The 72,089-nt window shown below is 37.6% G+C and overlaps 3 protein-coding genes, 1 non-coding gene and 1 pseudogene across 4 annotated transcripts; 2 read left to right on the top strand and 3 right to left on the bottom strand.

Annotated features, from left to right (window-relative positions):
- Window positions 1-19,707: 19,707 nt before the first annotated feature.
- Window positions 19,708-20,242, bottom strand: LOC133781892 (auxin-induced protein 15A-like). The gene has a single exon (XM_062220997.1). The coding sequence runs from the start codon at window positions 20,147-20,149 to the stop codon at window positions 19,871-19,873; it is 279 nt and encodes a 92-aa protein (XP_062076981.1). The 5' UTR covers window positions 20,150-20,242; the 3' UTR covers window positions 19,708-19,870.
- Window positions 20,243-21,714: 1,472 nt separating this feature from the next.
- On the top strand, window positions 21,715-23,009 carry LOC133781891 (auxin-responsive protein SAUR24-like). Its single transcript, XM_062220996.1, has one exon. The coding sequence runs from the start codon at window positions 21,833-21,835 to the stop codon at window positions 22,112-22,114; it is 282 nt and encodes a 93-aa protein (XP_062076980.1). The 5' UTR covers window positions 21,715-21,832; the 3' UTR covers window positions 22,115-23,009.
- A 122-nt stretch (window positions 23,010-23,131) lies between these two features.
- Window positions 23,132-23,877, bottom strand: LOC133781890 (auxin-responsive protein SAUR21-like; annotated as a pseudogene).
- Window positions 23,878-46,938: 23,061 nt separating this feature from the next.
- On the top strand, window positions 46,939-47,045 carry LOC133787304 (small nucleolar RNA R71). Its single transcript, XR_009872333.1, has one exon. It is a non-coding gene; the product is annotated as a small nucleolar RNA R71 (small nucleolar RNA).
- A 23,519-nt stretch (window positions 47,046-70,564) lies between these two features.
- LOC133783878 (auxin-induced protein 6B-like) lies at window positions 70,565-71,149 on the bottom strand. Its single transcript, XM_062223481.1, has one exon. It carries the CDS (start codon window positions 71,070-71,072, stop codon window positions 70,770-70,772), a length of 303 nt encoding a protein of 100 aa, XP_062079465.1. The 5' UTR covers window positions 71,073-71,149; the 3' UTR covers window positions 70,565-70,769.
- Window positions 71,150-72,089: the final 940 nt, after the last annotated feature.

Here is a 72,089-nt window from a genome sequence, read left to right as displayed (position 1 = left end):
TAGCTTACATCGTTTTAGAATCTGGGGGTGTCCCGCCCACGTCCTGAGGAAAAGTGAAGGAAAGCTAGAACCACGAACCGAAGTTTGCATGTTTGTTGGCTATCCTAAAGGCCCTCGGAGTGGAATTTTCTATAGTCATTCAAAAAAGAAAGTGTTTACTTCTATGAATGCTACTTTTCTGGAAAATGACTACGTCCAAAACTTCAAACCACGCAGCAAAGTAGTTTTAGAGGAGATGGTTGAAGAATTGACTCCAACCAATGTTCCATCGTCATCAACGCAAGTTAATGATAAAATTCCCACTCTTCATGTCCAACCGACGCAAGTCAATTTAAATGAAGAAAGTACCACTGCTCCTGAGCAAACAATCATGGATCCTCGTCGTAGTGGGAAGGTTTCTCGGAACCCAGTTCGCTATGCTTTGGATGGTGAAACCAATATGGTTGTTGGTGACACTAGTGATGATGATCCATTGTCTTTCAAACAGGCAATGACTAGGCCTGAAAAGGAACTATGGCTCGAAGCCATGAAACAGGAAATGGAGTCCATGTACTCAAATTTCGTCTGGGATCTTGTGGAAGCATCTAGTGACTTTAGGGCCATTGGTGCAAGTGGATCTACAAGAAGAAATGAGGTGTTGATGGAAATATTGAAACTTATAAAACTTGATTAGTGGCAAAGGGTTATACCCAAAAAGAAGGCATGGACTATGGGGAAACTTTTAGTCTGGTAGCCATGCTCAAGTCCATTCGCATCCTCATATCCATAGTAGCCGCTCTCGACTATGAGATCTGGAAAATGGACATCAAGACAACTTTTCTTAACGGGAATCTTGACGAAGTCATTTATATGGATCAACTAGAAGGATTTAAAGTACCTGGACAAGACGGAAAAGTTGGCAAGTTGAATAGGTCCATTTATGGACTTAAGCAAGCTTCTCGTTCTTGGAATCTTAGGTTTGATAAAATAATCAAAACCTATGGCTTTGAACAAAATATTGATGAGCCTTGTGTTTACCAACTGAAGGCAAATCAAATAATGGTATTCTTGGTTCTTTATATAGATGATATCTTACTCATTGGAAACAATGTTAAGAAATTATCAGATGTGAAGAATTGGCTGAACACTCAATTCCAGATGAAGGATTTGGGTGAAGCAAGCTATGTTCTAGGTATCCAGATCATTAGGGATAGAAAGAACAGACTCTTAGCCCTATCTCAAGCAGCTTACATTGATAAAGTGCTTGAACATTTTTCAATAACAAATTCCAAGAAAGGACGTCTACCGCCCCGCCATGGAATTCATCTTTCAAATAAGCAGTCTCCCCAGACTCCTAAAGAGGAAGACACAATGAGAAAAGTTCCTTACACATCTGCAGTTGGAAGTCTGATGTATGTTATATTGTGTACTAGACCAGATATATGCTATTCAGTGGGAGTAGTGAGCAGATATCAATCAAACCCAGGACCGGAACATTAGATAGCAGTTAAGCATATTCTGAAGTATTTAAGGCAAACAAGGGATTATATGTTAGTCTAAAAGGGTGGTGTTTTGAACCCTGCAGGCTACACTAATTCAGATTTTCAGACTGATATCGATGCCATGAAGTCTACTTATGGAATGGTGTTTACTCTTGGGGGTGGAGCTGTGATATGGAGAAGCGTAATGTTAGGAAAATGTAATTTGCCTCAGTGGAATTGGTACGAAAATTACAACTCTAGAAAAAATATTACAAATAAATAATTATTGATTAAATAGTGTTACAACTCTATGACTGAAAATACAAATAAACAATAGAAGAATTAGAAGAAGAGAATGAAGAAATACAACTCTAAGCAAAATGATACAAATAAAATAAAAATGTTTGAAACAAAAGAAATAAAAGGATTACAACTCTAAAAAAAATACAAGTAAATAGAACAAGAATAATGAGAAGAAAAGTAATAGAAGAAAAAGTAAGAACAAGAACAAAAACCAAGAAACTCTCACTCACACAACCAAATTGAAGAGTGTTGGGGATCACCAACTTGAACAAGGTTTGAAACCTTTGTCCAAAAGCTTATTTCCCCTAACTTAAGCACTAAGGGATCTCTCACAGATTTTGGAAATGCTTTTATGAATAATCAAGCCTCTAGGTGTTTCATAGCCAAGTGCTCTAATGGATAGAAAAGTTGTGTCTTACAAGAGAGCAATAGGCTCCTATTTATAGAGTTTAGAGACACCCTTTGAATTTCAAATTCCACCAACCTCTATGGCTGTTACCAATGATTAATTGGATGTTTATGGAATTAAAAATGAGATTTGGGAGTTATCTGGGTTTTTTGAGCTGTTCAAAAAGGTTGGAAAAAACTGAAAAAAGTTAGTCAGTTTTGCACCTTGTGGCCACGGCCAGGAGCATCAGTGGCCAGGGCCACTGTTTCTGTTCCCCAGGCCGCGACCACTAACCAATTTCAACACACAAAATTGTGCTATTTTCGAAACGGTTCCAATCCATTCCCAATTGATTTTGTAACTCCCAAAACACATTATTGGGGTTAAAATCATATCTTTAACATCCATTTCACATATGGCTTTAAGAAATTCATCTCAATATTGTGTAACATCAAATCTACACAATAATGAGCAATATTTGGAAGTTACAAATTTGTGACTAAATTTGTAACACCAAATATGTTACATATTTGGATATTCACACATATCCAAAATATTGTAACTCTCTATTATATGTTACAATATGTGACACTCTTTATCACATTTATTTAATCTAAAACATTATATTATAAAATAATATAATATCCCCCCACTAGATTAAATAGTTATCTATTGTAACATTTATTTAATCAATCAACATTATATTTTTAAAATATAACATATCCCCCACTTGATTAGATAATAACTCTCTCTTATAGGAGTCATTGCATTGGTGCATAAAGTAAAGTGTTTTTCAACTTGAACTTTACAATAGTGTAATTATCACAAAATTTGTTGAAAATTTGGTTGCACTAGGCATTGAGCCATCTTTCCATGATAACAAATTGGTGATAACACACACACCTTTTCCATGTGCACTTGAGACCTCTATGTCTCGCTTTGCATCGTTAATGGCCATGTGCACTTTCCATTCATGGACGTTCTTGAGAATACTCCCAATTCTCATGAGAGATGACACCACCCCTAGGTCCATATAGGTAGAACTCTTACAGTATTTTGTTACCAAAAAATACTTGTTTTCACAAGACTGAATTCTATTAAAAAACCTCTTGGTTTTAACCCCCAACTTGTTAACTCACAAGTACTCAACATCTCAGATGGGACTTGTTTGAGTACAACTAATATTCACTTGCCTAACTTGTTGCTACCTATTGAACCTAACACTAATTAAATAACTAGTGTTGTTGACCGCGTTTTTGGCCAATGACGTGTGAACGTCAAAAACGATAAAACCTTCAAGAGAAAATAATTGACACAGACGATTTTATAGTGGTTCAACCCCAATATGATGGTAATAGCCTAATCCACTTAGAGTTGTGATTATAGATATGCACTCAAGATCAGATGAACCTGAGTCAACTGAGTTTCTTCAGTGCAGATTACAAGAATACAAGAATTCTATCAAATACAAGTACTCTCTCTCTCTAGAAAATTCGGATCAAAAGTTCAAAAATCCAAAAGTCCCCTTTATGATGCCATACGCATTGTATTTATAGGCTCAGGATCGTACAGATGATATCCCCCATAATCGGGATATTTTATTATTCTCATTATATTAAAATTACAATAATATTCAAAAGATAACAATACACTAAATTCGTGGGATAAATTGAGAGATTCCCGCGTATGCCAAGACCGATTCTTGTTGAAGCCGTTTCTGGGAATCTTGACGTAGTCCTGCTCTATCTAGTCGATCCATATCACATTCAGTCTGGTCGCCCAATCCTTTACTGGGCAGACACACACTTAACTGGGCAGACATGCACTTGGCTGGGCAGACAGGTCATGACTGGTCGAACATGGTCATGACTGGTCGGACATGGTCATGACTGGGCAGACAAGGTCATGCCTGGGCAGACAAGGTCATGCCTGGGCAGACAATCATATCACTGGTCGGACAAGGTCATGGCTGGTCAGTCATGACACTTGACTGGCCAGTCAAAATTCTTCATTGGTCTACCGGGTCACTCCTAAGCCAGATCACTTTATCACAACTCTGAGGAGCCAATATATTTATTGACTATTAATGTGTTGTTTACGGACCATGCACTGCCACTTGTCACCTCTATTGTCACGTCATCGATCTCCAATTTTTGGGGATAACAAGTGTTAAGATAGGTTACCATCAATCATGAATCTCTTTAGGGAGTTTAAGTCCCATCCCTCGAGATGATGTAGCCACTAAATCCCTTGTTAGTGGCTTAGTGAAAGGAGCCGCAAGGTTTTCACTTGTTCTCACATAGGATATTGAGATGACTCATATTTGAATTAATTCTCTTACATATCCATGTCTTAGACTAATGTCTAGACTTCCCATTATACACTCCACTGTATGATCTAGCCAATGTCACTTGGCTATCACAATGTATCAATATAGTGGATACATTCACTTTGATTAGGGGTATCTCTATCAATAGATCCCTTAACCGTTCGGTCTCTTTGCCGGTAGCAGTTATAGCTATAAACTTTGCTTCCATAGTGGAATGAGATATATAGGTTTATTTCTTGGAACCCAAAGAAATTGCACCCCCACCAAGTGTAAATACCCAACCAGTTGCAGACAAGTTGTCCCCAAGATTGGATATCCAGCTTGCATCTGTATATCCTTCTAAGATTGAAGGAAGTTTGGAGTAGTGAAGGCTTAGTCCTTTGGTTTTCTTGAGATAACTTAGGACTCTTCCAATAGCCTTCCAGTGATCCACGCTTGGATTACTTGTATACCTACTAAGTTTACTTACCGCAAATGCTATATCAGGTCTAGTATATTGGGCAGCGTACATAAGACTCCCTATAGCACTAGCGTACTCCAATTGAGCCACTGCTTTTCCTTCATTCTTCTCTAGTTTTACACTATGATCGAATGGAGTATTGTCATCTTTAACCTTGAGATGGTTAAATTTGTTCAATACTTTCTCAACATGGTGGGCTTGCCCTAACGCAAAATCCCCCACTATGTTTCTTTACTTTGATACCAAGTATGGTGCCAACTTCTCCAAGATCTTTCATCTTGAAGGTTGATGATAGAAACCTCTTCGTTTCTTCTATCCCTTTCATGCTATCACTTAGAATAAGCATGTCATCCACATATAAGCAAACAATGATCACATATCCCTTACAAGTTTTGGAATACAAATAATTGTCTCCCTTGTTATGTCTAAACCCATTATACATGATGGCTTGATCAAATTTCTCATGCCATTGCTTAGGAGTTTGTTTCCATCTATATAAGGATTTTACAAGTCTACATACTCTATGTTCATATTTTGGTAGGACAAACCTTTCAGGTTGTTCCATATAGACCAGCTCATTGAGGTCACCATTAAGGAATGTCGTTTCGACATCAATTTGATGAACATACAGGTTGTGTATAGAAGATAAAGCGAACAAAATTCTTATAGAAGTTGTTCTTGCAATAGGAGCATAGGTATCGAAATAATCAATACCCTCTTTTTGCCTAAACCCTTTAGCTACTAATCTAGCATAAAAGGTTTGGATAGTGCCATCAGTGTGGTATTTTCTCCTAAATACCCACTCACACCCGATTGGCTTAGACCCCGGTGGGAGATCTACCAATTCCCAAGTGTTGTTGGAAATAATGGAATCCATCTCATCATTGATGGTTTCTTTACAAAATGCACTATCTCTTGATTGCATGGCTTCTCTATAAGTCTTAGGATCATCCTCAACAAGAAGTACAATAGGAATTTTCTAATGACTTCCTCTCTATTTCCTTCTACCATGTAGAATGAAATTCGTTGAGAATCTATCTCATCCACTACTAGACTTTTCTCCTTTTTAAGCCTTTGCCTTCTTCTAAGTTCAAAGGGTTGCTTTACATTCTTTTGAGAATTCTCCTCTTGAGAATAAATTTTGGATGTAGAAGCTTGAGAATTGTTCTCATATAACAAATTCTCCTTTAGAGATGTTGAAGCTTGAGAATCGTTGTCACATAACATATTCTCAAAAAATTCAACTTCTCTAGATTCAATCACAACATTAGATTTTAAGTCTAATAGCCTATAAGCTTTACTATTGTTGGCATAACCAACAAAAGCACACTTTATGGCTCTTGAACCTAACTTTGTTCTATTAGGTTCGTTTTTCTTGCAATATGCAAGACACCCCCACACTTTGAAGTACCCTATGTTGGGTTTTCTTCATTTCCATAACTCATATGGAGAAATCTCATTTTTCTTCATCGGTATTCAATTAAGAATGTGACAAGTGGTTAATAGTGCTTCACCCCATAAGTTGAAATTCAACTTATAACATACCAACATAGAATTTATCATCTCTAGATAAGCCCTATTTTTCATTTCGGCAACACCATTGTGTTGTGGTGTATAAGGTGTGCTGCATGTGACGTGCTGCGTCATGACACATCTCCAGGGGGCCATTTTGTATGTATGAGGATGCCTTGGTCCTTGATCATTAGTCAAGTGTTGCACCAAGTAACCTCAGGGGTAAGGAATGACACTTTTGTAATTATGCATATGTCTCCCAGACAAAAATCATATATGTTCTTGGGAAGACTTCATTTCCTTAGAAAGCTCCTTAGGGGGGGGGGGGGGTGACCTGGTGACTTAAGGAAGCACCATGGCCACCAGCAGATATGGGCTTAAGCTGTGTACTCCCTTGCCCTATCAAGGCCTTATATGAATAAAACAATGCTTTGCCATGTCCCTTTGTGTATGCTTTCTTTACGGTCTATGTGTTGCTTGTTTGTTGCCTTCGTTGGGCCATTGCGTGCCACTTGAATGTGTTGTATGCTCTGATTGTTGTGTGGGATGTTGTTTCTGGATTGCTTGCCTCGTGCTTGCTCCCGCTTCATAATTTCCCTTACTTGTGTGAGACTTGTAATGCGGCTAACCATTGAGTTTGCTTGCCGCAGGTGTGAATTCTAGGCTGACTTGCTAGTTAAGAGCGTTAACAAGTGCCGCACGTTACGTCAATTTGAGTATCAAAGTTGGCGGCCCATGACAGTTGGTATCAGAGCTAAGTTTGAGAAAGCTTGGTGACCCTGCAGGATGGTGAGCAACACTCAAAGGTTTGAAGCGCTGGAGAGGCGCGTTGGAGAGCTAGATGGCCTGGACGAAAGAGTCAGGGATCTTGGCTCTGTCAGACTAGAACCGGAGACGACTAACGCACTAAACTGCGTGGCTACGTTGGAGCGGGATACGACCAATCTACTAGCCTGCATAACGGCAATCGAGCGGAGAGAAAACCTTTCAAGCACATCAAATACTCCTCCGAGGGAGGAACGTATTGAGGCAGTGGAACGAGCGGTGAAGGACCTACAAGAAGCATTAAATGACCTCGTAGAGAATTGTAGGGAGTCAGTTGAGGCAATGAAGGATGACATGTTGGAGATGAACACCAAGCTGAACCTCACCATGAGGGCAGTTGGGAATCAGTCTGCAACTGGACCCATTGGCATGGAATATGGGAGAGTAAAAGTCCCTGAGCCGAGGCCCTATGGGGGGGCTAGAGACGCGAAGGACTTAGAGAACTTCCTCTTTGATATGGAGCATTACTTTAGTGCTGTGAAAGCTGAATCAGAGGATGGCAAGGTCGCCATGGCAACGATGTACTTGTCTGTAGATGCCAAAGTGTGGTGGAGGATGAAGTACGACGATATTCAGAACGGCAGATGCACCATAACAACATGGGAAGATCTCAAGAGAGAGTTGAAGACGTAGTTTCTCCCTGAGAATGTTGCCTACATAGCTCGACGCCATTTGAGAGAGTTGAAGCACACTGGAACAATCCGAGAATATGTGAAGAAATTCTCTAGGTTGATGTTGGATATCAAGGACATGTCCGAAGTGGACAAACTCTTCGCGTTCTTAGAAGGTCTGAAGCCTTGGGCAAAGCAAGAGCTCGAGAGACAACGAGTGGCTGACCTAGCCACTGCTTAAGCTGTTGCCGAACGACTGACTGATTACTCATCAGGGAACATTCAATTCAAGAAGACCAATCCGTCGACTAGTGGAAGTAATGTTGGGAGTAAAAAGTTTCGGAAGTCTTGGCAAAGAAAGAGTGGGGGAGGAGAGAAAAGGAGTGTGGAGTCCAACTCTCCTAGCAAAGGTAGTAACCCCCCGTTCAAGAAGCCTCTTACATGTTGGATCTGTACCGGACCTCATAAGTCGACAGAGTGTCCTCACAGATCCAAGATGAGTGCCCTCCAGGCGACATTTGCTCAAGAAGAGCCAAACCACCTACAAAGGCGGCCTATAGGATGGCACCCCCTGAACTAGCAGAACTGAGGAAGCAGTTGAAGGATTTACTAGAGGCAGGCTTCATCAGACCATCGAAGGCACCATATGGTGCACCTGTGCTATTTCAAAAAAAGCACGACGGGAGCTTGAGACTATGTATTGATTATCGGGCTCTCAATAAGGTGACAGTGCGTAATACGTACCCCATCCCCTTGATCGCCGACTTATTCGACCAGTTGAGTGGAGCGAAATTCTTTACGAAACTGGACTTGAGATCAGGCTACTATCAAGTGCGGATAGCAGAAGGGGATGAGCCGAAGACAACGTGTGTGACTCGATATGGAGCATACGAGTTCCGAGTCATGCCGTTTGGGTTGACAAACGCACCATCCACATTCTGTACGTTGATGAACCAAGTTTTCCAGGAATACCTAGACAAGTTCGTGGTAGTCTACTTGGATGACATTGTGGTCTATAGCTCCACAATAGAAGAACATCAACGACACTTATCTCAAGTGTTTCAGAAATTGAGAGAGAACCAACTCTATGTGAAGTGAGAAAAGTGCTCCTTCGCACAAGAGAGAATCAAGTTCCTAGGCCACATAGTAGAACGTGGTCGGATCCGCATGGATCTAGAGAAGGTGCGGGCCATTCAAGATTGAAAGGCCCCCACCAATTTGAAGAAATTACGCTCCTTCCTTGGTTTAGCCAATTATTATCGAAGATTTGTGGAGAGCTATTCAAGAAGGGCGACACCCTTGACCGAGTTGTTGAAGAAGGGTGTAACTTGGACGTGGACCGATAGGTGTGTCGAAGCATTTAAGAATCTGAAGGAAGCCATGATGCGAGATCCTGTCCTAGCCTTACCAGATGTTGGTAGGCCCTTTGAAGTGCAGACAGACGCGTCTGATTTTGCCTTGGGAGGAGTGCTTGTACAAGAGGGCCACCCCGTAGCTTATGAAAGTCGCAAACTCATTGAGGTAGAGAGGCAGTACACTACACAAGAGAAGGAACTTCTCGCAGTAATTCATTGTCTACGAGTGTGGAGGCACTACTTGTTGGGGTCGAAGTTTGTGGTGAAAACAGATAATGCCTCAGTGAGTCATTTCCTCACCCAGCCAAAGCTTACACCCCTAAACAAGCACGATGGCAGGAGTTCATAGCAGAATTCGACTTTCATTTCGAACACAAGGCGGGCCGTCTAAACCAGGCAGTTGATGCCCTGAGTCGCAAAGTTGAGTTAGCGACTCTAAAATTGCTGGCAAATATGTCAGCTAGCATGGTGACCACTCCACTCCGAGAGCGCATTAAGGAGAACCTGGTGAAAGACCCGGTGGTGAAGACCATCATGAATCTGGCAAAAGAGGGGAAGACTCGCCAATTTTGGGTAGAAGACGATCTTTTGTGGGCCAAAGGTGGCCGCTTATATGTTCCAAAGACGGGAGATTTGCGGAGGACACTAATGAGTGAGTGTCACGATACCTTGTGGGCGGGTCATCCAGGGTGGCAGAGAACTCATGCCCTATTGAAGCAGGGGTACTATTGGCCACACATGCGTGACGATATTGTGGAGTACACCAAGACCTGTCTCACCTGCCAACAAGACAAAGTAGAGAGACACAAGATGCCGGGTTGTTGAAGCCTTTGTTAGTCCCAAACCGACCATGGGAGAGTGTGTCGCTTGACTTTAATACTAGTTTACCGAAGACGAGAAACTTGAGTGCGATCTTGGTGATCGTGGACAGATTTTCAAAGTATGCAACCTTCATACCGGTGTCGAAATATTGCTCGGCAGAAGAGACATCGAGACTTTTCTTCAAGTATGTAGTTAAGTATTGGGGAGTACCCCAAAACATAGTTAGTGACCGTGATGGAAGATTCACAAGGCCTTTTGGTCGGAGTTATTCAACCTTTTGGGGTCACAACTAAATATTTCCTCTAGCTACCATCCTCAAACAGACAGACAAACTGAAAGATTCAATGGGATGCTAGAAGAGTACTTGGGCATTTCTTCAGTGCCAACCAAAAGAATTGGCCGCAACTACTAGACGTAGCTCAATTTTGCTTCAACTCTCAGAAGAGTTCTTCATCAAACAAGAGCGCTTTTGAAGTTGTTAACGGTCAGCAACCGCTGTTACCCCACACAGTGGATGAGTATCGCGGAAGAAATCCGAGAGCCTTTAATTTCACGAAAGACTGGAAGAAAACCACCGAGATTGCCCGAGCCTATCTGGAGAAGGCATCAAAGAGAATGAAGAAGTGGGCAGATCAGAAAAGACGACCGCTGGAATTCAAAACAGGCAACTTAGTGATGATCAAGTTGAGGCCCGAACAACTGAGATTCCGAGGGAATAAGGACATCAGATTCGTCCGCAAATACGAGGGTCCTGTTCCAGTCATCTCGAAAGTGGGCCTGACCTCCTACAAAGTCAGCTTACCAGAATGGATGAAGATACACCCGGTCTTGCACGTCAGCAACCTCAAGCCGTATCATGAAGATCCAGAAGATCCAGCGCGCAACCAGTCTACCAGAGAAGGAGTCAGCATCAAGCCATGAAGCAGCAGACAACCTGAAGAAATCCTAGCAGAGAGGACCGTGGTCGTGGACAGAAAGAAGAAGAAAGAGTTTCTGGTGAAGTGGAAAGGGCTCGGAGATGAAGAAATTTGCTGGGAAAGGGCGAAGGACTTGCACAAGCATACACAGAAGATTGAAGATCAGCAAGGGGTAGGTTCGTCGAGGACGCCAAAGATTTAAGTGGGGGAGAGTGTGACGTGCTGCGTCATGACACATCTCCAGGGGCCATTTTGTATGTATGAGCATGCCTTGGTGCTTGATCATTAGTCAAGTCTTGTACCAAGTAACCTCAGGGGGTAAGGAATGACACTTTTGTAATTATGCATATGTCTCCGAGACAAAAATCATATATGTTCATGGGAAGACTTCATTTCCTTAGAAAGCTCCTTAGGGGGGGGGGTGACCTGGTGACTTAAGGAAGCACCATGGCCACCAGCAGATAGGGGCTTAAGCTGTGTACTCCCTTGCCCTATCAAGGCCTTATATGAATAAAACAATTCTTTGCCATGTCCCTTTGTGTATGCTTTCTTTACGGTCTATGTGTTGCTTGTTTGTTGCCTTCGTTGGGCCATTGCGTGCCACTTGAATGTGTTGTATGCTCTGATTGTTGTGTGGGATGTTGTCTCTGGATTGCTTGCCTCGTGCTTGCTCCCGCTTCATAATTTCCCTTACTTGGGCTAACCATTGAGTTTGCTTGCCGCAGGTGTGAATTCTAGGCTGAATTGCTAGTTAAGAGTGCTAACAAGTGCCGCACGTTCCATCAATTCGAGTATCGAAGTTGGCAGCCCGTGACACTGCACTCATGAATTATACCATTTTCTTCACAAAATGTATTGAATTCATTAGAGAAGTACTCTTCTCCTTTATCACTTCTGAGCACTTTAATCTTTTTCTTAAGTTGATTTTCAACTTCTAATTTATATACTTTAAAAGCATCAAAAGTTTCATCTTTGTGCTTTAAAAGAAACACATAGGTATATCTACTAAAATCATCTACAAAAGTAAGAAAATACCTTTTAACGCCTCTAGTTAAAATACCATTTAATTCACAAAGATCACTATGGATTAAATCTAGTAAATTAGATGATCTTTCTACACTAGGAAATGGTTTCTTAATCATTTTTGCCTTAACACATGTTTCACATTTACCATAGTTTTTAATATTGCATGCAATCATACCACATTTTACTACTCTTTTCATTGTTGAAAAACCTATGTGAGATAGTCTAAGATGCCACAAAAATAAAGAATCATACTCAACTATATAGGCGGAATTAACATTTTATTGATAACATTGAAAGTTACATCATTGGTGCACAACTTAACCATACCCTCACAAGAGTACCATTTTCCCAAAAATACATTTGGTTTGGTAAGAATAAGTTTACCAGACTAAAAAATGGCTTTAATGCCGGGCTTGCTAAGCAAATCACCACTTACCAAGTTTTACTCATTTCGTGAACATAAACATAAAGTACATTCACTAATGTTACTTTCTTGCCGGAGGTGAAAAAGACTTCAATGGTACCTTTGCCAAGTACCTTGGATTTGCTCTCATTGCCCATTTGAATCTCATGGTTGCCCTTTGACTCTTCAAAGGTCTTGAACAATGATTTGTCATAGGTTACATGGACGGTGGCACATGTATCATACCACCACCCTTTCACCTTGCCTTAGACCGTATTCACCTCACTAAGGGTAGCAGCTATGTTTTCCTCTTGAGTTGTGTTTACCTTAGGTCCTTATTGGTATTTTTTATGCCTACACTTTATAGCATAGTGATCATTTTTCCCACACACAAAGCAAGGACATTTCTCGCCCTTAAACTTATTTTGGTTGGTTCTTGGACCCAAGGATGTCTCATTACCCTTCTTGCCTTTCCCTTTGTTTTTTGGATGTTTTGGTTGTGACACCGCATTTGCTTTGGAAGTCTCTTCATTAGACCTTTCAAAAAAAAAAAAAATCATAAGTCTTTGTATGCAACAAAAATGTAATAGTTGGAGGTTTCCCCACCAATTTTTTTTATTGGGAGTATATGTGCAACAAACCTAAAAGATTTGGGGTTATGCCACCTATTGCCCTTATTTAAAATACAAATAAATATCATCAACTAATTAATTCCTTAAAAATGAAACTGATTTGTAACTCAAAAGAGATATTTATTCCATATTTTTCCTCATGATTATGTGTATTCGAGCTGAAAATAAATGTTATGCACTTTTGAGTTGAAGTCCATATATAAATTCCACTAAAAAATTGGGTGTAACATTTTTAATTTTCTAATGATTTTAATTCTAGTGATACATTTTGTGATATACTAATTGGCTTGAGATTAATGGCATGTTTATAAAATTGTAATCAAAATCGAAATAAATTAATGGGAAAATGAGTGTGAATAGAATATAGAAAAATTGAAATCATTATTTTTATTATATTGTTTACTAAAATTGAATTAAAAAGGAATTAGAATCATTTTATTTTGTTTACATAATCAGAATATATAATTATAATGTTTAAATTGACTAAATTGTCTTTTTTTGATTAAAAATAATATAAAATAGTATTTTGGTCAGATAGACTTTTAAAACATAAAAGAGTATAAATCTAATCATTAATTACATACACACATCCGATGCCAAGCCAATATCCCACAAAATGTAAATATATTAGAGTTTTTACACTTTTGGACTCTGGGTTATGTGTAATTACTTGTTTGGACCCTGTGTTTTGACAAATAATTTTTTAGACCCTATATTTTGTAAAGTGGTTCAAATATAGCCATAAACTTGATTTTGGTCAAATTTTTTTGAACTAAAATTACAAATAATTCACCAAACAAACAATTTAAAACAAAAATAAAATTATTCTGTCTAACAACTATGTTCTTATATTAAATTTTTTCTTCATCAAAATTAGATTTATGGGTATATTTAAACTATTTTACAAAACACAAAGTCTAATTTTTTTTTTATCAAAACACAAGGTCCAAATAGGTAATGAGACAAAAGACAATGTCCAAAAAAAAAAAACGTACTAAATTAATGGGCCCATTTGGTAAATTTTTTTTTTTTTGAATTTTTTAAACACAAAAATGGAAATATGATTTTATTTTTGTTTCTTTATTTTTAAAAAAAAAAAATATGTTTGATAATTATTTTTGTGTTTTGTTTTTAAAAACAAAAAATAATAAACGCGTTTGATAACTTTTATTTTTATTTTTTGTTTAACAATATGAGGTAATGATTTAAAGAAGAGAAAAAAAAATAAAAATTTAAAAACTGTTTAAAAAAAAATTTGAAAGTGGAAAAATTCTATTTTCAAAATTTAATAAATTTTAAAAAAAATAATAAATAAAAATAGAATTACTAAACATATTTTATGTTTAATTGTCAAATTTATAATTAATTAAATAAAAAACTATTTTTTTTAAGTGTTACCACACAACACCTTTATGTTTCAAATCCGTTTACCTCTATTAATTATATCACATATACATCAATTGTTGTGATGTTGGCCAAACAATTTTTTATCAAATTTTAGCCATCTTGAATTTTCTACCAACTGATTATCAATTGGGTTTTAAATTCTTTGATTGATAGCTAACCACTCTTAGATGGATTTTTTTTTAATCTATTAATATTACTTGGCTGTCTTATAGATTGGATATATAGGAGGCGTAGTCCAAAATCTCATCTTTATATCAAATGAAGAATCAATTGAAAGAAGTAACAATCAGATCAGGTTGCCATGTTACACAGTGATTATTGCAAGACAAATTAGAAAACATGATTAATAGCTTACTTCGACATGGATTCAAAGGCCTACACTTTTCTTCTCACTATTATGTAGAAAAGGTATATTTGATATATATTTCATTGAGTATTTTACAGCAAATAAATAGTGGTACAAGGAAGCTATTCTGTACAAGTAGTTCCTAGAATCAAGGAGAATAAAATCAGAAAATTATGTACAAGATATCAATAGAATAATATCCCTAAGATAACGAAGGAAGTTGAGCTAAAGGAGGAAAGGGTTGACTTGGAAGATGTCAATCCTTATCACGCCCCCTCAAAATGGGCGGCCAGGATGATAGACCAATTTTGCTGACCAGAGTACTGTATTGCTGACGTGGAAGAGGCTTTGTTAGAGCATCGGCTAGCTGATCAGTTGTCGAGATGTAGGAAACTCGGAGTTCACCACTTTGAACATTTTCTCGGACAAAATGATAATCGAGGGCTAAGTGTTTCATGCGCGAGTGAAAAACGGGATTTACACTGACATATGTTGCTCCTGCATTGTCACAGTAAATAATTGGAGTGAGCTTGACCTGCTGTTCTATTTCCTTGAATAGATTTCTAACCCAAAGAATTTCGGCAGTGGCATTTGCTACAGCTCGATATTCTGCTTCGGTAGAGGAGCGAGCCCTTGTGCGCTGTTTTCTTGATGTCCATGAGATGGCATTTTTACCCAGGTAGACAATGTAGGCTGTAGTGGAGATGTAGTCATCAGTATCACGAGCCCAATCTGCATCTGAGTAGGCATGAAGGGTGAGAGGTGAGTCTTTATGAATGGTGAGGCCCATATGTAATGTGCCACATAGATAGCGAAGAAGACGGTGGAGGGCTTGCTTGTGGCGGTCCGTTGGACGTTGCATGAACTGAGCTAGTTTGTTTACGGCATAAGCAACATCGGGACGAGTAAGGCTTAGGTATTGAAGGCTACCAATGAGTTGGCGATATTCGGTTGGGTCTTGTAATGGCTCGCCATGAAGAGTGAGGGGTGGATGAGTAACAATGGGTGTGGGGGCTGGGTTGGCTTCGGTCATGTTGGCTTTATTGAGGATTTCGCTAATGTAGCGTTTTTGGCTGAGGAAAAGGCCGTGAGGGTGAGGCATGACTTCGACACCCAAGAAGTAAGAAAGGGTGCCCAAGTTTTTGAGGGAGAAGCGGGAAGCGAGTGTGTTGATGAAAGACTCTAAGTGAGTGGTTGTGTTGCTAGTAACAATAATGTCATCGACATAGACTAGTAGGTAGATGGTGGTATCAAGATGGGAAAGAGTGAAGAGGGATGAGTCAGAAATTGTGTTTTTGAAGCCTAGTTGGAGTAAATATTGACGGAGCTCTTTGTACCAAGCACGAGGTGCTTGTTTTAGGCCATAAAGGGCTTTATTTAGTTTGCAAACATAGGTGGGGTGATGAGGATCACTGTAGCCTGGAGGTTGAATGGTGTAGACATCTTCAGTGAGTGTGCCTTGGAGAAAGGCGTTGTTGATGTCTAGTTGACGAAGAGGCCAGCCTTGACTGACGGCAAGAGAAAGAATGAGACGGACTGTGGCGGGTTTGACAACAGGACTGAATGTATCACTGTAATCAATACCGGGACGTTGATTGAAGCCTTGTGCTACATATCGAGCCTTATATTGAACAATATGTCCATCTTTGTCCTTCTTGATTCTGAATATCCATTTGCAACCAACAACATTTTGTGAGTTATCGGGTGGAACAAGATCCCATGTACCATTTTTGAGTAGAGCTTGTATTTCGGTATCCATGGATTTTCTCCAGATTGGGCTTTTTAGAGCTTGGGTTATATTTTTAGGAAGGTCAACTGGTGTCATTTCAGCATTGAGGTTGAGTTTGTGGATGGGTTTGCGGATGCCGTGTTGGAGTCTAGTGGACATTGGGTGGGTGTGTTGAGTGGGTGGGTTAGCGGTATGAGATGGAGTTGGGTGAGGCGAAGAGGAAGCTGAAGCGGGTTGGGGGTTTTGGTCATGGGCTGGAGCTGGCGTGCTTGTGGGAGAGATGAAGGAATTGTTGTGTTGGGTGGGAGTTTGTTGAACTGTAGGGGAGGGGTGAGTTTCGGTCTGGACAGGAGAAGAGGGTGTTGGAGGAGATGATGGGCCGTGATTATCACGGTGGGCGTGGGAGTTGGGTGAGTTGGGACGGGGGTTGAGAGTGGTGAGGGGGAAAGGAGCCCACTCATCAATTGTTTGAGATAGAGAGAAGGGATTAGAGTGCTCTTTGAAGGGGAAAATATGTTCTAGAAATTTGACGTGACGAGAAACATAGATGCGTTTTGTGTCTAAGTCCATGCAGTAGTATGCATGTTGGGAGGAGGCATAGCCAAGGAAGATACAAGGATGGGATTTGAGCTCAAGTTTGTGTGAGTTGTATGGTTTGAGCCAAGGATAACAGAGGCTACCAAAGCTGCGAAGGGAATGATAGTTAGGTGGATGACCAAAGAGTTTGGAGTATGGAGATTCATTATTTAGAGTGGAGGTGGGTAGTCTGTTGATTAGATAAACAGCCGTGACACAAGCGTTGGACCAATATTCAAGTGGCATGGAAGCGTGAGAAAGAAGAGAGAGAGCTGTTTCGACTATGTGTCGGTGACGACGTTCGGAGTAGCCATTTAGTTCAGGGGTGTGTGGAGGAGTAGTAAGGTGAGTTATACCATCACAGGATAGGAGGGATTTTAAAGCAGTATATTCACCCCCATTGTCGGAATATAAGACTTTTAGAGGTAATTGAAAATATTTTTCAACGAGGGCTTTGTAGTGAAGGAAGATATTTTTAGTGTCCGATTTTTGTTTGAGGGTATAAATCCAAGTGTATTTTGTATAATGATCAACAAAGATAATGTAGTATTTGAAACCATCATGAGAGTGAATTGGGGATGTCCAAACATCAGTGTAGATGTACTCAAGAGGTGCATTTGAAACAATGGAAGAATTTGAAAAAGGAAGACGATGACTTTTATTGCAAGCACATGAATTACAATCTAATGTAGAAATGCTAGGAATGCTAAGATTATTTTTAGAAATAAGACGTCTAAACACAATTTGTGATGGATGTCCAAGACGGTGATGCCAATCAAGAGAGGAAGTTTTTATGCTTGCGTAGACTCGAGGAATGGAAGGATAAACTTCATAAATGCCGGACCTAGTTTGCCCCTGGAATAGAGACGCTCCCGAGGTTTGATCCTTGACAAGAAAAAAATCGGATGAGAAGGATATTGAGATATTATTATGTATGCAAAGTTGAGAGAGAGAGATAATATTTTTGGAAATAGCAGGAACTACAAGAACATTTGTTAGAGTGAGAGAAGGAGTAATATGAGCAGTGCCTATGTGAGTGATTTTTAGACCCTTACCATCACCTACAATGAGTTCATCAGTACCATCATATGGTGCATGAAGAGAGAGGTTATCAAGGTCGGCTGTGACGTGGTGCGAGGCACCACTGTCGAGGATCCATGGGGCGGTGGAGGGTGAGGCGAGTGTGGAGGCATGGACTTGGGGTTTGGTTGATGGGCGAGAGTGATTGGACTGAGGTTGGTTGGCTGGAGGAACGGTATTCGGATACTTTTTGGTGAAGAGAGGGCAGTGGGCTAGGACATGGCCTTGCTCACGGCACCATTGGCATTTGCCAAGAAATGGGCGTGGCTGTCTTGGAGCATTGGTTGGGGTAGGCAAGAGACTTGGTTGTTGTTGGCGAGGGTAATAAGGACGGTTTTGGTGGCTTTGTGGTCGAGTGGACACGGCAAAAGCCGAGGCAGGGAAAGGAGTAGTTTGTTGTAGTTGTTGGAGGAAAAGTTCTTTATTGATGAGTTTTTCATGTAATTCCTCAAAGGAGATGGGAGTGTCACGAGCATTGACGGCTTCAATGACGGAGTCATAGGAGGAATCAAGGCCATTAAGAATTTTGTCAATGAGATCTTCTTGCTCAATGGTTTTGCCTAAGGAGGCTAGGTGATCGGCACATTCCTTGATGGCTTGCATGTAGGCGGTAATGGAGAGATTGCCTTTGGTGATTTTGTTGTACTTGTCTTTGATTTGTTTGATATGGCCACGGGAGGGTGAAGCATAAGTTTTGGCCAAGGTGTCCCAAAGTTGTTGGGATGTTTTGGTTTGAGAGACAAGAGGAACAAGGTTTGGAGAGAGAGTGCCGACGAGAGCACCAAATAAGAGGCGATCTTGTCTAATCCAGAAGGTGTGATTGGGGTTGGTTTCTTTGTCACCATCTTCGGTTGTGATGTGGGGGGGAGGACAAGGAAGGGTACCGTCAACATAGGAGAAGAGATCATGTCCAACAAGAATGGCTTCTATTTGGAGTTTCCAAGATAGATAGTTTGTGGCGGTTAGTTTAATGGCATTATGGATGTTGAGGGAGGTATATGGTTTGGTAGGGTCGGTGGTGTTGGGTATTTGAGAAGAAGGAGATTGGGTAGGGGAAGCCATGGAAGTAGGACAAGTTAAGGAGTATGGCGGTGGAAGTAGGATCGAAGGGTATCACTGATACCATGTAGAAAAGGTATATTTGATATATATTTCATTGAATATTTTACAGCAAATAAATAGTGGTACAAGGAAGCTATTCTGTACAAGTAGTTCCTAGAATCAAGGAGAATAAAATCAGAAAATTATGTACAAGATATCAATAGAATAATATCCCTAAGATAACGAAGGAAGTTGAGCTAAAGGAGGAAAGGGTTGACTTGGAAGATGTCAATCCTTATCATATTATCCTCGTACAAATCTTCTTTGATCAAACAAAATTATATATAAGATTGCTAATTTTGTTAAAAAGAGATGGAAGCAAGATATGCAATTCGCATATAGTAGTGTGAGGGTAATCATATGAAAATATAAATGTAAATTAAACGGGAAAACATTCTATGCCAAGAGAAATCAACAAATGAGAATATCTTAGAATTGAATTCATTTATCCCACTCTTAGGCACAACTTTTTTGTTGAACCCCAAGGAAAAATATTTACATGGTATTGGCAATGTTTGCCTTACAAAATTGTAATGATCATTTTTGTTAGAGATTGTTAATATATAATCAGTGTGTATATGCCAATCATTAGGCATTCAAGCGGGAAATGAGATCGATGAAGGCATCTTCTGTGCAGGGAATTGTAAGAGCTCCCATTGGATGATCGAATCCGAATTCTTCTTCAGCTTGACTTAGGAAGTCTTGGAATGAAGGCTGGTTTAAGTATGCAACGGGGATCACAAATCTCTTCATTCTGTTTTCCCCAACATAAACTGCTAAATACCCTTTTGGAACATCTTTTGAACTTGATAAAGGTCTCTGAATTAGCTGCTTAGCATGAACTATGCTTGGAAATCTGAATCCCATTTTTGTATGTATCTCTAAAGGAAAAGGAAAGATGAAAAGGTGAAGAGAGAAAATAGATCTCAAAGGGTTTGCAACGAAAGCTGAATACTTGAGAATGTGAAATTTTGAGGTGCTAATGAACCCAATCTTATGTGTATATATACACATTCAAGACCCTTGATGGGATATATGGGGTCTAGTGACATCCTACTCATCAATGCTTATGTTTTATGCTCTCATAGTTGTGTGGTCATAAACCTGTATGTCCAGCTTGTTGAAAAGAAAACAGAACAACATCAGGCCCTACAGTCCTTTTCTGATTCGGCCAACTTAAATATTATTCATAAATAAATAAATTGTTACTTGCAGGATGTACTAGCTTCACTAGAATCACAGAACATGCAGAGGTACATTTTTGTTCATTATTTCTGTTTTTGTGATTGAGCTCTCTATTTAATGCCTAGATATTTCATCTATTTCTGAACACAAATTGTGTAATAAAATGTCCAAGACATGTCCCCTGCTGCAGGGGGCCACATATTTACCTACAAAATAAGAAATCGTCTTCTTTATGATAAGATATTACAAAGGCTTTTTTCTGCATTAATGGCTTTGTCATCATCATTGCCCATTTACCAGTTGACAAAGAAGATTTTCTAATGGTATTTTACTTACAACCTTTCTCTTCCTTGCAGGCTACTCATTATGTTCTTTGTCTATAAGATATACCAATAAATGTCTAAATTGAGTAATATCATCCTACTAATTCTTCTCAAAATAAATAAATAAAAAAAGGTGGTCACAAAAATCTCAGCTTTGATTTCTAATGAATAAGAGTCTTATTCAGTCCAAATTTATTATGTAAGCTGTGCATGAATTTTGATACACTTTTACCCTTTGATGTGATAAATAGTTCTTCAATTTTTATAGCAATACATATAATGAATGTATATGTGTAATAGGTTGGGACTTCGTTTGCAATTATGAAACATTAACGCATGAAGTTGTCTTTGAGATTACTTCAGAAGAATTTGGTTTGACTGAAACTATAACATTATTGGAAACTCCTACTTGAAATTAAATAATGAATTTGGATAGAATACTTATAAGATATGCGTTTTAAAAAAGTTGTTTCTACATTGTGTTGACAAAGAACAGAATGAGTGGCATATAAGCAATGAATAGCATAACTAATTCAGATGCAGAAATTTTGTCCCATAATGAAGCATTAGCCATTGAAGTATCAGATAAAGAATTCACATTTAGGGTTGCTTTAGTTTTGATAATGAAAATGCGTGTCCCTGTGGATATGAGACAGGCCTAACACATCTAATTGCAAGTGTTTTGTTCTTGAGTGTGTGGTGGGGCTGGAAGAAGAGCAAGAAAATTGCAAACAAAAAATGAATTGGCATTGTATTTGAATCTATAAAGATGACTAGGAAGACAATACCATGTGATTGCACAAGCATTGCGCCTCACTATACCCCATACAGTCCAGCTAATTTGCTTTCTAGTCTTGACCATTCACCAGACCCCATATCGATCTTATCAAGTATATTATTGATTATAAATACACACAAGACTGGGATCAATACCATCCCAAGCTCTCTATTTCCTAACTAAATCTCTCCTTTTCAAGTTTTCCGAGATATCTCTGCCCACTTTTGCTTCATTCTTCTACCTTTAGACACTCATATTACAATCATGGGTTTCCGCTTTGCAAGCTTAGTACATGCCAAGCAACTCATTCAGAGGCCTTTTTCAAGCACAAAAGATATTCCGAAAGGATTTTTAGCAGTTTATGTTGGCGGTGAGAGCAGAATGAAGAGATTTGTGATCCCTGTGGCATACTTGAACCAGCCTTCATTCCAAGACTTTCTAAGTCAAGCTGAAGAAGAATTTGGATTTGATCATCCAATGGGAGATCTTACAATTCCTTGCACAGAAGATGCTTTCATCGATCTAATTTCTCACTTAAGCTCCTAATCTTATGAGTTTAGACACCAATAGATGATAACAGCTAAAGATTGTTAGGCAGACAATGCCATATACCTTGTAAATATTTTCTCCTTGGGGACTAACAACAAAGTTGTCTACAAGAATGATACAAATGAATATTATTGGAAATTTTCTTCCATATTTCTCTGTGATTGGAACCATTTTTTCTTAAGAGTATCATATAGAATCCTTCTCCATGTCCTTGGTCTACATTCTTTTTTGGCATTTTCAAAACCAAAAAAACAAAAAAAAAATTAAGTACAAAGGAAATTCTTGACATATAGGAAGGTAAAATTCAAATACCAAGCAAATGAGTGTATGTTTCATAAACGCTTCCAAAGATCTCAGTTTCATTTTTTGAGAAGTCACTCAAATGAGAATTTTCTATATATATATATACAACTATCACTAGTAGTCAAACAATTTCCTTTCCAGGGTCAAAGTATATGATGTACAGAATTGTTTCTGCAAAATTCTGTTAGTTCTATGATTTACAATCAATTCAACTGAGGTATGAGAATAATGAAGATGCCTTCTCTGCAAGGAATTGTGATTCCACCCATTGGAAGTTCATATCTGAATTCTTCTCCAGCCATAATTAGCAATTCTTGAAACACAGGCTATCATTTTGGTAAGAAAGAGGTACTACATATAGCTTCTTTTGATCCTCTCCAACAAAGACTTCAAAGTAGCCTGCCTTTTGTGGTGGTTTTGAACTAGTTCATCTTTTTTTTTTCTTTTCTTTTTTTTTCCACCTGTATATGATACACTGAATTTGTTAATATTAAACAAAAATAAAGGGTTTAATGCCATGTGTGATTTTCTCATGTACTTGGCTCTTTAGCTTTGAGACTTGGCACAAGTCAAAGCTTTCCTCGGATCTCTTTCTTGTTTCTTCCTTCTTCCCTTTCACTAATACAACTATGGCTTTCATCAAGAGACATTTCTTAAGTCCAAAAGATGAACCAAAATGCTTTTTATGTATGTCATGAACAAATCGTTTTTTAATAATTCTGACATGTAAAGAGAAAATAATAAATATTATGAATAAAATATAATAATATAAATAAAAGAACACGTAAGATAAATAAAATAATAAAAAAAAAACTTTATTCTTGTATTCTTATGAAAGGATGATAAATTACAGCAAATGACTTTAGCCGACGAACCAATTCGTAATGTTTGTGGGTCGGGGAAAGGAAGTTGACAGCAGATGAGCAAAAGAAAAGGACAGAAGAAATCTTATGATCATAATCTCAGTAGAATCAGAATTCAATTTCTATTCATATATAATCTCAGTGGTAAAAAAAACTGTATGTACAAAATTGTATGTGCTAATGAATGTTAGTGCTACATCTAGATTACAATTAATTCAATTGAGAAGTGAGATCAATGAATATATCTTCTGTGCAGGGAATGGTGAGTCCCCCCATTGGATGATCGTATCCGAATTCTTGTTCTGCCATGCTTAGTAGTTCTTGAAAAGCAGCCTCATTCAAGTACCAAATAGGTACTACATATCGCTTCTTCTCCTCCTCTCCAACATACACTGCAATGTATCCTTTTTGGAATGGAACTACACTTCAAAGTTGCTTCTTTGTGCCCCGAAAGTGACCTCCGAAGCGACTTCTTGGCATTGAGAATACCAGGCAATTTGAACGCCATGTTAACAACAATCTGCGTGTGCTATTTCTTTAGGGAAAGCTTAAGAGTTTCTCACAACAAACACACTTGCTTGTAGTTGTAGAGAAAACAGAGGAGGCTTGATGATTTAGGTGTGTGGTAATGTGATGTATATATAGATGAATGACTATGAAGACTGGTGGATTGAGTTTCGGGATTTGCAAGGGACATAGGCATTTGATGTTCACATGGCATTGTCTTGCAAGTCATACTTAGAAGCTTAGCTTAGTTGGTTGTGATTGGTACACTAATACATGTAATATATGATCTAGTTTCAACATTATCATTAGGAAAAAATTACAAAGGCAGGAACCCACTTGTACCAATAAACATTGCAACAAAGAGAAACCATTATAACAAGTTGTCTATTACTTTACTTTTTCTTTTTTCTCTAGTGAAAGAGAAAGAGCAGAAATCACTACACCTGTACATCCACATATTTATTTTAAACTTTTGATGTGAATATGTGATCATTTAGATATGAGACATGCCTAAGACATCTTATGGTCTGAAAAACCTAAGTTTTAGCCTATCTTTCCAGTTTTACAATATTCATCTAGGATTTATCTTGATATATGCTTGAATATTAACAATACAATCATAAGAGTTGACACACAAAATTACAAGCTTCATCTGCACTGAAAACTCATTCCAGCTGACTAGTGCTTGGGTTCCCTGAACCAGGGTAATAACTCTCACTATATTCAGAAGTAATTTTACATAAACCAGTTCAAGAATCAATACGTAAAACTGTACAATCTATCTCAAAATACAGTGAACCTTTTTACCCTAAATAACCAAATCCATTGGTTATAGATGCAAGATCCCCTTGCTTCAATGTTGAACTCCCTTCAACAATATCTCAAATCAGAAAACCTTCGGATCTATAGCATCAAGACCTAGCTGAACTCCTTCAGCAATCACGGCTTGATTCCAGAGCTTGCACAGAAACCTTCAACCATCTTCAATGGAGTTTCTTGCCAAAATCTGCAAAAATCAATAGAAGAAAAAGAAAGAAAACAGACCAAAAACACCCAATCAAATCTATCAAACAAAGAGAGTTGGTTATAACTAATTAACCAGGCCAATATATATCCTTGGCTACAATTAGGTATAACCCCGAACCAACTAACAGCTGTTACTCACTAACAGCCTTGCTTTACACACATGCTGACGTGGACACTAACTAAAAACGAATAAACTTCAGACATAACAAAAGTCCATTCCAGACGTGACTGGACCTAATTTGTCATACACAAAATATTGGTCCTTACAATATCCCCCTTGACAAATTATGGTCAATGACAAGAAAGAAACAGTGTAAATCAAAAGATTAACTATGCAACCAATAATAGTCTAGTCAAACAGTAAACAGAGTCTTAAACAACCAAAATACGAACAAAATATAAAAGAGTATGTGGAATCAGTAAACAGAGTTTTAAGCGATCAAAATAACAAAGAGTAACACATGATCAAAACAACAAGAGAAGTAATATAAGGTCATCTCCCCCTTCATTGAGCATAATCTTTGAGCACAATCAATTGATAGTGGCATCAGATTGCTCCCCCTGGAGAGGTGCAGTCGAATCAGGAGCCTGAGGAAGGGCATCAGGAAGCGTAGGTGGAACGGATGTGTCTAACGTTGTGTCAGCAGGAGGCACTATAGATGAGACTGGGGGCACATGAGATGCAACCGGAGCAGGAGTTGTGGACTCCCCCTGAATAGGAACAGAAGACTCAGGAGGCACAGAAGATTCACCAAAGGAGTCCCGATGAAACGCTGGGGAAGAAACATCAATCGAAGGTGATAACTGAGAGCCATACTCAGACTGAACAACCAGAGCCTTGACCGCTTGAACAAGCTTGTACATAGATGCTTCAAAGGCCATTTTCCGCTTCTGATATTTCTTGTAACGTTTAGTGAAGGCCTTGAACTCGGTATATAACTGTACTTGCCAACTAGAATCAGACAGACCTTTAAACATAGGAGCCTTGAGCTTAGACGACTGCGAAGAAGAAGGAGCAATGGAGGAGACCTTCTTGTTGAGAGTTGCCAGAAAACTTTTAGACAAAATAGGATTGGGAACCTGGAAGTCATGAGTGGTCAACGGCGGTTTGGCAGGCTGAATAATCTGTTGAATCAGGCTTGGATAGGGCAACTTGTTACGAGTACCAGTAGAGGAAGCGACATCAACAATTCGATCATAAATGAGAGTAGCCAAATCAATAGACACTCCAGTACCCACAGTATATAAAAACTTCCCAATCTCAAGTGTAACAGATGAGAGGTGAGAATTGGGAAACCAATTATACAAGGCCACATGATGAAGAACCCGATAGAAAGGAGTCAACTTTGTGACAGGAATATCATGATTCCCCCAAACATAATCAGGCTGGCCAGTTAGAACATGACCCATGGTAGATTGATCTGGACTGTAGGACTTATTATATGCAGGTTTAAGAACTTTTGGAACCTTGAGTGCACGAGCTATAGTGGATGGTGCAAATTTTATATGACTACCCCTTACAAAAGCAGTAAGACAATCCTCATTTTTCCCATCTAAAACAGACCTATATAAATTAGCATAAAATTCCCTAATGAGAATGGGATGAGGAGACACCAATTTGGACACTGTATTAACTCAATGCCTAGACTGTAAAAGTTCAACTAAATCAGGAAAATCCTCCAAAAAAATAGAATATTCAGGCCACAAGTCTCTCACAGCAAACCATCTTTGATAATGCGAGGCCTTGGTAGCATCAACAAAGTATTGAATAGATAATGGATCAACAAAAGACACAGAATCCTTAGGACTAGAGGTAAGCTTGGACTTTTTAGGAGAGGGTGCAAACGGAGTGTCCTTGGGCTTACGTTTTGTAGCCGATGATTTTTTGGGAGGTGATCAAACATTCATTTTAGCTTTTCCTTTGGACTGGACAGGAACATGGGGTTTGGGGGTGGGTTTGGGTTGAGGTGTGGGTTGAGGTTGGGGTGTGGGTTTGGGTTTGGGTGTGAGTTGGGGTTCGGGTGTGGGTTTGGAGGCAGACCGAGTCTTGGGGGTTTTGGGTAAGGATGGCTTACACATAGAAGGCGACTTGGGAGGAGACGGAGATGGTGGGTTTGGGTTCGGCAATGGAGAGGACACACCGGGTGAAGACACAGACACGACAAAGGAACGAGTAACACGTTTAGGTGAAAATATAGAGACGGGCGGAGAAGACTTACCAACGGAACAAGGCGGACGGGCATGGAGTACATTGACCGAGGGAATGACTGGAGGAGCAGACTCAGTCACCACCTCGGGAAGGGATGGCGACGGAGAAGATGGAGACGACTCCGCGACGGTAGGCGGAATCGGAACAATGGACAAAGCCAAACTAGGATCAAGAGCAGGGGACACAACCCAACCAGGCGATGTGGCGACTGCAGATGGCACAGATGCATCCACAGAAGATGGGACAGCCACCTCCGGAGAAGGAGAGATAAGCACATCTGCGACATGAGAAGGTCGGATACGGGAACGACGGCGATTGGCTCTTTGCTTCATAATGTCGAACTCGTTTAGGGTTTCTGCGATTGGAACACTGTAAACAAAACTCACACAAGCTCAAGTGATGTTATATTTATAGAAAGACCTTATGAATGCCCCTACAAGAAATTGACCGTGCAAAAAGAATGACAAAGCCCATTAAAAAAAATAACCCACACTAATATATGAAAGACCAAACAAGACATTTGTTGTTTTGTAAAAAAAACAAGAATAGAATCTAAACAGCCAATGTTAAAAAAAATATTTACACTTGAATGGCAGTAGAGATTTATGAACAAAAACTCTGAGAAGCTCAACATGGATTAAAATATCTGATCAAAATATACACATCATGCTTACCAAAAAAAATGAGAAAAGTTTGTGTGATATATACACTCTGAAAAACACTGTCTAAGTAAATACACAAAATTTTTCTTAACAAGAGATTTGAGCCATTATTTTCATTTGTGTGTGCAAAAAGACCTCATGTGGACCAATAATCATTAAATGGTCCACTCACTCCACATGAATTTTTTTTTTATGTATTTTTATTTGATATATCCTCTTTTGACAACAAACACTCTGAGTTTTCCAAATACCCAGCACTGGCTTTCACTCATCATCAGAGATGTAGCTGTCTCCTTTCTTTTTATTTTGCTCATCAAATACCAAGAGGAGGAGCAAACTCCTCAGGGCATATGATGGTACAAAGGAAGCTCTTCCCATTTCATCCAATAATGGTAGCCTTTTGAGCTGGAGAAAATAAGGGCTCAATTCTAAATCTTGGAAAAAAAAATAGTGTGATTAAGAAGCAGTGACCAAGAAACAAGTAATTCACACAAACTTAGGGAAAATAAAATTTGGTAAAGCATGAAGAAAAAAAAATGTGGCCAGATGAAACACCAAACCTCTCAGATGGTGCAGAGACCAATGCTGGTTCGTAGATGTGCATAAGTTTGAGCATCAAGAGCTTTTGTAAACAAATCTGCTAACTGGGCATTAGTGGAAACATGAGAAATTGTTAGCAATTTAGACTCAACCATGTTTCTAATGAAATGATAACATATGTCAATGTGTTTGGTCCTTGAATGTTGAACTGGGTTTTTTGAAATGTTAATGGCGCTTGTGCTATCACAAAAGAGGGTCAATGACTTTTGAGGATGGCCATAATCAGTGAACATCTTATTGAGCCAGATGAGCTGAGTACAACAGCTGCTAGCCGCAATGTACTCTGCCTCAGCAGTGGAGAGTGAAATAGAATGTTGTTTCTTGCTAAACCAAGAGACCAAGTTGTTCCCTATATAGAAACAACCCCCAGAAGTATTTTTCCTATCATCTAGAGATTCTGCCCAATCAGAATCACTATATCCCACCAGGGACATATTTGTATCACATGAATACCATAAACCAAATTCGATAGTCCCTACAAGATATCTAAAAATACGTTTGACAACAGTAAGATGAGACTGTTTAGGATTGGCTTGATAACGGGAACATAGACCAACACTAAAGGAAATGTTAGGACAACTAGCTGTGAGATACAACAAGCTTCCTATCATGCTACGGTACAGGGTTGGATCTACCGGGTCACCAGATTCATCTTTATTTAGTTTAGAGGTGGTGCCTATAGGAGTGCGTGCATGTTTGACTTGAGTGAAACCAAATTTTTCTAACATGGACTTGGTATACTTAGACTGAGAAATAAACATTCCCTGATCTGACTGCTTAATCTAAAGCCCTAGAAAATAAGATAGATCGCCTATTAGACTCATCTCAAACTCACTTTGCATAAGTTCCACAAACCTAGTAATCTCACTCTCACAAGTTGGCCCAAAAATTATGTCATCCACATATATTTGTGCAATAAATATTCCATCAGTTAGGTACCTGATAAAGAGAGTATTATCTGCACTACCACGGGTGAATCCATTTGATGCTACATAGGCAGTAAGTCTGTCATACCATGCGCAGAGAACCTGCTTTAACCTATATAGAGCCTTTTTCAATTGGAAAACATGGTCAGGAAACTGAGGGTCCTCAAAACCTTGAGGTTGTTTCACATACACTTCCTCTTGAAGAATCCCATTCAAAAATGCACTTTTTACATCCATTTGATGTAATTTTATTCTCTGATGGCATGCGACTGCAAGAAGTAACCGAATAGATTCCAACCTTGCAACTGGGGCAAAGGTTTCTTCAAAGTCAACTCCTTCCACCTGATTGTAACCTTGTGCGACTAACCTTGCCTTATTCCTTATGACAGTTCCAAACTCATCTGATTTATTTTTGAAAATCCATTTAGTTCCAACAACATTAGCTCCTTCAGGTAAGGGAACTAAGATCCACACATCATTTTGTTTGAATTGGAACATCTCATCTTGCATAGCAGCAAGCCAGAACTCATCTAAAAGAGCATCCTTGGCACTTTTTGGCTCAATCTGAGATAAGTAACAGGCGAAAGCAATCAGGTTTTGTAATTTTCTTCTGATGACCATGGTATCATTTGGATTTCCAATAACAATATCAGGGGGATGAGCCTTCTGAATCCAGGAAGGAGGTCCATTTTTATAAAGCTTTGCATGTTGAGACTCCTTTGGCAGAGCACTGGTGACTTCCTCATCACAATTGAAGCCGCTAGGACCTGCTTCTTGGCCCTCTGACGCGGTTGGTTCAGTAAGAAGTGATCCAGACGGAGTGTCAGGAACCATTTGGTTTTGTCTAGCTGTGACTGGAATAGGTGTAGTTAATATTGGAGCTTCATCATCTGCCAATGGTTCTTCAGATTTTTCCAAGTCATCAAATCGAACATTAATGGACTCAACCACTAAATGAGTTCTTTTGTTGAACACACGATAGGTACGACTGTTAAGTGAATACCCAAGAAACACACCTTCATCACTCCTTGGATCAAATTTTCCTAAGTGTTCTCGATCATTTAGGACATAGCACACACATCCAAAAATGTGCATATGACTGACATTAGGAGTCATTCCTTTCCAGAGTTCATAGGCAGTCTGTGTCGTGCCAGTTCTAAGATGAACCCGATTGCAGATATAACAGGCTATATTAATTGCTTCAGCCCAAAAACGTTTAGAAATGTCCTTAGCATGCATCATTACCCGAGCCATTTCCTGTAAGGTCCTATTCTTCCTTTCAACAACCCCATTCTGTTGAGGTGTTTTTGGAGCTGAAAATTCATGTTTTATTCCTAATTGATCGCAGAAATCGGAGAACACAGTGTTCTCAAACTCCTTTCCATGGTCACTTCGAAGTCGATAGACTTTTCCAATCTTAGATTCCTTTTTATTTTGGAGTCTGAGAACTAAGGCTGAAAAGAGTCCAAAGGTATCTGACTTTTCTTTGAGGAAATCTACCCAAGTGTACCTAGAGTAATCGTCAACAAGAACCATGACAAACTGTTTACCACTTAGACTTTCATTCTGCATGGGTCCCATTAAATCCACATGAATCAACTCCAGCACACGGGATGTGAGTAGCATGTTTACAGGAGGATGTGAGGCTTTTGTCTGTTTTCCCAGCTGGCAAGGCCCACACAATCTATCTCTAGTGACTTTCATCTCAGGTATCCCTCGAACAGCTTGTAGTTGCACAATTCTCTTCAGGTCTCTAAAGTTCAAGTGCCCCAGTCTATAGTGCCACAAGTCTGGCTTATCAAGAAAGGATCTGTTGCACAAAACTTGATTACTTAGCGCATAGCAGTTGTCGCTGGTTCTATTACTCGTCAAAACTGAGCACCCATTAGTTGCAACAAGACAATGAGTTTTAGTGAAACTTACAGTGTAGTCATTGTCACAGAGTTGGCTGATGCTAATAAGATTTTCCTTGAGACCTTTAACGTACAACACCTCAGTCAATGGAGCTACTCCATTTAGCACCAGATCACCTTTTCCAAAGATCTGACCCTTGTTCCCATCACCGAAGGTCACAACTCCCTCCTTTCCTTCTTTATAGTTTACCAACACATTTCTGTTGCCGGTCATATGTCGGGAACAACCACTATCGAAGTACCATTGATCTTCGTGAAAAGCTGAAAAAGAGGTGTGAGCAACTAATCCAACATTTGCGCTAAGATCAGTTTTTGGTTTCCACTCACTAGATGACAACTTTCCATTAAATCGATTTAGTTGTTGAAAGCTATTTGGACGATTGATCATAGCTTTCAAATACGCCTGCAACTTGAAGCATCTGGGTCTAATATGTCCTCTTCTGTTACAAAAGTGAAAAATGGGACCAAATCTCTCCTTTTGAACCTGACCATCCAGGACAGTCTTCATTCCTTCAAATCTCAATTTGATAGGGCCAGATGAGACACTGATCTGTTTAGTGGAATCTGGGAAACCAGGGCTGAAAGTATTGTGCATTGAGTCATCATGGGTCTTATCTTCATTGTTCTTGGACGAAGAGGGATCATCAATTGCCAAATTTCCCCCTTTCTTGTAAAGCAATTTATACCCAATGGATGTTCGATCTCCATATGGTTTCTGTAATTGCAAGGTGTGGTTAATTGCAGCAGTTCCTGGAGGGATAAACTCAAGAGATTGTCTAGCCCTTATTAAATCTGCAGTCAGTTTATAAATCTCAATGTCTTTCTCATCAAGCTGTTTTGTGAGCTTTTTAACAGTGTCCTCCAACCCATCCTTCTCAGATTCAAGTTGTTGTTTGGCACAAGTGAGACCTTTGATTTGTTTAGCCATATACTCCCATTGAGCAAACATCTCCTCATATGCACGTTGTCTCCCATCACTGTCCTCATCAGTTGAGCTTGAGTTTCCATCTTCCTCTGAACACATTGATTGATGACTCTTTGCCACAAATGCCACCACCTGTTTCTCTTCATCAGACCTGTCACTTGAGCTGGAGCTCTTTTCTTCATCACTATCACTCCAGGTAGCTGCTAAGGCTTTCTTCTTCTTAAGAGTGTTGGCACACTCAGCTTGAATATGTCCAAAACCGTCACATTCTCGGCACTATATTCCCCTGTTTTTCTTGTCACCAAACTGTTGGGTTTGCTTATTGTTTCCACCAAAGTTTTTTCTAGGACCATTCTCTTTTCCTCCTGGAAAGTTTTTCTTGTAATTACTTTTCAAGAATTTTGCATAATTCTTGGTCAGCAAAGCAAAAGTCTCATCAGTGAATCCCTCAGATGCATCTGAGATCAACTTCTTTTCTTCCTTATGCACAAATGCAAGACTATTATCAATTTTTTATTTTTCGGAAACTTTCTGCTTCTTGCCTTTCTTCCACCGTGTGAGACTCATTTCATAGTTTTGCAATGACCCAATTAACTCATCAAGATCAAGTTCCTCTACATTTCTCATTTCCTCTATAGAGGTAACTTTTGACATGAACTTTCGAGGCAGAACTCCAAGCACCTTGTGAACTAGTTTTGCGTTTGAGTAAGTCTTTCCAAGTGCATAAGATTCATTCGAGATATCGCACAATTTGGCAAGGAACTCTGCTACAGTTTCTTCCTCCTCCATAGACAGATTTTGCCAAAGCTCTCAGTCTGGACTTCTTTACAGCATCAGTTCCTTCATTTTTTATTCTCAGTTTCTCCCAAGCTTCTTTGGAAATTTCACAGTTGGCTATAACTTTCAGCTGATTAGTAGAAACTGCATTAAAGAGAGCATGCATAGCCTTTGAATTAAAGTTGGCCCTTTCCATCTCCTCTGTAGTCCATAGACTCATTTGTTTAGGCTTAACAACCTCATCTTCAACAACGGTTGGACACTTCCATCCATCTTCAACAGCCATCCACACCCGTTCATCAACAACTCTCAAGAATGCACGCATTTTTGTCTTCCAGTAAGGATAATTTGTCCCTTCAAGCATTGGGGGTCGAGACGTGGAACCTCCTTCTCTGAACATCTCCATTCTGTACAAACAATTAAACAAACCAACAGAAAATATACTCCCAGAGTCGGAACTCAGAGAGGGTCAATGTCAACTGGAGAACCCGGAAAACAAGAATCGTGAATTACACGAAGACAAATCAGAAATCAATTTCAGTACACAAAAGATAGGAGGGTCAAAAGAAAAACAATTAGAACAACCTGGCTCTGATACCAAATGAAAAACCTAAGTTTTAGCCTATCTTTCCAGTTTTACAATATTCATCTAGGATTTATCTTGATATATGCTTGAATATTAAAAATACAATCATAAGAGTTGACACACAAAATTACAAGCTTCGTCTGCACTGAAAACTCATTTCAGCCGACTAGTGCTTGGGTTCCCTGAACCAGGGTAACAACTCTCACTATATTTAGAAGTACTTTTACATAAACCAGTTCAAGAATCAATATGTAAAACTGTACAATATATCTCAAAATACAGTGAACCTTTTTTACCCTAAATAACCAAATCCCTTGGTTATAGATGCAAGATCCCCTTGCTTCAATGTTGAACTCCCTTCAATAATATCTCAAATCCGAAAACCTTAAGATCTATAGCATCAAGACCCAGCTGAACTCCTTCACCAATCACGGCTTGATTCCAGAGCTTGCACAGAAACCTTCAACCATCTTCAATGGAGTTTCTTGCCAATATCTGCAAAAATCAATAGAAGAAAAAGAAAGAAAATAGACCAAAAACACCCAATCAAATCTATCGAACAAAGAGAGTTGGTTATAACTAATTAACCAGGCCAATATATATCCTTGGCTGCAATTAGGTATAACCCCGAACCAACTAACAACTGTTACGCACTAACAGCCTTGCTTTACACACATGCTGACGTGGACACTAACTAAAAACAAATAAACTCCAGACATAACAAAAGTCCATTCCAGACGCGACTGGACCTAATTTGTCATACACAAAATATTGGTCCTTACATGGTCAATGGTCCTTAGAGTTGGTGTAGTGGGGTTTGGAAGAAGGGCAAGATAATTATACATAAAAAATGAATTACTGGGGTATTTTGTTTCATTTCAAAGTGGGTCTCAACTTTGAATCAATAATATGTAGGAAGACAAAAGAATGTGATTGACCAAGGACTATGCTTCGTACTAGACCCCACTCATTCATTTTCAAGTAATAGATCGATATATCACAACCTACAAATAATACCAATGGCATTGATTATATTTATCTATATATATGAAAATATATTTATAGATATACCAGTTCATTATTCTAAGAAATTCATGCAGTGGCCTCTTTCTAGTACTAAAGAAGTTCCAAAAGGTTATTTGGCTGTTTATGTTTGGGATGACCAAGATGAAGAGATTTGTGAGATGCTAAGTCCTGCACACAATATGTCTTCACAGATCTTATTTCCAATAAAAGGAGAACATGTTGACTCAAATGAAAAAAAAATTATGTCCAATTTTTACAAGTAGTCAAACAATTTCCTTTTAATAGCCAAAGTATATGATCTACGACATTGTTTCTGAAAAATTATGTTAGTGCTATGATATTTACAATTAATTCAATTGAGAAGTGATATCAATGAAGATGGCTTCTTTGCAGGGAATTGTGAGTCCACACATCGGATGATCAATGAAGAATGCTCATATCAGCTATGCTTAGCAATTCTTGAAATGCAGGCTCATTTAGGTACGGAGGAGGTGTTTTGTGTAGGCTTCTTTTCTTCCTCTCCCACGTGGACAGTAGTAAAGTAGCCCTTTGGAATTGTTGCGGACTTCAAAGTTGATTCCTTAGTGTCTGAAAGTTATACGATCAATCATTTGAATATGGTTTTCTTAAACAAACACTCGAATATTAAGCTAGGCACTATTTTTCATTGCTAAAGTGCTCTTTGGCGAACCACCACTTAGGAAATGGTGATTTCTTCACTATGAAATCGATCAAGAAGTGTTTGGTCTCCGGTTACTCACTTGACCTCAATGTCATTCTTCAACATCTGCCGAATCATCCTAACAAAAATGGCGATTTATTCGTTCTCAAATCGATCAAGAAGTGTTTGGTCTCTGGTTACTCGCTTGAATCTCAATGTCTACTTAATGAGTCGAAGATTCTTCAACATCTACCGAATCATTGTTGCATAAAATATAGATAAGTGCACGTGTATATTGTCAACAACAAGTAATATAGTACCAAGTACTAGATATCATGTCCACAAGGATTGCTAATTCACAAATTGCAAAAAATAAGAATCAGCAAAATGGTTTAAAAGAAAAAGAAAACAAATTAAGTGAATTTTTGAGATTGCAATTTAAACTAATGAGAAACTAAATTAAAGCTCAAAATTATCAAACACAATTTAAAAGGAATTAACAAAGATTAACAATGATGGAATGACAAGCTAGGATAATTAAATTCCTCTATTATGCAAAATCTGGCGACAATGCTACGTAAATGTTGTGGCAAACTGGCAGTTCAGTAATCAAGAATTCCAATAAATTTCCATAAGTTTCCATCGAAATCATTATGGTTGTAATCCTCTAATCAAACTCACATACTCCTATGTCAATTAAATTTCAAGAATCTATATTCACGCATCAACTCCTCAAGATTATGCATGGCAAAGATACATTTCTATACCTTTACAAAATTAAATTGAAAAACATTAAATCTTGCATCATTCAAGTTTTAGGATAATTAAAGCTCAAAATTATCAAACACAATTTAAAAGGAATTAACAAAGATTAACAATGATGGAATGACAAGCTAGGATAATTAAATTCCTCTATTATGCAAAATCTGGCGACAATGCTACGTAAATGTTGTGGCAAATTGGCAGTTCAGTAATCAAGAATTCCAATCAATTTCCATAAGTTTCCGTCGAAATCATTATGATTGTAATCCTCTAATCAAACTCACATACTCCTATGTCAATTAAATTTCAAGAATCTATATTCAAGCATCAACTCCTCAAGATTATGCAGGCAAAGATACATTTCTATACCTTTACAAAATTAAATTGAAAAACATTAAATCTTGCATCATTCAAGTTTTAGGTCCATCAATTACCACTCTTTTCAGCAACCATAATCAGTTCATTTACTCACTAATGGTGATCAATCAAAAGCAATAATTAAACATGAAACGCACTTGAATGAATGAACCACAATTAGTATATTAACATTACTATCAAAGTACCCAAAAGTTACATAATAGAGTTCTTCAACTATCCTAGCTATTAAAAGGTTAGCTCATGGTTAAGACTTCAAATACACCCAAATAAAAATAGCCCATATTCAGAAATTAAAAGAATAGTTCAAAAAGATGATAAGAGAGCAAGGTAAGAAATGCCAAGCCAATAGGATGTCTCCAAGTAGCTTTGTATCCTAGCCTTGTCCCCTTGCTCTTCACACTTCAAGCTCTCCAAAAATGACTCTTTTTCTTGTACCAGTTGACTGAGTCCTGACCCCTTTGTCTCATCGTGAGTTTTTCCAATTAGGGGCTGAATTCATGATGCAGCTAGGTCACCCTTTGCTTACCCACGTGGGCCTCATTTTTTCATTTCTTTCCCTTTTTTTTTTAAGCAAAATGGATTAAGAAAATTAAAGGCCCAATACCCAATAATATCACTTAGCCCACATGATAATTATACTACAACAATTTTCACTTCTAATGACTCTCTATAATGGCTTATTCCAAGGTGTAAGTCATTAAAAGTACTCAGGGATATTTAAAGCCTAATGGTGTAAGTAATTAAAAGTTCTTGTTGATGACTACCTAAGTAAGTCATTAAAAGTGGTGGGAGACGTTAATTTAAAAATATGAATATAAAATTATTTATTTATAAAATATCAAACATGTAAGAGCATCTGATGTCTCCCCTGGGAAGACGTGCTAGACATCTAACGTCTTCCCAGGGGAGACGTTAGATATCTGGCCTGATATATACTCAGCCTTTCCTTCTTCTTTCCCGAGCGCACGAACCAGAGGCGGAGAAGGGCAATTTTCTAGGCGATTTCAGGGCCATTTTTTTTTGACGATTTTGGTCGATTTTAGGCTATAAAATCTCATTTGTGGTAAGTTTTCATTATTTATAAGTGTTGTATAATAGTTAGGATAATTTTCATGCTTATTTTCTCTAGTTATTAAGGGATTGATATTGAGATTTTAGGGTTTATGAGTTGCGGTTTTGGGTGATTTTTGGCTCAACAAAGTGGATTTAAATCATATTTGAGGTAGGATTTCAAGATTAAACAATGTATTATAGTTAAAATGGTAGAAAAAATTATTTTTGTGCATTTTTTATATGATTTGTGGGTTTTATTAGAAATATTAGTTTAAAGTATGAAAAATATTTTTTATGTATATTTGAGATACTATATTGTTTAATTTTAAGATAATACCAAATTATTTACTATTTTTAAAATTTTATTACTATTTAATCCGAAAATTATACATTTTTAATTAATTTTTAATGTTTGTTAAGTATATATATGTAAATATGTTTTGCTAAAATTTATTTAATAAATTTGTCTAAAATAAGAAAAATAATTTAATTTTAATTTTACATACAAAATAGTAATTCAAGTTTATATGTTTATAATTTTTTTAATTTATATTATTATTTAATTAAAAAATTATATATATATATATATCTTTGTAATCTTTATTAACATTTAAGTAGGTTATTTATATAGTTATGTTTTTTTTATTGAATTAGTAATCTTTTATTAATTAATTAATTTAAACTTTTATGTTATGGTTTTAACAGAGATTTTTATGAGATTTTTGCCTCAAAATTTTGATTTCAAGCACACATTTGAGGTTTTTAAGTTTCTAAAATTCTAATAATAAGTTATTGTTATCTCAAAAAATAAATAATAAGTTATTGTTAATCTAATTATTTAGTGAAGTTTGTTTAGTAATCTTTTATTTATTAATTAATTTAGTTTTGTAGGTTGTGAATTTAATAGCTAAGTGTGCACATTGCAAAGTGAAGTAAATTTGTTAGCAAGGACTATTATTTGCAAGTGGTACATACATTATCTTATTTCTTGTTTTGGTATAATTAAACTTTTGTTAGAGGGGTTTGAATATCTTAAATATTCATCCATAGTGAAGTAGGTTCTGAGATTAAAATTGTGTGTTTCGGTGATAACAGAAGGTTGAGAACTATATGCTTCAGTGAAGTAGGTTCTGGAAAATTTGTTTGTGTGCTGCGGAGCTATAAGGAAGAAACTTATTGTGTGTTGTTTGAATTGTTTGACTTGTTGTTCACAAATAGTTAGATCACTATTATAGGAGAAATTCTGCTTGATTTTGTCTAGAATTGTGTATTCTATTATTATATTTGTATGGTGTTGTGCTTATTTGATTGGATTTGATTAGATTGACAGATGGTTAGGTTACTAATATAGGGGAAATGCTGCACAATTTTTCGTATGCTTAATTAGTTTTTTTGTTTGTTTAATTTTTCATAGACATAGGAGAGGATATTGATAGAAAATGGATGTCAGCGAATAGGTTATCTGTGGAATATAAAAACAGGGTCAACCTTTTTCTGACCAGTCTACCAAAACCTCTTGAAATTCCAAATAATATAGAAATTGTGCAACCTAAAGTAAGTAACTACAACTTCAATTATTTTGAAAATCTATAGTTGAATTTTACTAATATTCTTTATATTAAATATTAGTGTCCACACCAACCAGACAGTGTGACATTTGGATATTATGTGATGAGGATGTTGAAGGATTACATTGAACATCCACGACCTGGACATTACTTGAAGAAAGAGGTATGTATTTATATTTATAAAAGTTGATAGTTTATTTATTATTAAGTATATATAATCAAACAATATATTTTACTTTGTATTTTTTGTAGCTAAACACTACGCCATATACACCAGCACAGATTAATGAAATGCGACAATAGTAGGCGAACGATATGCTACCGATAGTTCAATGTCATTGTCCCAAAAAATAGGTTTTTGTTGTTTACTTTTTCTATCTTACTATATGTCTAGCTAGCTAATGTAATATTTGTTGATTTTGTATGCGTAATAAAAAATATTACCCTTTTGTATATTTAGCTAGCTAAAACATATTATATACGCATTTTAGTTTTATTAATGAAAATTCACAATTTAAATTTGCATATAATTTAGATTTTTTAATTAATATATTTAATTTCATTTCACAATATGTATATTTAATTATATTAATTAATATACTGAAAATAAATATTTAAGTAATTATTTTTTTAAAATACAAAAACCAATGATGACTCGGGATAAGAGACATTGAATATATACAAAGTCTTTTATGGGGAGACGTTGCAGGTACCCTACGATGACTCCCAGGGGGAGACTTTGTAGACATTCAACGTCTCCCCCTGGGAGTCATCATAGGATGTACGGTCTACACCCTACGATGACTCCCAGGGGAGACGTTGAATGTCTACAAAGTCTCCCCATGGGAGTCATCATAAGGTACCTTTAGATGGCTCCTCCAACAACGTCTCCCTTGGGGGTTGATATTAAATGTGAACAATGTCTTCCTCATATAGCCATTAAATGTCTATTTTGTTTTAGTGTTAATTCAAAAATATTGAGCTGGATAAGACAAAATGTGGTACTTTCTCACGTGAGCCTTTGAGAGAGCTAGCTGGCAAAGCGTAATGTTGCTTCAATGCTGCAGCTTCCCAAATTCCTGATTCACTTCAAGCTTCAAATCCTTCTAAAAATTCCCAAAATTATACCAACCACATGCCAAGGCAAAATTTCACAATTTAGGATATATTTTTCAAGCACTAAACTAATATTTGATATTAACTCATTATAATTAATATTTTACAAAAAAAAAAGCACTGCAAAATACCTTAAACCACTCTTTTCTTGATAAAAATATAAGTTTAAAAGCATAAAAATAACTCTAATTCCTAGAGTTATCACACCCTCAAACTTATCTTATTGCTCGTCCTTAGTGATGACTCTACTCCCTAAACACACAACACCACAAATGACACCTCAAAGATACAAAAGAAAAACAAAACAAGAAACTCATAATCAACTTGAACATGGTCATATTAAAGTAGGGCTAAAGCTCTCAAATCAATGATTCAAATAATAACTCAAGTGTATATGAAAGCCAAGTTCCTCAATTATTAAGATGCTAACCCAACTAAGTGTTCAATGTGTTCCCAAATAGTGCACAAATAGTTCTTCCCAATCAACCCCTCTTCCCTAGATTAGGCTAAGCAACAATCCTAAGGTGTAATTCATGCTTTCATATGTTGAACTCAATAACCCCTCTCCACTAATGTAGTTGGCAAAGTGATTTAGATCAATAGGTCTTTACATGGTTGTAATGTAAGCTAGGCTAAAGGTATGGATTAAGATGGATTTTTTAGGCTAAAATTTTAAAACCTAGCTTGCCTTAGATGTAATGGATTCATTATCCTCTACCCATTACAAGTGAACTCTTTGTCGTTTCCTTATAAATCTTTGCATTCTCATATGAAAACAAACGCATTTGTTCGTCCAATTCATCAAGTTGTAGCATTCTTTTTTCCCCCTGCCAGTTGCAAGTCTAAATTGAGTTGTTGGAGTGCCCAATAAGCTCTATGTTCAAGTTCCACTGGCAAGTGACATGCCTTTCCAAACACTAAGCGGTAAGGAGACATCCCCAAAAGAGTTTTAAATGTTGTTCGATAGGCCCATAAAGCATCATCCAACCTCTTGGACCAATCCTTGCGATTTGGATTCACCACCTTCTCAAGAATACCCTTGATTTCTCTATTAGACAATTCCACTTCCCCATTGGTTTGAGGGTGGCATGTTGTAGCCACCTTATGATTCACACTATACTTAGCCAATAAGTTAGCCAACACTTTGTTCGCAAAATGGGTTCCCTCATCACTTATGATAGCTCTTGGAGTGCCAAATCTAGTGAAAATATGCTTGTGTAAGAACCTCATGACCACATTGGAATCATTAGTAGGATAGGCAGCGACTTCAACCCACTTAGAAACATAATCAACAACCACCAAGATATACAAATTACCATATGAGGGTGGAAAAGGGCCCATGAAATCAATCCCCCGAACATCAAACAATTCAACTTCAAGTATATTAGTTAGAGGCATTTCATGTCTTCTTGAGATGCTTCCAGCCCTTTGGCAACGATCACAACTAGCATCATAAGCATGCGCATCCCTAAATAGAGAAGGCCAAAAGAAACCGGATTGTCAAACTTTGGCAGTGATACGTGCTCCCCCAAAATGACCACCACAAGGCGATGAATGCCAATGAAACAAAATACCCTCTATCTCATGTCCAACAACACATCTTCTAATCAACTGATCTGCACATTGCTTAAATAGAAAGGGCTCCTCCCACAAATAAGACTTCACATAATGTAAGAATTTCTTCCTTTGTTGGCTAGTCATCTCCAGTGGCATCTACCCACTAGCTAAATAATTAGAAAAATCAGCAAACCAAGGAGGCTCATGAGAATGTTTGACCTCAAAAACTTGTTTGTTGGGGAATGTTTCCTTGATGGGGACAAGAGAATTGGACTCTTCTTCACGCTCCATTCTTGGTAAATGGTCAGCCACTTGATTTTCTACCCTTTTTCTATCTTGAATCTCAAAATCTAACTCTTGAAGCAAAAGCATCCACCAAATCAATCTTGCCTTTGCATCCTTCTTGGCAATCAAATACTTTATGGCTGAGTGATAGGTGTAGACAATCACTTTAGTACCCACAAGATAGGAGCAAAACTTGTCAAAAGCAAAGACAATAGCTAGTAACTCCTTCTCAATCACAATGTAATTCAATTGAGCTCTTGTCATAGTGCGGCTGACATAACAAATAGAGTGAAACACATTGTTCCTTGCTGCCCCATGATAGCCCCAACAGCATAATCGCTGACATCACACATCAATTCAAAGGGTAAACTCCAATCCGGTGCAATAATGATAGGGGCTAAAATTAATCTCTCTTCAACTCTTGAAGAGCCTTCAAACATGCTCCATTGAAATGGAATGGTGTATCCTTCTCTAAAAGATTGCAAAGTGGCTTGGAAATCTTAGAGAAGTCTTTGATGAATCTTCTGTAGAAACCGACATGCCCAAGAAAGCTCCTAATGTTCTTCACTGAATCAGGAGGTGGTAGCTTTTCAATAACTTTAATTTTTGCCTTATCAACTTCAATCCCTTGTCTAGATACCTTATGCCCCAAAACAATACCTTCCATAACCATGAAGTGATAGTTTTCCCAGTTAAGGACTAGGTTTGTCTCTTCATATCTCTTCAACACCTTGGACAGGTTGCTCAAACAATCATCATAAGAATCCCCAAAGATTGAGAAATCATACATGAACACATCTAGAAATTGCTTAACCATATCAGTAAAGATAACCATCATACATCGCTGAACCGTAGCAGGAGCATTGCACAAGCCAAAGGGCATCCTCCTAAATGAAAAAAGTACCATAGGGGCAAGTGAATGTAGTCTTGTGTTGATCTTCTGGGGCCAACGCTATCTGATTGTAACCAGAGTACCAATCAAGGAAACAATAGTACTCTCTCCAAGAAAGTCTGTCTAACATCCGATCAATAAAAGGAAGAAGGAAATGATCCTTTCTAGTGGCCTTGTTTAGCTTCGTGTAGTCCATGCAAATCCTCCATCCAGTCATAGTTTAGTAGGAATCAACTCATTGTCTTCATTCTTCACCACTATGATCCCACCCTTCTTAGGCACACAGTGAACAAGTTTCACCCATGAACTATCAGAGATAGGATAAATAATGCCAGCATCTAACCACTTGATGATTTCTTTCTTCACTACTTCCTTCATGATAGGATTTAGTCTCCTTTACCCCTCAATAGAACCCTTTTCACTGTCTTCAAGCAAGATCTTATCCATACACAAATAAGGACTAATACCTCGAATATCTGCAATAGTCCACCCAATGGCCTTCTTGAACTTCCTCAATACCTTAAGCAACATTTTTTCTTATTCATGAGTCAACTCCGCATAAATAATGACAGGTAAAGTGGATGATGGCCCCAAGTAGGCATATTGCACATGTGATGGCAAGACTTTTAACTCCAACTCAGGTGGCTCTTCAATTGATGGATTGGGAGCTTTGAACTCCCTAGATGACAACTCCAATGAATCAAATCGACCTCTTGTTCTTAACCCTTGAGAATTATCCTCCAACCAAGCTAGGTACTTGTAACGACCCAAAATCACTAATAAGGCTTAAGGGCCTTGATTAGTGTGCCAGGAGGGCATAATTGGTTTATGTGTGATTTAAATGATTAGATGCATGATTATGTGATATGCATGATTATATGATTATATGGATATGTGAAATGCATGTTTATGAGTATTAATATACATGACATATTTGTAATTTTTAGCCTGTTGAGGGCATAAATGTGATTATATGTGATAAATTGATGAGACCACATTATTATGTGGATATATTTGAATCATATGGCTCGAGACATTCCTAGTGGGTGGATTGGCGAAATAGTCACGGTGGGGATTTATACCCGGCTCAGGGGAGCCTGGGGGTATTTTCGGGAATTTAGAAATTTTATCGAGGGGTTATTAGACATTGGGTAAATAATTGGTGATTAATTGGATGATGAGATTTAAGTGGTAAATATTAGGAACACTCGAGGAATTAGTGGAAATTGGGAACAATGACTATTCTACCCCTAGATTGAGTTAAGGGTTAGTTTTATTTGGAAGGGCAAAGTGGTCTTTTTCCTAAGATTAAGGATATACTCAGTTTTTTTTTTTAACAAAATAGAGAAGATTATAGAAGAGTTCAAGGAAGGAATGAAGGAAAAAACTCTCAGCTCACCCTCTCTCTCTCATCATCACGTACACACTATCTCTCTCTCACTCTTCCTTGTTGAAGTTGAAGCTAGGCTTGGGCTGGGGAATTTTTAAAGGAAAACAGATGGAATTGAAGATGATTAAAGCTAGGAGTTAAGACTAAAACTTGTGTGGAGTCAAGCCATAATTGAGGTTTATCACCAAGGCTCGAGGCTGAGGACCGTGCTCGGAACCAACTCACCTCCTCCGTTCGGAATTAAAGGTAAGAAAACTACACCTGTTTGTGTGGCTATGTTGGGACTAAGGTTCCCTATATTTGAATATAAATGCTATATGATTATGATATGCCATGTGAGCATGAAATAAACGGCCTAAGAGTGTTGGAATTGATATTTGCGCATAGGACGCAGCTCGGCCATTGGTAGCTGAGGTTAGCTAAATAATCACTGGGCTCGGCCTAAGCGAGCCGGAGACAGTGGGTTAAACAGAGGGTGCAGCCTAAGAATTGTAAGATATGTTTACTATTGTTAATCTGATGATTATGGCATGTTGAATACCTGGATGATAGATTGTTGATTTATCGATTGTTATCACTGATTATGTGAATGTTATGGCTTGCTGAATATCTGGTTAATGTCTTGTGAATTATTTGATTATCGTTATTGTTTATGCCTTGTATTATGGTTTTCTTGCTAGGCCTTGGCTCACGGGTGCTATGTGGTGTAGGTAAAGGCAAGGGGTAACGTGGATCAACCCTGAGTTGGAGAGCTCTGGGGGCGGGATGTACATAGTCAGGTGCTCCTCCGCCACGACCAAGGAATAGTTTAGGGACGCGAAAAACCCTAAATGCTTATTTTGCCATTAAAGTGGCTTGTGATTATATAAGTCTTTTAAAATTTTGTAAACTGTCCTTAAAACCTTATTTTTGGGATCCCATGTATCAAACGTTTATTTAAATGAAATTTATTTACTTATGACCAAAATCTTTTAACCGTAACTCGATTATAGTTCTAGTGTCACATTTTTAACTAAATGACTTGATTAGCAAGTCTAGCACCTTTATAAATACACAGTGGAACGATCTTGGTTATCCAGGGCGTTACAGTACTCCTCCTCATCTTCGTCATTGTGAGAGTCAAACAACAATAACTTTTCTAATGGATCATCAACGTTACTAGTCTCAAACTCCTTTGATGCCAAAGAATCTACCACTGAAACCACTGAGCATTTCTCAACCTCATCAGGAAATTTCATAGCCTTGAAAACATTAAAAGTCACCTTTTCATCTTGGACCCTCATAGTAAGCTCACCCTTCTGCACATCTACCAAAGTTCTTCCTGTTGCAAGAAATGAACTCCCCAAGATAATGGGCACCTCTCTATCCACCTCATAGTCTAGCACAATGAAATCAACAGAGAATATGAATTTGTCTACCCTCACCAACACTTCTTCAATCTTCCCATATGGATGAGCAAGAGATCTATCTGCAAGTTGAAGAGTAATTGTAGTAGGCCTGACTTCTGCAATCCCCAATTGCTTGAAAACAGACATTGGCATCAAGTTAATGCTTGCACCCAAATCATGTAAAGCCATCCCACAATAATTGTCTCCAATAGTACAGGGAATAGTGAAACTCCCAGGATCCTTCAACTTTAGTGGCAACTTGTCTTGCAGAAATGAACTACACTCTTCAGTTAGAGCCACAGTTTCAAACTCCCTAGCCTTCTCTTCCTTGTAAGAACATCTTTCATGAATTTCACATAGTTAGGAATTTTCTCAAGTGCCTCTACTAGTGTGATGTTGGTATGCAACTGCTTCAACATATCTAAAATTTTCTTGAATTGAGAATCCAACTTTTGCTTCTGAAAACATTGAGGAAATGGATGTGGCTGCCTTGAAATTGAGTTGTCTAGGCCACTATGCTACGACATTCCTGCAACATTCTGGGCAGATGCAGATTTTTGTACACTAGGAATTTCAGCATCTTTTTGGATTTCCTCATTTATTTGGATTGAAGAGGGCTAACCCTCATGCCCAAGGTTTGTCTTGGTATTCTCCAACTTTTTCCCACTTCTCAAAGTGACGGCTTTACAATGTTCCTTGCCCACATTTCTTGGATTCTCGGTATCACTTGGTAATGTACCCTGGGGTCTATTTCTAAGCTCATTAGCTAGTTCCCCAACTTGATTTTCTAAGTTCCTCAATGATGGCACTTGGCTTTGGATCATGGCTTCATTCTTCACTATATACTCCTTCAACATGTTCTCAAGAGAGCTAGATTGCATTGCTTGTTGTTGTGGTGCTTGTTGAGAAGAACCTGGTGAAATTCGGTATTGGAGGCATAGAAGAGTTGCTAGGGCTAGCCCCTTGATTACTCCATGAAAAGTTGGGATGTTGCCTCCATGATGGGTTGTAGGAATTAGAATAAGGACCATTCTTATTTTGATTCCCCATGTAACACACAACTGCTGGATTGGAATGACAGTTGTCAAAAGTATGACCCTCACCACAACACATAATAGATGTTCTTCATTTGCCCCATTTGTGTCCCCATAGGATGCCCCATTGACTGATTCATCCCCATGTTATTTGTCTTGAGCATATTCAAAATAGAAGAAACTTGGGCTGCCAAAGAAGTGATGGCATCTACATCATGAATACCAGCCACCTTTCTACCTATAGAAGATCTAGTAGTGGGCCATTGATAGTTGTTGTTGGATATCCTCTCAAGGATATCATATGCCTCATTGAAGGACTTAGCAAGAAGAGCCCCATTTGCTAAAGCATCAACTACCATTTTAGTATGGGTGTTTAGACCATTATAAAATGTCTCCATCTGGATGTAATGAGGAGTGCCATGATGAAGGCATTTGGGCAACAACTCCTTAAATCACTCCCATTACTCATATAAAGATTCTTCATCAAGTTGCTGAAATGAAGTAGTCTCATTGCGGAGCTTGGAATTTTTAGTGGGAGGAAAGTAATTCATCAAAAATCGCTCAGCCAACTCTTGACAAGTAGTCACAAAATCAGATGACAAAGAGTTCAACCAAGCTCTCGCTCTGTCTCTCAAGGAGTATGGGAAAAAATTTAGTCTTAAGGCATCCTCTGTAACTCCGGGCAGCTTGAAAGAATCACTCACTTCAATGAACAAATGAAGATGAAGGTGAGGATCTTCTGTTGGCATCCCACTGAACTGGCCCACAGTTTGAAGAATTTGGAACATAACTGGCTTCAACTAAAACTGTGTAGCCTGAATTCCTAGTCTCACAATGCTCGGATTAAGCTCATTGAAGAGGGGGAGAACATATTGCCTAATAGCTCAATCTCTATCATCAACCACAATAATTGCATTCTGCCCATTATTGGCAGCTACCCCCCCTTGAACTACTCTTTCTTGAGCAACTCCAGCTTGATTTGCTTCCCTTTGAGCGGCTCCATGTTGAGCTCCTTGCTCAGCATCCATCACTACTACTTCCCTGTTGGATTTTTGTACTTTTCTCCTTCTTTTATATGTACGTTCAATTTCTAGATCAAGGGGAAGTAGTTCAAGGTCTTGACTCTCATTCATACACTATTTGAACCTGAATTTGCACAAGAGTCACCCAAGTTAGCACAAAAGAAAATTAAACTGAATTGCAAGATAATTAATTTTACAATAATTGACTTTAAACAATCATTGGCAACGACGCCAGAAACTTGTTACGTAAAATATAGCTAAGTGTAAGTGTGCACTGTCAACAACAAGTTATATAGTAGCAAGTATTATATATCGTGTCCTCAATGATTGCAAATTCATAAATTGCAAATAATAAAAATCAACAAAATGGTTTAAAAGAAAAAGAAAACAAATTATGTAATTTTTGAGATTGCAATTTAAACTAATGAGAAACTAAATTAAAGCTCAAAATTATTAAATACAATTTAAAAGGAATTAACAAAGATTAACAATGATTGAATGAAAATCTAGGATAATTAAATCACTATATTATGGAAAATCTGGCAACAATGCTACGTAAATGTTGTGGCAAACTGACAATTCAGTAATCAAGAATTCCAATCAATTTCCATAAGTTTACGTCGAAATCATTATGGTTTTAATCCTCTAATCAAACTCACATACTCCTATGTCAATTTAATTTCAAGAATCTATATTCAAGCATCAATTCCTCAAGATAATGCAAGGCAAAGATAAATTTCTATACCTTTACAAAATTAAATAGGAAACATTAAATCTTGCATCATTCAAGTTTTAGGTCCATCAAATATAACTCTTTTCAGAAACCATAATCAATTCATTTACCCACTAATGGTGATCAATCAAAAGTAAGAATTAAACATGAAGCACACTTGAATGAAAGAACCACAATTAGTATATTAGCATTACTATCAAAGAACCCAAAAGTTACATAATAGAGTTTTTCAACTATCCTAGCTATTAAAAGGTTAGTTCATGGTTAAGACTTCAAATATACCCAAATAACAATAGCCCATATTGAGAAATTAAAAGAATAGTTCAAGAAAAAGACAAGAGAGCAAGTTAAGAAATGTCAAGCCAATAGGATTTCTCCAAGTAGCGTTGTCTCCTAGCCTTGTCCCCTTGCTCTTCACACTTCAAGCTCTCCAAAAATGGCTCATTTTCTTGTACCAGGTGACTGAGTCCTGTCCCCTTTGTCTCAACGTGAGTTTTCCCAATTAGGGGCTGAATTCATGATGCAACTAGGTCATCCCTTGCTTACCCACATGGGCCTCATTTTTTTTCCTTTCTTTCCCTTTTTTTTTTAAGCAAAATGGACCAAGCAAATTAAAGGCCCAATACCCAGTAATATCACTCAGCCCCACATGATAATTAATTCACAAATATTGACCTAGATAAGGCAAAATTTTGTAGTTTCCTACGTGGCTCTTTGAGAGAGCTGGCTGGCAGAGCGTAATGCTGCTTCAATGTTGCAGCATCCCAAATTCCTGATTCACTTCAAGTTTTAAATTCTTCTAAAAATGCCCAAAATTCTACCAACTATCTTCCAAGTCAAAATTTCACAATTTAGGATATATTTTTCAAGTATTAAACTAATATTTAATATTAACTCATTATAATTAATATTTTACAAACCAAAATAAAAACACTACAAAACACCCTGAACCATTCATCTCTTGATAAAAATATAAGTTTAAAAGTATAAAAATAACTCTAATTCCTAGAGTTATCAATCATCCTAACAAAAATAAAATCTTTTATTCGTCAATTCTCTTTTCTCCATGGTTGTCTTTATATGTTATTATATTAAATATCATTTTATGGCTTCAGTTATATTACATTCATTTATAAATACTGGTTATAAGTCCAAACATAATAAATCGTTTAAATATAACGGTGACATATCCCGTTACAATTATTTCACAGATAAATTTTAGTTTTTTTCATTATAATTATAGTTGGATGATATTTTTCCAATATCAAAAAATTCTTCACATCATTATCATTATTTAGCGTCCTAATCCGGCCATTTTATTTATTTATTTTGTAGGTGGTACTCAAGCAATTTGTTTTGCACAGACAACTCAATTGGGTGGTCTCAAGTTTTTTTGTCTAAATTTCTGGGAGTGACTTTGTCTTATATTAGTTGCTTTGTTCTTTAGCGACTCATCTATATTTTTACTTTTTATACCATTTGACTAGACAATTTTCCTTTTGGTTGAAAGTAGTTCATTCGCCTTTTATTTCATTCTTGTGTGATTCATTTCACTTAATTGAAAAAAATATATTATTAATTAGTTGCTAAAGATAATTAGCAAACTGTTTTAATTTATTTTTTAGGTTTTTTTGTCCTAATTTAATATAATCACTTTTAATCTAAATATGGTGATTATTTATTTACTCTATATATTGTAATATTTTCTTTGCAAGGAATAATAAAAAATAATATAGTCATTTATTTTGAAGAATGCTTACCAAATTTATTTACAAACCCACTTAATTTATAAAAAGATACAAGGATCGCTCGCCTAGGGTTAGGGTTCTCTTTGCTCTTCGTAGCTGCCAGGAGAGCTTTTTGATATGCCATTTTTTCCACTCGGCCAGAGCTCCGCTTGCGCGTGTTCGTGGGCCGGTTATCTTTTGGCCAAGTGGATAGCTGCGTAGGTGGGGTGCGTCTTCTATTAGGATAGTTTTTAAAGTGTTTTGGAGAGCAATTTTAGGGACTCTATACGTACTTTTGGTTGTGTTTGTGCAGTATGACGCTTGTGTTTGCTAGTGTTTCAGAATTATGTGAAATAGAGAAATAGATTAAATTATGGAGATATTTTTGGGATTTTGAGCATAAAATGCCTAAATTTTGAGAAACTGAAGTTAAGAGAACTCTATTGGAATGATTTGCACTACTAGAAAAAGTGCTTTTACGGGCGACATAATAACACAATAAGTCACCCCTAATGACATCAGGGGCGACATGTGTAGAGTCCAAGAACTTTACTTAGCTAATTGTTTAGTAGTATTATAGTATGTTTAGTGTTATCATTGTTACTTTGGATTTTTGGTTCAGACCGGGAGTTATTTGGACACTCATAGTAGTACTTATAGATTTTCTAAGTTTAACCTATAGTTTAAGAATATTAAGTATAACCTAAGGTTTGATTAATGTGTCTGATATTAAGGATTATATTATTATATTATAAGGTTTAGACAACAACCAATAGGATTTTTAAGCACATGTTTTGAATGGTAATTAAGGATTAAGTATTTTTGAGGATTAAATTAAATAAGGGTAAAAGTTTGAATGTATAGGGTCAGTCAGCAGCTTTGAGCACGTTGAGGGCTTAGTCAAGGCTGTTTACTCCATTCAAACTCAGCTAAAAATGTGTAAATTCGTGTTTAAATATTCAGCGTATGCCGATATATCGCAGCTATAGGGGGCGATATGTCGTAGCACGTAGATACGGAAAACACGAATCGATGCACGGTCGCCTCGGGAACAAAGGTCCAGGCGATATATCGCCTATAGGGGGCGATATATCGCCTCCACCAGCATGAATTCAAATACTTTTGAATTCTTTTCCCTTCAGCCATTCAAACTCCTTCAACAGTCCAGCATCTTCTGAACGAGTCTTCAGCCTCTGCTGAACGATTATTCAAATGATTTTCACTTAAAAAGCCATTATTTTTATTCAAGTAAAATCAAGATATTTTCATTCCCAAACTCTATAAATAGGACCTAGTACCCAGCCATTATTCACCATTTGCTCTAAGTTCAGAGGCTGCTAGTGTTAAGTGAGTGTGAGAGTGTAAACACTTGGTTTGGGGAAAAACTATAAGCTTAAACATCATAAGCTTATCAAACACTTTGGGAAGTAAGTGAGTGCTATAGTATTTCGGTGGATGTTAGATTGATCTTGCAATCTTTGAGGTAAACCCAAAACTCTAGTTCTTTTCTGTATTTTTTATGTTATTTCCTTTCTCAAAACCTTCTACTCAGTCCCCTAACCTTATTCTTATTTTGGTTAGGGAATCCAAGCTTTTAAGCATATAAGTCGGTAAGTATGTTTTCTATGGTTTAGTCTTTCCATCTCTTTCATTTCATCTCCTTTCTTTAGACTTACTCTTTCTTATGGTTTTAGGAGTGTTCCAACAATCCCAACTCAGTCCATAATCTCGGTAACTTTGGTAAGGAAAATAGGCTAGAATTAATATGTTATGTGCTTATGTTATCTATATGTTTATGTTATTAAAAGTGTTATGATATGTATATGTGTTTGTAGGCTTGGGCATATGACCCATATGACTAACAAGACCCCAAATGGGTTATGGGCATATGACCTACTTAGCTAGTAGGACCCCACTAATCCCATGGGCATATGCTTGTTTAGTCTATGGGACCCCAAGTAATAATGGCCATTATAATAAGTGTATGTTATGTGTATTATGTTAAGTCTTTATGTTTTCTTATGAAATTATGTATGTAACTTTGTGTTAGATTTTCCTTACTGGGCATTAGGCTCACTCCTTTCTGTTTATGTGCAGGAAAATAAGTTTAGAGGCGGAAAGATTCGTGACGCTTGGAGAATGTGTATCGATGATGAATGGAGTCAAGGGGCCGAGCGTTATTCGATTCGAGGATATAGTCTCCTTTTATGTTTTTATGGTTTTTATGTGTATTTTCCGCATTATTATGTAATGTCTTTTATTTTAAATCTTGTTTTGTTTTAAAGACAATGGGATCCCAAAATCCTTCTTAGTATTCTGTTTATTTGTAAATAATTCTTATTTTTAAGTTACTCAATAAATTATGGTATTTTCGTAAAAATGTAAGTTTTATGTATAGTTTCGATAATGGTCCAATTAGTCTAGATTAGTGGGTCATTACAACATGTCACCCCTAAACCGTCGCCCCTAATGAGTCGACCCTAATATTTATTAGGGGAGACATTTCCTCCCCTAATACTTTGACATTTGCCCCTAATAATGGTGTACCTAGAATCAATTTTCTCCTCTAATAATCAAACGTCGCCCCTAATAATACAATATTAAGGGCGACATTTTCGCCCCTAATACGTTCAAAGTCGTCCCTAATGATGGTGTTCCAGATTCAATTTTCGCCCCTAATAAACAAAAGTCACCATTAGGGGTGACTTTTGTATTATTACTGGCAAAAAAAGTTGCCCCTAATAGTTTTATACAAATAAAAGAATATTTATTAAAATAAAATATAAATTTTTTTTAAATCATATTTTTTTTAATTCATAAAAACAATAATATCCAAATGAAATATGCATAAAAATAATAAGACGTTCAAATTACAAAACTAATATCCATATATTAATTAAAAGTAATTGTTTAATATTAAGATCTAATCTCTCAAATCCTCAGTTTCTTCTGTATTGTTTCCTTCTGGTGCTTGCCAAGTCTGCGGTGGTTGTGATGTCTGTAGAGGTATCGTCCATGGATACTATGGAGGTAACGATGATCCTCCAGCTCCATACATGTATGGATAAGGATAGGGAGGAGGTTGAGACAACGGTCCACTCATATGAGGAGGCAGAGGTTGAGACGATGTTGCACTCATATGAGGATGCAGGGGTTGCGACGAAGGTCCACTCATATGAGGAGGATAAGCTTGAGGGTACGGAGGCATCGACCATTGATACATGTTTGGGTGAGCCAGAGGTTGAGACAACCACGATGGTGTAGGCATGTCGGGATCACCTGGTGAAGGCTGAGAAGCTGAACTTTGAAACATGTGAGGTGTCTAAGGTTCAGAAGACAAATCTACATACTTCTAGTAAAATCGTTGACATGTATTCTACATCTCCACGTTTGTTGTCGGACGTTTTTCAGGTGGAAGCTGATGATACATGTTTTGAAGCTGCTCATTCATGCTCTTCACTATATCAACCAATTCACGTATATCATAAGCCGATTGGTGAGGTGGCGCTTGAGACTGAGTGTATTGGGAGGGTCGGGTTGAAGCTTTACCTATTAATTTGCGGCCAACTCCTCGCTCGTGGACACACCTTTTACCAAGAACTTTGTAGTATCTTCATTTGATCGACTGAGAAAGAATCATCGGTAACAGATTCAACTGTCTGTTGAGTCTTAACTTCAAGAGTTGACTTCAACTTTTCTTGTTTTAAAAAAAACATTAGAAAAAAACATAGTTATTTGAATTGACATATAATAAAGTTAAACTTACATAATCTCGTTCAACATCCTCGTTGACAAACTTCTTGTTCTTTTTCGTCCATTGATGTTCCTTTCATTCCTTAATAAGGTTCGGGTTCAACTAATAAAGAAAGTGAGAATATTAGAAAACTTAGAATTTAATACAACTTAATTAAGTTGATATTTTCACTTACTTTTTTCATGACAAGTGTCTGCTAATAATTTCGTGCCTTGGTTTGTAGAGTACTTCATTTGGTCTCGGTTGATTTTGTTCTACTGTGAGCGTGCAATAAACTCTGCAGTCGTGAAAAACTCACAAATTTCTTTCCAATGATCGTTGTTGACATCTTTGGGTGGATTCTGTAGGACCTGGTCCCAATCATCTGGTCCTTCATAGAACATTTTGAAGTAGGTGTGCCACTTAGTTTTCCTATCTCGGTTTCTCTTAGCCATCTCTGCATGGTTACCTTCCATGAGGGTGTCATAATCATCATGCCCATCTATTTGATAGTAGTACTACAATCAAAAGAAAAAATGTTAATGATATTGGAATTATAATACAATTATTATTAAAGTAAATTCTATAATTTTTACCTTAACTTTGTTAGTGACATTGTCCTTAAACCGTTTTGGGAAATTTGCCCAATCCTTGTAATTTCCTGGACATAAAGATGTGACTTGATCTTGATTGTGTGTAACATATCAAACCCCATTCACTTTACATGCTTGATAGGAGTACGCCAAGAGATCAGACCCAGATGCTAAAGCTAGCAACTCATCACCATTCTCCAATGACCCGAGCTGATGCAAGTCATATATCTAAATATAGCAAAACATATTATAATGAGAAACTTATATTTCAATCTAACAACAAAGAATTTACTAGTTATAGATTACCTTCTCGTGAAACCAGGAGCGAAACTCTTTTTTTGTGTAAACGGTTATGATCGCTTGCCGAACCCCTCTGTTTGATCTCATGAAGGTGTTCGTTGTTGATTAACATAGTATTACTATTATAGTTGGAAGATGTTACATTAAAAACAACATAAAAATTAAAAATATTTAAATTAACCTACTCCATATAGATTTCAATTTCAGAAGAATTCTCCAGTATGAACCACTCAGCTATGTGCAGAGTCTTTTCGTCAAGAGGCACTTGAGATCCCTTTTGAGCTTGAAACACTGAAAGGTGGCGTGGGACATAAACTATATCCGCATTTCGGTCCAGATGATTAAATTTGGTTTCCACGTATTTGAAATACATGGAACAAATTGTTAAAGCCACATCTACCACATATCCTTCAACTATGGACCCTTCAGGACCAACATTATTCTTGACGTAGTTTTTTAATTTTTTCATGCATCTTTCAAAAGGATACATCCATCTCATAAATATCGCCCCACCCAATAAAGCTTCTTCTGGAAACTGCAAGACCAAATGTATCATTATGTCAAAAAAAGCTGGAGGAAAATCAACTCCATTTTGCATAAGATGTGAATGACCTCCTTTTGAGCTTTCTCCACATCACTTACATTCAAAGTCCGCGAACATAATTGTCTGAAGAAATTGCATAGTTCCATTATGGTGCCTGATATAGATTCTGGTAGAAACTTGTGGATACCCACTAGAAGTAATCACTGCATTATCACTTGACAGTCGTGTGACTTCAACCCAATGATATTTGAATCATTATCAGTCAGTTTCTTCTTCAAGTTAGAACAAAAACCATCTGGAAGTTTAACATTTTTTTAGAAATTGATAAAATTCTCTCCTATCTTTAAGAGTCACCACGTAAGGAGCATGGGGTTTCATTAACTTTTTGTTTTGATCTTCATATATCCACAATATGTCCCTGACTCCCATATTTTTCAAATCATGTCTTGCATTAGTAGTGTCTTTAGACTTATCGTTATCCAAGAAATTACCAAGGAGATTGTCACATACATTCTTCTCAACATGCATAACATTTATGTTATGTTTTAACTCGTTCGTACTCCAGTACTCAAGTTCATAAAAGATGCATTTTTTCCTCCAGTTACAATCCTCCGCACCTCTTTTTCGTTTCAAACCACCAAACCTCTCATGTTTTCTCAAGACTCGAGGTGGTAGGGCGTTCACTTGATCTAAGATATCTTGACAAGTAAACTTTCTTGGAGGACGTCATCTCTCAACTTTTTAGTCGAATTGAGTTTCCTTTCTCCACCGATGATTACTGGCCAAGAATTGTCTATGACCAACATAAGATGTCTTACCCATCACTTGGATAGAGGATGTGTCTTTGTTGCATGTAGGACAAGCCTTGTAACCCTGACCACTCCATCCGGACAAAATACTTCGAGCAGGAAAATCGTTCACCATCCACAGAAGGGCGACAAACATCTTGAACATATTGTTGTTTATACCATCCCTAGTTTCCACTCTGTTAAACCACATCTTTTTCAGTTCCTCCACCATTGGCCTTAGAAATATACCCATGTCCTTACTAGGTGATTTCGGCTGAGGAATAAAGAGAGGCGACATGAAATAATGGTCCTTCATACAAAGCCAGAGTGGGAGATTGTAGTTCGTCAACACAACATGCCACATGTTGTACGATAAACTCATGTTTCCAAATCGATTAAACTCATCGACAACCAAGCCTAGATGAATATTTCTAGTATCTCTTGCAAAATCAGGATGTTTGGCGTCAAAGTCCTTCCATGCATACGCATCAACCGGATGGCACATCTATAATGCCCCAAAATCCTTAATAAGGTTTAAGACCTTGATTAGGATGACGGGAGGGCCATAATTAATTTATTATATTATTAAATGATTATATGCATGTTTATGTGAATTACATTATAATATGATGATAAATGCATGCATATGGGTCCATTTTTAATTATAAGGGCATTTTGGTAATTTGGCCCGTTGAGGGCATAATTGTGTATTTTCATGCATGTAGGTGAATTATAATTAATACCAAATTATATGTGGATTTGTTCGAGCCATTTGGCATGAGAAGATCTCAGAATGCAAGTTATCGGTCTGGTCATAACATGGTTAGTTTCGAGGCTTGAGTTGAGTCTCGGAATAATTTGAGGATTAGTTCATTGTCAGGAATTAAAAGGGTAATGGGATGTGATTTATTAGCATTTGAGAATGTTGGGAATTGGAGGACGTTAATTATGATTAGTGGGATTAGATGGGAAAGGACAATTTTACCCTTGGGGGCTGTTAAGGAAAGAAATAAGCCTAGGGGAATTTTGGTCTTTTGACCTAAGGGATATATATAACCTTAAGAAGCTTTAGGCAGTAGAAAAACAGAGCATCACCTCCCCTTCAAACTGATCATCATTTCCTCTTCCTTCTCTTTGAATTTTGAAGCTCAAGATTGAGGATTCTAGTGTGGGAATCAAGGCTTCAGGGTTTAGGCTTGTGTTTAGCCATAGAGGAGGATTCAATTCGGGTTCAAGGTAAGGTTTTAGTTCAATTTTCTGGTTCCATACTCTATTTTGATGTTAGTTTGGAAGTTGGGGTTTTGATCATAGGAATGGGAATTTGGTGTGGTTTTTGATGGTTTAAGGCTTGGGTTTTGTTGGTTATATGACGGTCAAGTTGTGGTAATAGTTGGGACTTTTGCTTTGTGATGTTGGAAGTGTTTTAGTGAGGTTTTGAACTGAGCTCGAAGAGGAAAAACAAGGGTTTTTGGCTGGGTTTCAGGTGGGGCCGCGGCTCTATTCTAGAGCGCTGCGGCCCAAGCTCGATGAGGAAGCAGGTGGGCCGTGGCATGGGAAAGGTAGTGTAACATCCCAAATTTGCTAATAAGGCTTATGGCCTTGATTAGCGTGCCTGGAGGTCAATAAGTGATTTATTATTATAATATGAGTGTTTGTATGAGTATGTGATTAGTGATGCACGTTTAGGTGAATTATATATGCATGTGGGCCCCGCTTGGTTATTAGGGGCATGTTTGTAATTTTAGCCCGTTGAGGGCATAAATGTGATAATTGTAATAATTGTGATATACTTGTGATATATCTGTGTTGCATGATCCGAGACAGTCCTAGGGAGCAGTGAGCTAGAAAGTCACAATGGGGTCGAAAATCTGACTCGGGGCGAGTCGAGGGGTATTTCGGGTATTAGACGTTTTATGTGGTTATCGAGTTATGGAAATAAATATTTTGAGATATATTCAAGGTTAGAATGTTTAGGAGGGAATATTGAGGAAATTTACCATTTTTCCCTCGGGGACGTTTTTGGCACCCCGAGCTTTGAGGTAACCTTAAAGACCTAAGTTAAATAAAACAAAATTCAAGAAACACTTAGAAACTTGGAGAAACTGACCCAAACTTCTTCTCTATCTCTCTCTTATCTTCTTCCTTGGAAGCTTGGAGGTTTTTGTGAAAACTAAGGAATCAAGTTAGAATTTTGGAGGCTAGGAGCTTGGAGCTTAGGAGATTAACTTAGAGACTCAATTAAGCAAGGGTAAGCTTTTAAATTATCTGAATTGTGTTTGAATTTCTGCTGGTGTGTTAAGAGTTTTGCATGTTGGAAAGATGAAGAATCATCTTTGAGTTTGATGAGGTTTTGAGCTAGAATTCTTGTTAGGTTTTGTTACTGAGACCATGGTATAACTTCTGTGATGATTAGCTTAAGTTGTTGAGTTTATTTTGGGGTTAATTGGATTGGTTTTCGTGCAAAAATGGAGGATTTTTCTAGGTTTGAAGGGTTGGGCCGCGGCATTGTTCTTGCTGAGCCACGACCCTTTAGAGCATTTTGGTGGCCAGGAAGAAGGGCGGGCCGCAGCATGCCCTTGCTTGAGCAGCGGCGCGCCTGCCCTGTTTTGGGGTTGGTCTCTGGTTGGGGACGGGCCGCGGCATGGCCTCATGGGGCCGCGGCTCTTAGTGAATTTTTGGAATTTTAAGAGGTTTTAGGCTTGGGAATCCAAAAGTTAAGGCTCGGGATGGATTTTATCACCCGGATTGGTAGAATTCAAGGTCCCAAAGACTAGAATTATGACCCAAAGTTATCTAATGGATTAGAATTTGATGGATGGGTATTGTTGGTGCGTTGTGACTAGGGTTTCAGCGAGGCTCGGACTAGGGGACTATGCTCGGGACATCGGTGCTTGGAAAGCTCGGGACATAGGTAAGAAAACTGCTGTACCCGTAGAGCTTGTGTTGCAGGGCACGACCTTATATGATTGTGTTGCAGGGCGTAGCCCCTTTGATTGAGTTTATTCATGTTTAATTATATGTTTAGTTATGCTATGTGTGCATATATGTGAATGAATGGCAAGAGCAAGGAATGGCGAAGGCCGAGAACTGCGAAGGCCGGGAATGACGAAGGCCGAGAATGGCAAGGGGCCGAAAGCAGCATTTAGCATGCGGAGTGCGAGTTGCCAGGGCGAGACTCTAAAGGATACCTGAGATATCCTCACGGTGTGGACCACGAACCCAGGGCCTGGTAAAGCGCTTGGGACGGCATGGCCGTATGTGGTTAGCCTGGTGATGGCTTGTTTATATGTTAAGTGTGTAATATGAATGTGTTATCTGCTTGTGAGGGTTTTCTTGCTGGGCTTCGGCTCGCGGGTGCTCTGTGGTGCAAGTAAGGGCAAGGGGAAAGTCGACCAACCATGAGTACAAAGAGCGTGAAGTGGCGCGTACATGTTTGGCCTACCTGGCTGCCACGGCCAGGGGTATTTTGGGAGATGATTGTACTAAACCTAGATTTTGTCATTTAGCTGACTCTGGTTATATTTTTGAGTTGTAAATATTTCTAAACAATATTTTGGGATCTCAAATGTTAAACGCTTTATGATTTTTAGTAAATGGAATTATTTTCAAAGTTTATGACTATGCTTATGGTTTAATTACACTTTTGTCTTAACACCTCAATTAGCGAGTTAAATGCACGTTTTAAACTCACTTAGTAACGACTCTAAGGAAGTAGGGCGTTACAGGTAGGGCCGCGGCCTGTGTTGGGTATTGAAGGTTGGCTGCCTTTGTTTGGGAGGCGGGCCGTGGCATGGTGGATGTAGGGCTGCGACCCTTAGTGGCATTTTTGGCCAGATATGTGTTTTGATTATGGGAATCCAAACCTTCGGCCTCAGAATCGTTCCTACTACCCAGTTTAGTGGGATTTGATGTCGGGGAGGCTAGTTCTTGGTCTGGGAACCTTTATTATTGATTTTATTGATGGAATCCCATATTTAGTTATGACTAGGTGACTGCTAATGGATCAAGGGGTTGATCGTTCTCAAGGGTCGTTCAATTACTATTTTTCGCTCGAACCAGAGGTAAAAAAACTGCACCCTATATATGACATGCATGGTTATTATTGAGGCATGTTGAGTGTTTAAATGTGGACATTGGTTGCATATTAAATGCTTAGAAAATCTTGCTTACTTGTGAATGGCACTGACTTAATAGTCAGAATCGACAATGGTGTCAGACCCGTCTGTGAAGTTGTGACTTACTAGTCAAGTTCAAAGAGCGGTTTTGAGCACTGGTCATATGTTACTAACCTAAGATTCAGGAGCAACATAAACGCCATGAATGTAGAGCCGATAAAAGATTAGATCTAATCGACATCTGCATTGAATGACTCATCATGAGCATTAATGTCGAACCGACCTCAAGTTCGATGAAAACTAAAAGCGCTTGTCTAGTCTAAAGGCTAGTTACTTAGAGCCAGAGTAAAAAATACTAAAGTGACCTACACGTCACATGGCTAGGGGGGTATGGGACCTCCGAGATTGACTTACTAGTCATCTGACAGAGATTGACTTACTAGTCATCTAACCAAGATATACTTACTAGTCATCTACCTCAGAGCGAGAGACTTATTAGTCATCTACTCAGAGCGCAGGACTCCACAAACATTTATTTGAACTTGTTGGCATGCGTGATTAAGGTTATTACTACTAGGCATGCACTTTATGATTTGATGACATGTTATTACTATTCATGAGCATATTGAGTTTTCTTGCTGGGCTTCGGAACACGGGTGCTATGTGGTGCAGGTAAAGGCAAAAGAAAGTTGAACCATCCTTGAGTTGAAGAGCTTGGGTGACGATGTGTACATATGCGGCTGCTCGACCGCCACAACCGAGGGTTGAAAGAGGAACTAGGGTTAAACCTTATTTTGTCGCTTAGGTCAGTTGGTTGTAAATATTTTCCTATAATAAACCTTTAAATTATATTTTTGGGATCCCAATGTATAAAGTAAACATTTTAGTGAAACTTTATATCTTAACCAAAATTTTAATCCTAAACTGCTAATCATACTTAGTTACACAATTATAGACAAATGACTCGGTTGTCGAGTTTTGCACTGTTCAAAATGCACACCGTAACAGTCCCTGGAGTTTAGGGCGTTACAACTTGGTATCAGAGCGAGCCAAGGTTAAGGGTTCCTGAAGACAAGCTGGGCATGTACACTCGTCACTGAAGATAGCTTCGCTCAGGGAATGGTAACTATTTATGTAGTTATGTGTTTAACTGCTTAAATAGAATGTAAATGCTTTACCTGCACATTGTATTAGGGAGCATGAAATTCTGATAGAGCCTGGCTCTTGACTATATGATTACCTACTCCATGAATATATATAAGTGTGATATTTGCATCCTGGAGTTGGAGGCATGGTAGGTATGTTGGAAGAGCAGGGATTATGATTGATGTATGAATGCCATGGGCATGTTTGTAGCATTGCAGTGGTTTGTGATTGTAGTGTGGTAAGATTGTTCCCATGAGGAAAGCTCTTGATATGCTCATCATGATTAATGGATCAAGTTATTGACTGTAGATTCGGTCAGCAGGTGTGTATTCAAGGAAGATAATGAGGCTTGATGGTGGTTATACCGAGGTTGGGAGTTTTAGCCAGGGGTTGAGTTCTTCATTTTCCCCTCAGAGTTTACAAATTTGCAATCAGGATTGCAGAGGCATGAGGAAGATATTAGGTGTTTGAAGCAATAGTGGAATCTGCCAGGGAGCATCTCTTCCTTTGTTTTGCCAGGAGTGGCATCAGTTTTGGCTCAGCCTAGGGTTGAGAACAGATGGGAATTTCTCTGTGGAAGATTCCAGGAGTATTACCCTCCAGTTTTCGAGGGAGGCCTAGATCCATTCAGAGCTGAGCAATGGATGGGCATGATCAGTTCCATTATTGATAGTATGGGGCTGGTAGGTCATGATAGGGTGATTTGTGCGACATATGTATTGCGGGATGATGACCAGACATGGTGGGAGGTAGTATCCCAAACACAAGATACATCTGTGAAGGACTGGAAAGAATTTAGACAGTTGTTCAATTAAAGGTATTGTTGTGATGCAGCCAAGACTGCTAAGATGAATGAGTTTCTGAACCTGGTTCAAGGAAATGCAACGGTAAGTGAGTATGTTAATAAATTCGATGGGTTGGCCAAGTTTGCTTTTGACATGGTACCCATAGATGTAGCTCGAAAGGAAAGGTTTATTCAGGGGTTGAATTCCAAAAAAGCTCAGGGCATTAGAGTTGCCTCAGTGCATGAAACCTCCAACTACGCTCAGGTGGTAGGGAAGGCTCTTTCTATTGAGAGCATAAGAAATGAGAAGAAGAGTGCCGGAGAGCACGGAGCTCAGGCAGTGACACCACCATTTATTGGAGCAAACAAGAATGAAAGCTGGAAGACCTGTCCAATATGCAATCGGTGCAAGAGGCGTCATCTTGGAGAATGTCGAGCAAAGGCATGTTTCTTATGTGACATAGTTGGACATTTCAAGAAGGATTTCCCAAGGCTAAGAAAGGATGAGCAAAAGTGGATGGACAGCTCGACTCAAGCTCGAGTGTTCGTTTTGATGCAGTCCGAGACTGAGACTAGTTCCTCATGGGTGGCAGGTCAGCTTTCTAGTTCTGATTTTGTATTGTGCTGACTGGCTTTGGTACCATGCTGTTTCTTTGTTTGTTGCATCTAGAGAGGCATAAAGATGATATGCAGATCACATGGTCATGTTGTGATGGGAATGCAATACTGTATTGGTGATTTAAGAGATAAGTTGGGTTAAGATAAAAAGGACTCATCGGTGATTTTGATAAAGCTAGTTATGATTGGCTTTGGTATGATTCAGGATATAGATGGTTAAGTAAGTATGGGGAAATGTTAAATTGCAAGGAAATGATAGTAACTCTTGGGCTTGAGAGTGGGAAGTCCTTGTGGTAGCTGGCACTGTGCATGAATTTTGTATGTTCACGACATCTGTATTTAGAGCTAGAGATTTATTGCAGGGGGATGCATAGAACTCTTAGCTAGTGTGGTGGATACCACTTAGATTGCGCCAGTGGGATCAAGACAAACTGGATTAGTCTGTGAGTTTCTAGATGTGCTTCCAAGGGACTTGCCAGGGTTTCCTTTATATGATGAGATAGAATAGTGATTGGATTAGTGCCAGGAATGGAATCAGGTCTAGGGCACTGTTTTGAACGGCTTCAATAAAATCGTAAGAATTTAAGGCTTAGTTATTGGATAAGGTGGAATTCTCTAAGGTGGATCTTAGATCTGGATAGTACCAGTTAGAGATCAGAGAGAAGGATAAATAGAAGATTATTATATTAGATAAGGGCACTGGGAATGCTGAGTTAGGATTTGAGAGGGTAATTGATGTTGAGTTGTCTTGATGAATTAGATGGACATAGTATTCAAAGGATTATCTGAATTAGATTTGTAATTGTTTTGATCAATGGTGTTGTAATATACCTCAGTTGGAGATTTGCTAAGTTCAAGGAATGCCTCGGTATGCAGGAGTTTCCTTGGATGGGCAGGATATTACATGTACCTTGGGAAAGAGTTATGAGTCTTCTTGTGGATCAGAATCAATTTGCAGGTTGTTATGACACCTCAGTGACAGGGAGAAGTGATTGCCTATGCAACATGTTAGTTAAAGGATATAACCAGGACTTGAGTAGGGTTTCTGGTAGGCCAGGTGGCCAGCTTTGTGCTTGAGATTATTATTTCGGAAACAATCAAAAGGAAAACAATTAAGTGAACCACATATAAGAAAATTGAGGAGAAAGTCTCAGCTGGATTAGCTAAGGGTTTTGCAGTGTCAGGTATGGGTATATTGTGGTATAAAGATTAGGTTTGGGATCCGATGGATATTGAGATTAATAGGGAGATTTTGGATGAATCTCATACTACTCTTTTATTATTTTCATTCAGGCATCATGACAGTGTACCAGAGTTTGAAAGTTTTATATTGATGGCCTGGGATGGAGAGGGACGTAATGGAATATGTGGCAAAGTTCCTAACCTGTTCGCAGGTCAAATCAGTGTATCGGAAATTAGTAAGGCCATTGCAGCCCTTGAGTATTTTATAGTGGAAATGAGGAAACATCGTGATAGGGTTCGCGGTGGGGTTGCCCAGGATAGTGGGCCAGTATGAGTTGGCATTGGGTCATTATGGACCAGTATTCCAAGTGAGTTCATTTCTATCAGTAAGGACAAGCAACACAGCTGATCAGTATTCAGATCTCTATGCGAGAGAGATAGTATGCCTTCTTGAGAATTCAAGGTCTATCTTATCAGATGAAGACTCTATTATTACCTCCAGGTCTTGGAAAGGTTAAGGAAGGTGATGAGTATATAGATGGAATTCAGTACAGTTCATTATCCTCAGACTGATGGTAAATTAGAGAGAGAAAGAGAGTTATCTGGCATTGGAAAGGTATCTTATGAGATGAGGTATGCTCGAGAATGTTTATCACCCGTTCATTGGAATGAGATGTGTGAGGTGTTGATTTTGGATCCTGAGGTAGTTCAGGGGACCATTGAGATTATTAGAGGTTAGAGCTTGGATGCTCACTTCTCAAAGTAAATGGAAAAGTGTTAATGAATTGAAAAGCAAGAACATGGAGTTCCAAGTAGAAGATTGTATCTTCCTTAAAGTATCACCATGAAAAGGGGTGAGGAGTCAAGGGCAAGTTGAGCCCAAGATTATTATGATCGCTTGAATCCTGGATATGACCAGTCAGGTTTCCTTTAGATTGGCCTTATCTTTGGCATTGTCAGTTGAATACAATGTATTTTATATTTCCATGTTGAGGACATGGGTTGGAAGGAAACTCATGAGTTGAGTTATGAGAATCTGGAGATTGAGGCTAAGTTGTCCTGTAAGGTATAGCCAGTTCAGATATGAGACAGAAAGAATAAGGTTCTAAGGAACAAAGTTATACCTTGAGTCAAGGTAATGTTACAGAAACAGTGAGGTTGAGGGAACAACCTAGGAAACTGGAATCAGTTGTGCAGAATTCTTATTCCGGGCAGTTCAGATAAATTTTGAGGACGAAATTTTTGTAAGGAGGAGATAGTTGTAATGCCCCAAAATCCCTAATAAGGTTTAGGACCTTGATTAGGAGGCCGGGAGGGCCATAATTAATTTATTATATTATTAAATGATTATATGCATGTTTATGTGAATTATATTATAATATGATGATAAATGCATGCATATGGGTCCATTTTTAATTATAAGGGCATTTTTGTAATTTGGCCCGTTGAGGGCATAATGGTGTATTTTCATGCATGTAGGTGAATTATGATTAATACCACATTATATGTGGATTTCTTCGAGCCATTCAACATAAGAAGATCTCAGAATGCAAGTTATCGGTCTGGTCATAACATGGTTAGTTTCGGGGATCGGGTTGAGTCTCGGGGTAATTTGAGGATTAGTTCATTGCTGGGAATTAAAAGGGTAATGGGATGTGATGTATTAGCATTTGAGAATGTTGGGAATTGGAGGACGTTAATTGTGATTAGCGGGATTAGATGGGAAAGGACGATTTTACCCTTGGGGGCTGTTAAGGAAAGAAATAAGCCTAGGGGAATTTTGGTCTTTTGACCTAAGGGATATATATAACCTTAAGAAGCTTTAGGTAGTAGAAAAACAGAGCATCACCTCCCCTTCAAACCGATCATCATTTCCTCTTCCTTCTCTTTGAATTTTGAAGCTCAAGTTTGAGGATTCTAGTGTGGGAATCAAGGCTTGAGGGTTTAGGCTTGTATTCAGCCATAGAGGAGGATTCAATTCGGGTTCAAGGTAAGGTTTTAGTTCAATTTTTTGGTTCCATACTCTGTTTTGATGTTAGTTTGGAAGTTGGGGTTTTCATCATAGGAATGGGAATTTGGTGTGGTTTTTGAAGATTTAAGGCTTGGGTTTTGTTGGTTATATGATGGTCAAGTTGTGGTAATAGTTGGGACGTTTTCTTTGTGATGTTGGAAGTGTTTTAGTGAGGTTTTGAACTGAGCTCGAAGAGGAAAAACAAGGGTTTTTGGCTGGGTTTCAGGTGGGGCTGCGACTCTATTCTAGAGCACCGCGGTCCAAGCTCGATGAAGAAGCAGGTGGGTGTAAGAAGGCTGTTGGGCCGTGGCATGGGAAAGGTAGTGTAACATCCCAAATTTGCTAATATGGCTTAGGGCCTTGATTAGCGTGCCTGGAGGCTTGTTAATAAGACTACAATGGCCATTATACTACTTGTGGCTTGTTAACTAAACAAGTCATATACTTAATAGATTTGTGGGGCTTGCTAGCTAAGCAAGTCATATGCCCATAAATTATTGGGGCTTATTAGCTATACAAGTCATATGCCCAAGGTCTATCAACATACATAATATAACATTACATAACATAACACAAGATAACATATAAACATATAAAATTCTATCCTATTTTTCTTACCAAAACTGGGATGTGAGAACAAATACGGGATTTAGAACACTCCCAAAAACCAACAATCAAAATGTGAGTATTTCTAATGAAAGAGATGATCAAGAAGTGAACTAAACCACCAAGATGAAACTTACCGAAAAGAAACCTTAAGTTCAAAGAACTTAAATACCTAACCAAGAGTGGAAAACAACGAGTTAGGATTTGAGTAAAGAAAACTAATGGAAACTAAAGAGTTATACATAAATGAACATAAGATTAGGAATACCTTTGGATGTACTAGAACCGAACTACACCTTGATATAGAAAAACACACTATTCATCTTCCTTCCCAAGTATTTATAAAGCTTAAATTGATAAAGCTTATAACCCAACCCAAGTGTTTATCACTCAATAGTAAACCTAGCAGCTTGAAGGCTCTGAACACAGCTTGAAGAATGAGAGAAATGGCTGGGTACTAGGTCCTATTTATAGAGTTTAAGGAGTGAAAAGATCTTCTTTTATCTTGAATAAAAATAATGAATATTACTTGAAAAACATTTGAATATTCGTTCAGCAGAGGCTTAAAACTCGGTCAAAACGTTAAGAGGCTTGCTAAGAGGTTAAGGAATAAAATGAGTTCGGTTTCAAAAACGTTTGAAAAACTTGCCCTAGGGCCGATATATCGCCCACTGTAGGCGATATATCGCCTGGGCTTATGCCCCGAGTGTTCGTCTATGCGTTTGTGCGAAGTTCACGTGTTTTCGTATTCCCCGTGTGGCGATATATCGCCCCTATAGTTGTGATATATCGGCATACGCTGAAATATTATACACATAATTGCACTTTTTTAGCTTAATTTGAATTGGGTAAACAGCTTTAACTGAGTCGTATAACGTTTTTAAAGCTGCTGGCAGGTTCTAGGGTTTTTAAATATTTCTTTTATAAAACTATTCATCAAAAATTGCTTAATTTCTCAATAAACATGCACACGACAAGTGTCATGATCTTATTAGTTCTATCTAAACCTTATAGTATAATAAATAACATCTTTATAATCAACTATATTAATAAAACCTTATGTCATAATTAATATTCTTAAACTATAGGTTAAACTTATAAAATCTATAAGTGTTGCTACGAGTGTTCAACTAAATCCTGGCTTGAACCAAAATCCACAGTAATAAACATACTATAACTACTACTAGCTATTACTACTACTACTATCTAACTAGCTAAGTAAAGTTACGGGACTCTACATTACTAGTCATCTACTCAGAGCGTAGGACTCCACAAACATGTATTTGAACTTATTTGCATGCGTGATTAAGTCTATTACTGCTAGGCATGCACTTTATGATTTGATGGCATGCTAATACTGTTCATGAGCATATTGAGTTTTCTTACTGGGCTTCGGCTCACGGGTGCTATGTGGTGCAGGTAAAGGCAAAAGAAAGCTGGACCATCCTTGAGTTGAAGAGCTTAGGTGACGATGTGTACATATGCGGTTGCTTGACTGCCACGGCCAAGGGTTGAAAGAGGAACTAGGGTTAAACCCTATTTTGCCGCTTAGGTCGGCTGGTTGTAAATATTTTGTTGTAATAAACCTTTAAATTACATTTTTGGGATCCCAATGTATATAGTAAATGTTTTGGTGAAACGTTATATCTTAACCAAATTTTTTAATCCTAAACCGCTAATCATACTTAGTTACACGATTATAGCCAAATGACTCAGTTGTCGAGTTTAGCACTGTTCAAAATACACACCATAACGGTCCCTGGAGTTTAGGGCATTACAACATCACCCCCTATTCTTTCAATCTCTCAATATGATGACATATCATCTCTTCTGATGTATGCCTTGAACAGTACAATCTTTTTAAATGGGGAATCAATAGAAAATAATGCATCACCTTATACAGAACCTTTTCCCCTTCTTCTTTTCATTAATCCACCTGCTACTCCCGCACACCGGACATGAATCTTTAGATGCATGCTCATTATAAAATAAGCAGCAATCATATCTACACACATGATTGCTGCTTATTTTATAATGAGCATGCATCTAAAGATTCATGTCTGGTGTGCAGGAGTAGCAGGTGGATTAATGAAAAGAAGAAGGGAAAAAAGTTCCACATAAGGTGATGCATTAGGTATCCCAACCCTAATTTACTCAGTTTTTTTAGCCTCGTAGTGAAATGCTAGAAATTTTTTCTCCTTCGGAAATGAAAACTTTAATAACTTCAACAATTCATCAAACACGTTGTTTGGTATCTTCCCCATCACTTTCAAGTGCATCAACTTAGCTAAAAGGTTAAGCGACGATATCCAATTAGAACCCAATTACAACTCAGCTTCAATCTCGTCGAACAACTCATCATAATACTGACCCATTACACTATTAGCTTCTTCAGCATTGTTCGGTAAAAGCAAATCGTCAACGACGTCATGCATCTCATCTGCGGGCTAATTCTCATCGACCCCATCATCAACAACAACTTCCTCGATTTCCCCATGGTAAATCCACTGTTCATAACTCTGTTGGAAACTCTAATCGAATATATGTGCCTGAACGACATCCAAAGTTTGCAGTCTAACATTCAAGCATCTAACGCATGGACATCTTATTCTCCCATCATAATCTTTGTGTTGTGACACCATATTCATGAAGTTTTGGAGACCATTCCAATAAGCATCACAGTCACAATTTGTCAATTTTGTCAAACTCTTATCGATCGCCATCTATGGTAAATATAAAAACATACGATTTAAAAATATTAATTATGTCAATTGGTTCACTTGGTTGGTGAATAGTTTACCAATTTTATTTAATTTTATAAAAAAATTTGAAATGAAATAAAATAAAATTATCAACAAAAATTATATCTAATACTCATATTTCGACCTAGTAGATCCCTTGAAGATAATAAGTAGACATCTAATACTCCTCATTTTTCGAAGATATTTACATTGACTCGGATTACTATCCCCAAGACATCCACTAGATGTATGTCTATGACTTTTTGTTATTAGAAATAATAATAATTATCACTATGTGATAATAACCATCCTATCATATCCTAACCACAACCCCTGACCGCTAACCACGACCCACGCCCGCTCCTATAATTATAATATATAATCAACACAAATTAATGACATTTTTATATAGCTACTGATTGCATATTAGGTGCTTACAAAATTTATCATTGCTCTAAATTCCCATCATATATTATTCAGTAGTGATTATTAGTTACTAAATTTTCATGGTAAGCCTTTGAAAAATAATTTTTCTATGGAATGAATATATATATTATATTAAAATTATAATAATATAGTATTCAATATAATAAATTTATTTGTAAATTAATTTTAAGAATTTAGTTTTTAACTATTTTTTATATCATTATGAATTTACATATAGCTTTTTTTTAAAGTTAATTTACATATAGTTTTAAATAAAAATAAATGATAATTTAAAAACAAGATGATATAATTAAATGGATTATTTTTTATATATATTTATTTGTTAAAAAATAAAAGAGTAAATTTTGACGTCTAAAAAAAGAGAAAGATTGAAGAACAAAAAAAAAATGATAAAATAACGGGTGAATTCATGATGTCTTGTTTTTCTTGTAAAGTATAACTTTAGTACTTCTGTTTCCGATATTGTTTTGTATTATTGGATGATCATTTCTCCAAACACTATCTCTAACAATGAATGAATTAAGGTATGCTTCCGTAATTATTTTCTTCTTCTCTTTGAATCATCAAGAGATTTTTTTAGAAATAAGATTTCATATTTAAACACTTGTGTTAATTAACATGCTCCGAATATGAATTAAACGTTGATCTTACGTGTTGCTTGAATGATAAAAAATTCTAACATATATGACCTACCATGTGATGTTGTTTTGTAATACTAACACAGCAACAGCTAAGTTTTAGTTAAAGCTCCTCTATAGTACATCTACAAACTTGACAATATGAATTAGATTAGTAATTTCTCTGTATATATAATGTATGTCAATTAGATCAAACTTCCAAAGCTGATTTGTCAACTAATGAAAGAGATTATAGCCAAATAAGTGCATCATTTTAAGAGTCTGAAGATTAAAACATGTTCAATATAAATGAATTGGATGGACATTAATAACAACATCTTGAAAGAAACTGAAAATTTCTTATATTAATATGGTACAACATGTTTGATAAATCATCCTCTGTATATTTCTCATTCTGGGAGAACGATTTCACTCCTCAAGGAAAAGAGAATACAATGTAATGTGGAAAAGAATATGTTCTACACTATTGTTCACTTTACAAAAATGTTGTAATGAATCTGCCTAATTTTTTAAAGTCTCATGAAGCATTCAGATTGGAGATGGTATCGATAAATGCATCTTCTCTGCAGGGAATTGTTAGGCCTCCCGTTGGATGATCATAACCATATTCTTCTTCAGCTTGGATAAGCAACTCTTGAAATAAAGGTCGGCTTAAGAATGACACAGGAACAACAAACCTCTTTTTTTCGTTCTCGCCAACATAAACTGCTAAATGGCCTTTAGGGACATCTACTGCCATTGAAGCTGCTTTGTTTGAATTGAACAAAGATCTTCGAAGAAATTTCTTAGCTGGAACCACTCTTGGCAAACTGAAACCCATATTGATCGATGTATATAGAGAATGAAGATCGAGAGAAGATCTCAAGGGAAGTGGAAAGCTTTGGTTGTGTAATTAGTTTGGTTGATGGTTAGCTTCCAATGTTATGCTTATTTATATTACGGAGGATATGTTCTGTTGGTTTGAATGAGTGGTGGAGGCTTATGAAGTGGGCTACTGATATCATATCACATCACATGGTATTGTCTTACAACTCTTTATTTGTCATTTAATGAAGGAGACACCATGTCTATTGCAAGGACTTGATGTTGCTTTGGACCTTAACATGTATATTGCTAACAACTATCTATGAATGACTCTCTAACATCAAAGATATCATTCTAGTATATATAATCACATGGTATGTCTTAGCCTGCAACTATGCATGAAGATAATGCAGGTCTTTTTTGTACAGTTGCAAACCAAATTTTAAGAAAAGATTTAGGATTACTGATAAATTTAATTTATATATATATAAACAAAATTTGGTTCATTTCGTCAAATTATGACAGAAAATTTAAGTTCATGCTCGTTACTACAATTTAAATTTAAAGGTTGAAGGTTCAATGAGGCAGTCGAATTGGTGAAGCTTGAGATATTATTAACTGATGATGTTGAATTTTGGTTCAGATATCATTGCTCTCAAGATGAGAATGGTTTTATAGAGTTTCATTCTTACATAAAATGTCTAAGTTACTCTATAAAACCTATGGGATATTACCAAATATTTTCTCTGTTTTGGCAGATTATAAAATCCATAATATCATTTTGGAAATTAAATTATCTTATAGTATAGAACCAAATCTAAAGTTGACTCAAAATGTGATGAAAGAATAAAAACAAAAAAAAAAATATCTTGAATAAAAATGTAAATCCAATACAAATTAATTTAATATTGAAATGGATAGGACTCCAATAATAAAACGTAAATTTCTTCAATATTTTTGCCCTTGGTCTATAATTTTATCCAATAATGACTCATGTATACCCGAATGAGAATGTACATAGTATATAATAAAA

This window comes from Humulus lupulus, chromosome 6 (assembly GCF_963169125.1).
Source record: "Humulus lupulus chromosome 6, drHumLupu1.1, whole genome shotgun sequence".
Lineage (NCBI taxonomy): Eukaryota > Viridiplantae > Streptophyta > Magnoliopsida > Rosales > Cannabaceae > Humulus > Humulus lupulus.
The sequence above is the reverse complement of the archived record's forward strand: the minus strand, read 5'-3'. Positions and strand labels throughout refer to the sequence as shown.

Coding starts and splice junctions, on each gene's coding strand:
- LOC133781892 (XM_062220997.1), bottom strand. CDS start 20,149: ATGGGATTCAGATTTCCAAGCATAGTTCATGCTAAGCAGCTAATTCAG.
- LOC133783878 (XM_062223481.1), bottom strand. CDS start 71,072: ATGGGTTTCAGTTTGCCAAGAGTGGTTCCAGCTAAGAAATTTCTTCGA.
- LOC133781891 (XM_062220996.1), top strand. CDS start 21,833: ATGGGTTTCCGCTTTGCAAGCTTAGTACATGCCAAGCAACTCATTCAG.